Source organism: Gymnogyps californianus, chromosome 4 (genome assembly GCF_018139145.2).
Source record: "Gymnogyps californianus isolate 813 chromosome 4, ASM1813914v2, whole genome shotgun sequence".
Lineage (NCBI taxonomy): Eukaryota > Metazoa > Chordata > Aves > Accipitriformes > Cathartidae > Gymnogyps > Gymnogyps californianus.
Window position 1 is genome coordinate 41,106,725 of NC_059474.1, and position 72,089 is coordinate 41,178,813.

Sequence of the window (72,089 nt, forward strand, 5' to 3'; positions counted from 1 at the left end):
GCTATTACCAGTCTGGTTATTTTTCTGAAGGGAAAAACAGAAAAATGAATTTTGTGGTTTGGGGTTTTTTTTGGGTTTTGGTTGGTTTTGTTTTGTTTTTAAATTGTATATTAGAATAGGTAACAAAATTACATGAACATGTTTATCGTAGCAAATTTTGGGTCTTCAATCTGTTCTGTATTTAGAAATGGATTTACACACTCCTCAGCAATTACCAGAAGTGGAACGTTTCGGTGAGAAAATTCTTTTATGTTGAAAAGTGACATTTTTTCCCATCACTTAAAATATAACTTTATTAACATGCGTGAGGAAGGTGACAAAACTTACATGTTATTAAACTTAGTTATTTTGCATCAGCAAAGATATAACTACACCATCTACAGGAACAGCCATTCAAACAAGAAGTTTGCCAGACACATCACAGTTATTAACTATTTGCTTTTCTGAATATAAGGGAGACTTGCAGTAGCTCTTATGTCATTAGGAAGCCAGTAAATGCTAGCAAATTTTTAATAACAACCCAATATAAGAAGAGGTCACTGTTAAAGTAAGGGTTGGCATAGTTCAAGCTACTTCATCAATAGCAGAACATTGCCAAGCCCCCCCAGCACACAGAAGTACAATTCATGTGTAGTTTAAATCTCATGTAGCTTCCAAGCATGAAAGCCATACAGAAAACCTAACTAAAACTACAGTGAAGTCAGAAGTCTGCATAAAATCCATAGAGGTTTTTAAAATGCTTTTAGAGTTTGTTAAAAAAAAAAACCCACACTCAGATGTGTCTTACAGTGTACCTCAGGTTTTTACCAGAAGTTTCATTCAACACATGCTAAGAAGGGTCAAGGGAACCTAAAACAATACCTGGAGATAAGAAAAAAAATGAATGTAGGGTTAGAGGCATTGAAAAAAAAAAAAAAATCATCTATCTACACACAGTCAGTCAACAATTCTTAGGGTCACTTCTCCATCAGGGCCTCAGAACCAAGAACATGACCCTGCTGTAGCCAACTCACCTTCAAACATGGAAGAAACATCTTAATGTGGATACACATTAAAAAAAGATCCCTGGAATGGTCAAGTATTACTCAGCGTTATACAAGATTTTCCACACCAACTAACCACTCTTCACCTACAAAAACTTGTTCTACATCTTCTTGAGGAAGGTGACAGTCTTATGTAAGACAGCTAACGCTGATTCTAGTTTCATCAAGATTTGTAACTACAAGGTTGAGAAATTAAGGACTCTGGTTGTATATACTCACTTTCCAAAAAATATCCTGCCTTGTGATACCACGAGAGAGATTCGCTCCTTAAGCAACTGGCAATTTAAACAGTTCTCAACAGTTTCTAGATGGTGTTTGAAACAAAGAATCAGGGATCCTTACAGGAAGGCTACAACAGAGAAAACACAGTTTTTCCGCAATGTAAGAAATCCATAAAAGTAAAATTTGAACAGTAAAATGAACAGCAGCGTAAAAAAGTCTCCAGGCTCAGCAATAGCTTTAACTATTGGGTATTTATTTTTAAGCTTCCTAACAGTAACACCATTTAAAAGTTTAAAAAAAAAAAAAAAAAAAGGAGACAAAGATCCTGTTTTCTGTGGGATTCGGACTTTTTTTTCCCCCCAAGACAACACTAAGCTTCAGGTTATTACTAGTAGAATAGTAGTAATTATAAGATGCTGTCATGCACGATAAACAATTGTTAATGGCCTTTCTTATGCTTTTTCCAAGTAAATGAACTATCCCATCTCTAGTCAACAGCAGCAGTTAAAGTCTCTACTGAAGTGACAACAATTATCCATTGTCATGTTAAAAACAGCCCTTCACCTTCCCTCTTTTACCCCATTTGGAAATGCAATGTGAAATCTTAGTTTTTCTTAGCGCTCAACTTTTAGATCACCCTGAGCTTTGAAAAACCTCTGGAAGCATCCAAGTACCTAAAAAGAAGGTGAATCTAAAGGAAATAAACCCAGGCCTTTGATAAGAGGTTGGAATAGCAAGTACACACATTAAAGTAAAGCGGAGGAAGAAGCCGCAGTGAATATTATATATAAATAGTGAAATATTTACCATCTTAGAAAAGGGAGGAAGTGGGTTCTGCTGGCTTGCTACGGGACAGGGATATGGAAAGGAGATCAGAAGGCTTCTGCTTATCTCAGAAATTATGAAATACTGTCATGGTTTACCCCAGCCAGCAGCTAAGCACCACGTAGCCGCTCCCTCACTCCCCCCCCTGCTCCCAGTGGGATGGGGAGAAGAATCAGAAAAAAGGTAAAACTCGTGGGTTGAGATAAGAACTGTTTAATAACTAAAGTAAAATGTAATACTAACAATAATAATAATGAAATAGAATAATAATAATAGTAATGAAAAGGAATATAACAAAAAAAGCGGGGGGGGGGGCGGAAACGGGGACAAAACAGCGATGTACAATGCAATTGCTCACCACACACTGACCGATGCCCGAGCAGCGATCCGCCCCTCCCAGCCAACTCCCCCCTGTTTATATACTGGGCATGACATTCCATGGTATGGAATATCCCTTTGGCTAGTTCGGGTCAGCTGTCCTGGCTATGCCCCCTCCCAGCTTCTTGCACACCTGCTTGCCGGCAGAGCATGGGAGACTGAAAATCCTTAACTCAAGATAAGGGCTACTTCGCAACAACTAAAACATCAGCGTCTTATCAACATTATTTTCACACTAAATCCAAAACACAGCACTGTACCAGCTACTAAGAAGAAAATTAACTCTATCCCAGCCGAAACCAGGACAAATACTTAATTGCTTTACAAGTAAAAACTAGCACAAGTTTGAGCAGTTTTAAAGAAAGACACAACACATTCGGATGCAGAGCATTTTAAGAATCTGAAGATAAATAACAAAGTAGCCTAATGAAGAAAAGTTAAACAGACTGCATAAATTATGTTGGAGAGATTATTTCTAGAAAATAATATTGTCACAAATGTGACCTACCTATATATCAAAGAAGTGCTGAAGCCTCATGTAAGCAGAAGCAGTTTGGACCAGCTGTCCTTCATTATGGGTTTCTAGCTTAGCTGAGGGTTAGACCCTCAAGTCTCTGCTGACAGATGTTTGAGTAATACTTTATTTGGTTGCTTTTGCAAGAAAGGGCTGAAATGATTGCCTTTGCTGACAGGAATCTTAACAGTAAGTTGAATTTGCAATGGTACCTGTTTCTCACAGGTCATCTGATGCAATTTTAGCTATGTAAGTAAGTAGCTTTGAATCTTCCTCAATTTTGTCAGAGACTTCTGAGTAGCCTTAAGGTCTCAGGCAGACAAGTTGTTAAAGCTTAGTACCAGACAGAAGGCCTCAGAAACCCAAAAGAAAGAGGAAAAAATGCATAGTCTTTCATACTGAACAGACACCATGGTTAAGTGAGCTGAGTGGTCAGTTTAAAGGTGGTTATCTTTTTAATGGGAGTTTAAATGCAAAAGCATTACCCCTAAGTTAAAGTTGTTATTAAGTACCAAGCAATAAGTTACGTTACACCACTGACAGTACGAAATTAAGTTCCCTTTGAAGGGTGCTGCACTCAGTTTAAAGTTGCAGTTTCTGCAATTATGTGAGAGGTATGCCCATTCCTAAGAATTCATCAAGTTTATCTATATTGTCTTTTTGCACTTTTCTGTGACAAATGTCTAGTTTTCTTCATGTCATATAAACTTTAGATATGCGATATCCTCAAAGGATTCAAAAGGAGAAGCAGAAGCCTTCTTCAGCATCTTCATTTTAAAGGGATATTTAAGTGAGAATTTGTTTCATACTATGCTTCCAATGTTCTCCATTAAGGATCACAGTTCATGTTGGCATGTTAGCTCTATAAGAACCCAGTTTGACCTAAGAAAGGTAAAAAGTAAATGAAAAGATAAAATTCGTTTGCCTGGATAAATCAGGGGGAACAGGTAAAGAAATAGAAATATATGGATATACAAGGCTGTAATTTGGAAAATGTTCTTAAGATAATAGACATCCCTGAATTTTTGGAATTTTTCTTTCAGATAACTCTCTGAAATCTCTAGCGTGACATTTTGTTAAGGGTTAGACAACAAAAAGCTGAAGTAAACTTACAAGAAGGCTGTTAGGACAAAGATTTAATGTGTACTATCCTTTTCACAAATTTAGCTGAGCAGCTACCGCTAGAAAGTAGAAATGTCAAATCCAAATCTGTTCATAAATGTTCTGGAAGAGGTAATTATCTTGTGATATGGTAATTTTTGCTGATAATATTCAGGTTGTTAAGATGAGAAATGCTGAAAAAAATATTTACTGAAAATACTGAGTGAAAAAAATTGCTGACAAAGTTCAATGCTGACAAATATAAAACAAGATACATGACAACTCTAACTTTGCAGTGATGGGTTCTGAGTTGATTCTCTCTATCCAAAAGTGAGATACTGGATGTACAGGTGAGTCTAAGAGGCAAAATAGCCCCTTTTGAAAATGTCAGAGACATTACATTTTGCTATGAAGAATCCAGGTCTCAAACAGAAAATAAGAAAACAGAAGATGAGAATATGATTTGTACAGAATCCCAGACTAACATTTACCTCTTCAAATAACACTGGAAATACTCATGCTAGTTTCCCGCTGACCCGTTTATGTTCTGCAAGCATTGTTTTCGTACTTGAAGTTTATTGTCTATGTATTTTGTCTCTACTGTTTCTCTCCAGTCACACAATTTATACAAATATAGTCACAATTTTACCAGTATGCTTAACGACAGTTTCCCTAGGATATTTCCCAGCTTTACCTTTTCTAGACCATCACCTCTCTCATGGTTCACATTCTGCAAGAGCCTGCAGAAAGTCCACAGTGGTCCTCCTCTTCTGAAAAATATCCTAAGTGATGTAGAATCTCTACCAATATAATAGGATGAGGTAACAAGAGCAGCACTTTTGCCATGGTACCTGACTGACCCTGTTTATTTATTCCCTCTATTTCTTGTAGATTCACTGGAACACAAAACCTGTCACAGTAACAGCTGTCTCTTTCTGAAATGCAAGGCATAAAAGAAAGTATTGGCAAGCAAAAGAGTCACATATTCACCTGATACAGTAATAAACACCATTAATAATTTCTTCCTTGAAGAGAGAAAAATGGATCAGCTTAAGCGCAATGTTATTCAAAGAAGATAATGCAAGGGCTTAAAGTAATAGGTATGCTCAAAGCCATATTAGAATAATATGGCTGGAAACAGTATTTCTGGCATTTCTTAAAGCTCTTGCTTTTGGATTCTTTTTCTTTCAAATAATCACAGAGTAAATTCTGTTTATCCTAGAATATGGGCAGTGTTCATCTTTTTCTTTTTTCATTTTCAACAACAGGAAATATGAAGATAAAACTAGAAAGCAGAATCAGCTTTAGTACTGGTAGCAGAAGCAATGAGCTCTTTCTTCTCTCTTCTCCCACTTATGTATTCCAGACATTAAATGCAAGAAGCAGTTTCTCAAACAGAAAAGCATAGCTTCAATTTGTAATGAGGGAAAACATTAGCAGGCTGGGTATGAGGAAAATAGAGGAAAGGAGGAGAAAGGGGAATAAAACTCCCTTTCAGCTACAAAAATAGTTCTAACTGACCTTATGATAAGGACTATGTGACATACCTGCTAATAATGACAATAAGAGAGCTGGAACTAACTGGGCCTATCCACCATTATGTGCAATAATGTATTCATCACTGACATCAGGAAAATCTTGCTTATCAAGGGAGTAGATACTCATTTAGAGATGCAAGAAATGCAAACCAGCAATTTCTATAGAGATTTTAAGAAAATATTCTTGAGTACCTTCTCTCAAAAGTTAGAAAAAATTAAATTATAGGGATATCTGCAACACAGGCTCAGTGTTACAAATAAGGGCCCACATGAAGAATAAAAAGTGAACATAAAATTGAATTTCTCTTAAAAAGAAAACCCCACAATTTTGAAAAATTCTGTATATTGCAGACAGCTTTATAATTTTAAAGTTTAAGAACTTAAGCTTCTTAAAATAACCTGTATAAATTAACATGTTTTTCTGAAGTTCATATTTCTAAGCTATTGAGAATTTTTATGCAAAAAAAGGGCTGATTTTGTCAGCTTATTGAGAAGTTCTTCAGTCTTTAATGTTTTCCCAAACACAAAGCCCTTGCTGCAAACTCGCACCATCGCTCCATTATTCAAAGCTGTTCTTATCTTCTCTATGACTTACAGAACTGCAGCTAACCTTTTCCCTGATAAGACGACATCAGCTACTGTTATCTGGAGAAAGCAGCAAATGTCAATCTTTTATAAAAAAAAATGTAGCTTAAAAACTAAGCTGTTTATATTATAGTAGACAAGTCTGTCTACATTTGCCAATAAACTACACTGAAATAGAAAACATGTATCATAATTTATATGTTTTATTTAGATGAACATGCTATAGGTTCTATTTGCAGTAAGAGTCAACTTTTTATTTTGTATAATGACTAACACTGGAGCAACAAAAAAGAATGATCTTCTAGTAAGTTATCCGACTTAAAGTTCAGATTTAAAAGCATTATGAATAGCAGGCTTACTTTACATGGAACAGGATGATATTCCTTAAGTCACTCCAAATACAACTTTAATTTTTAACAGGAAAGCACTGAGCCCATTTTAAAATAAAAATCTTGAGTTCAGGTAAGTTCAAGCTTAGCAAAAACTCATTAGTTTTAAGGTGTTATGAAAAAACTCAAAAGTTAAGCAATTCCTTACTTGATTTTATCATTTCTGTTAAAAGCTAATATTAAACTAAGTTATGTTTTGAACCTTTTTATTCATATTTTTAAACATATTTTTCCCTTTAGTTCCCACAGGAAAACACATGAAAATACACATAAGAACAATCATTGTGGGATATTACAACTGCGTAACATGAACTACTGAGAACACCATTTAACTTTAGATCCCACATTCAGTTAATGATATATATGCTGCTGTCCAAGTTGTTAAGACTAGAGTTATCAAACTAGCCCGGTTATCAGCAAGAGCACAGTTACAGCAACACAAATTGGCATGTTCTGGCCAACAGACTTCCTGGGTGTCACAGACGGTGCCGACCTCAACATTACAGCCCTGGTAACAAGTCAGGACCTAAGCTACTCAATTTACTGATAACTTAGGCATGCTTACATAGGCTACAGGTACAATATTATTTAAATGGACTTAAGAGTGAAAAGACCAAAGATTACCTGAGCTAGCTTACGCTGCTGAGTACACCTGGGGTTTAAGTGTCCACTTTAAAGGTTGCTCAGGTAGACAACGAAAAAAAACTTCAATCATTCTTCCCCTCCCCGACCCCCAACATTAAATACATAAGCATAACAGAAATAAATACTGTTAGCATACCTGATGGGACTCATACTGCGAGAAAAATGCAGAAGACACTGCAAACGAAGAAAGAGCTAAATGAGTAATCAAGACAACTTAACTGAGGTGGATTTCTTTAAAGTTAGCTACGTGCTAAAGTTTGCTGCTGAGGGTCAGCATAGGCCTGAAAGGTCTATTACCTAAAGCCCGAAAATCCCCTCTGACATCTATGCAATTTTAAATAACCTGTCAAATTAAGTTGTCTCCTCTCATTTAGAGGTCTGTGACTTGTACAAGATTCAAGATACCGACTGTCACATTCCATCCTCACATTGACTAAAGGTCTGTGAATCATTTGCTGAAGCAATATTACGGTCCTAGTACTGGGACAGTACACATTAACCTGTAGCACTTTAAAAACCTGCAAGAAAATACAGAAACAGACCTACACAGTAGATAAGGTTGGCATAGAATAAAGTATACAAACAATGATATCTGATAATGAGAAGACACACAACAGGTTCACTGAGAAGCTGCAGCAATATAGTTTGACTATCTGGTAAACCAATCTGGTCCTAGTCCTGTTGCTTTTTCTCAGGGAACTCCTGCCATTCCTGTATAGGTGCTCAGCTGTAATGGTTCCCTGCAGTGTCAAAACACTCGTTTTAAAGCCGAAACATGGAATTCTGGAACAGTTCTCTTGAGGTGAGAAAAGGCTTAGGAGAGTGAGTGAAAGCTTGCAGTCAACAGTGGGGAAAGGACTAGGATCTTTAAGCAGTATGCATCTGTTACATCAGTTCAACCACATGGCCACAAGCACCTAGATAAGGAATGGCTGGAACTCCTTTTGCTGTATTTCAGAGGCTTGAAAATAATTCATTTTGTGTACTAATCACTATTTTAGCAGTGAGCTTCTTACTGTGCCAGTGTTTGGTTTTCCATAACAATCTGTTTATTTCTCCTTTTTCACCCCATTACAAAATGAAATAGTTTAGAAAGCATTGGAAGGTATTTAAAGATTAATGAAAGTGACTGAATGTTACTAATTCACTGATCAAAGGAGAGTGGTTTGTGTGCTTTATAGAGCCAGAAACAATGACAGTATTTATTAATTGTTACACTTACTACTACAATGTTTTAGTATTACACAGCCATGTAGTCATGGCTGTCATCTTAAGACAGGAAAAGAAAAATATAGACATATACCGGAACACACAACTCCAGCTGGCCAGCAACACCTAAAAAAAAAACCCCACAATGCTTTAGTTTTCATTGTATTCAAGGTGACTGTAACATCTGTGATACTAGGCCTGACCTCATATACATCCTAAAATGTTACAGCACTCAAAAATCACCACAGCAGACCTAAAGAAGGTTGGGAAGAGCCTCTCTGAGGAGGTACTATAATAGGAGACAAAGTACCGAAGTATTCGCTCACCTCATAAATCATAAAAGAGGAAAATTAACCTCTGCAGGCAATCTAATAACAAGAAAGTCCTTAGTAGTGAAGGGATTTAGTCCCAAGAAAACTGAAGGTGATGTGCAATAAATATCATAATACAACAATATCACAGCCTGTTACTGCCAAAGAGGATACCCACTCCAAGCTTGCTTCTGGGTACCCGCAACTGCTTACTCCTGTCTTCTCCCTCTGGTGTTGCCTTGACTTTGTGCCTAGCCAATCCAGTTTGACTGACATCTGCTTCTCTCTTGCATCTGGTCTCCCCCTAGCTGAACTGACCCAGCTCACACTGTTCCATGTGCACAGCTTCCTGCTAGATAAACCAATTCATTAAGAGGGACAGACACAGGGTCAGGGCAGAACCTCATGGGAAAGAAGAGGGCTGCTATTTTTGGTTTATCAAAAATTATGTGCCTCCAACAAGCTTCTGCAATGGTGGTTGTCTGATTAGCTGAGATACGCCCAAACAAGGCTAGAAAGCATAAACTGACTTCATGCAGCAAAGTAAAATACCTGAGATCTTTGACATTCCATCTGTGAGTTAGAGGGGACCCTGACTCTGAATAGCTGTCCATATGGCTGTCAGCAAAGGAGGGAAAAACATACCAATAAAGAATTTATATTAAAATTTGTATTAAATTTGTATTTAAATACTAGCATAAATTAATATTAGCAATGAACATTGGACCATATATTTTTTTAGACAAAAATCCCATTCCATCCCCCACAAGCCCTCAATACATCTCACCAATCATGCATGCACTGGACACAAATTCCTCCTTGACCTTGATGACTATGTTCTGAAGCATAAGATTTTGATATTTTCATTTTAACAGAGTTAAAAGTGTTCTGATGAAAACATGGAGAATGCAGAGGGGATTACCTAAATCCTGGAAGCAGAACAATTACAAAAAAAAAGGCTTTGAACAGAAACATCAATTCAGATTCCAAGTCCAACCACCTCCCTCCAAAGGGATACAGCCTCATTTTTTTCCTCAAGTACAAACCAGAATTATGTCAAACATTTTCATTTTTACACCACTGCTCATCACTCTCCCGGTTTCTGAGGGGTTCCTGGGTGGAAAGTTTGCTGAACTTCCTGCGGAGTCTAGGAGTCTGAACCATCTCTTCTCTTCCCGCACATCACCTTTGAAGATTAAGTTGTAATCATCATGTTGCCTTGGTCATGAAAAGAGCTATTCCATTGTATTATCAGTATGATCATCATACTATAGTGTATTTTCCCTACTCATTTGAGCTGTTTTATTTTCAGATGGTTCTCAATGTTAGTATACTTTCAATCCCCTTTGTATTTTGTGTTGCTTCATTGTCAGACACATTACATTATGAACCTAACTTTTTAAGCATTATTTAAATAAAATATGTCCTGCTGACACCTGCTTTTGGTTCATCCAGAGCCTTTTTCCTGCTTCCCTTGTAGTTCCATTTTTATCTCATCCAGAATTTCCTGCTATGTGGACCTTATTTCAATAGCCAGAAAAGACCTCCATATTCTGGGCATACATTTTTCAAGGCCATAAACATCTCTCCTGGGACTTCAGTTTGCTCTTTACTCAAGACAGCTTCTCTCCTTAAGCAAGAAGTGATTCATAGGTCATGATGATTTATCTAATTTGTTGCTAAGGTGAAACTGTACCTGTACAGCAAAGCTCACAAACCTTTCCAGAACACCTACAGATCATCACAGCTTCTTGTAGTTCTAGATCAGTATTAGTACATATTTATGTCAATCTTTTAAGCTGGGGGCAAGACCATCAGAAAGCTCACTAAATCAAATCACTAGTTTGCCTGTAACAAATACTTTCATTCAAGGCCAAAGTTGTGAAATCAACTATGAAATAACTAAAGACATTAATCTCTTTCAGTCCGCTCCCAATCACTAGAACAATTGCTTTTTTTCATGCTAAAATAACATAATGATTGTATCCCTTCCCTCTGTAGAGGTAAGAGGATATTTTATACTGAAGACAATTTATGATTAGTGTATCAACACAGTATTATGCAAGTCAAAGTCAGCTTCAAATGAAAAGTTTTAACAGTTTTTAATATGACATTCAACCACAAAATACTTAGAGCAATAAATTGTTTGCTGCTACATCTTCATGCAAAAGGCTATATGTAATATACAGAATACAGAAACGTTCCAACAGTGACGTATGAAAAAACCTACAGAAAACTTGAGTCACTGATCTTAAGTTGTTATATCACAGCTTAAAAAGGAATTTGATAAAGTATTCAGGCTAGCAATCTCCCACCATATCAGCACCTATTTTTCTGTAGTTCACACAAAAGCACAACTACTTTATCTGAAATTATCACAGCTGTCAACTACTTTTATAACTACAAGAAGCTGGAGCTTAAGTTACTACTAATACATAAGCTCAAGTAAGTTCATGAACTTACCCTTTAGTTCCTTCCATAGGTTCCAATGGAATGGTTTCAATTAAGAGAACTCTTAAAACCAGACTAGATTTTTTTCCTAAGTAATTCTTAAAGTGGGCATAAACAATGAACCAAGCAACATAATACTCTCAGGAGGAAAACAAGGGGAATCACTTAATTTTACAGTTGGAGAAAGTAGACATAAAGAAGTTACTATAAATGACTTATGCAACGATATAGGGATAAAGACTCTATGTAATCCCAGATCATAAGTCAGTATGATAGGAAAGGTATAGCACATTCAACTTGATCACCTATGAAACAAACGAACACGCGCTGCTAAAAATAACTGGAGAGTCTTCATGTATATTAAAACTCACTTATATTGATAGTAATGAAATGCTTCGAACTACATTAATTATATTGTCTAGCTCATCACTTTACAGTTAAACTAAGGTTGAGAGGAGGATTTGTTTCATATTTTTATAATACAGTGTGATCACCTATATGAAATATTATTTTAAATGCCTTACATGTGCATACATGTTTATAACACAATATGAAAGGTTTCGAAACACATTCCCTGAGGATTGGTTTTGCATTTGCCTGTACATTTTATGGTCATTTTACATAGCAACAGGGGAGACTTTTTTTTTTTTTTAACCACACTAAAATATGCCTCTAAATCCATAAAAATCGGTCAGGGGAAAAAAAAAAGTAAAAATCAGAAGCACATATAATACATAGAGCTATTTTAACACTTGAAAACTGACCCAATTCCAAAATTTAGATTTCCTTTAATCCTATTTTCCATGTTTTTTCAGACACACATTTGCCCTTTCATTCAGTCAATTCAAACATAAATTAAACAAACATGCAATAAACAAGTTTTCATGAATACGTATGTTGGGACTTTGCATTGGAACTTCCTCACTTCTAGCTCACTATGGGCTTAGAGAAAGAAATCCTTCAGTAGTAAAACACTAACTTGACCCATTCTCTCTCCTGCTGTCCAGTTACTTGTTGACACCACAGCATGCTGCTCCAACCGAAAGTTCAGACACAAATGTTTGTATGCAATGTCATAAGCTGGATGACAGAGCTAATGTGGATGGAAAAAAACCCAAACCCCCCAACCAATACCCCTCACAATGTATTTTCAGAAGAGTATACTTAAGTCACATCAGTTACAAAATGCAGTTCATAGCATAGTCAGATGGGAATGAGCAACAGTGGGAGGAAATCCCTTAAGCTGCCAAAAGCTTCAGCTTTGTGAAACTATTCTCAGCATTTATGGAAAGTATTCAGGGCTCTCTTAACTGCAGTTCTCTTAATCCCAGTTCATATTTCAACATGCACTCAATGAAGTGCAGCAACACCAGGTAAGATGAGAACAGACATACAAGTGTGAAAGTTTATGAAGACCTTGCAGTATGTTTTAGAAATATAATTGCCTTTGATTAAAATACCCTGAGGCATAATATTCTTTGATATCACTTATGCTAAAAGTAATCATTATAAACCTAACATTGGCAAAATTATATTTCTGCTGATTCCAGAGCCTATCATCAAAAGTTATTTTGCTTTATGGCATATGAAGCTTCCTTTACGATAACTGGAAAGGTAAAGGGGAGGGGAAAACCAACACACATTACTGTATTAGAACATCAGTGTTCCACACTAATGCTTATTGTTGTTAACCTATAATTAAAGCAGTTTTCTCCTAGATAGTAAAAAGCCTCACTACTTCCAAATCAAGCATCTGCTCTGGATAGAGTCTAAAGAGGATGAGTTTTGTAACTATAGATTGTCGTGGTTTAACCCCAGCCGGCAGCTAAGCACCACGCAGCTGCTCGCTCACTGCCCCCCCCACCCCTGGGATGGGGGAGAGAATCAGGAAAAAAAACCTCATGAGTTGAGATAAAGACAGTTTAATAGGACAGAAAGGAATGAAAAACAATGATAATGATAATGATAATATGACAATAGTAATACTAAAAGAATTAAACTGCACAAAGCAAGTGGTGCACAATGCAATTGCTCACCACTCGTTGACCGATGCCCAGTTAGTTCCCAAGCCGCGATCCCCCCTCCCAGCCAGCTCCCCCAGTTTATATACTGGGCGTGATGTCATATGGTATGGAATAGCTCTTTGGCCAGTTTGGGTCAGCTGTCCTGATGGTGTTCCCTCCCAGCTTCTTGTGCCCCTCCAGCCTTCTTGCTGGCTGGGCACAAGAAGCTGAAAAATCCTTGACTTAGTATAAACACTACTTAGCAACAACTAAAAACATCAGTGTGTTACCAACATTATTTTCCTACTAAATCCAAAACACAGCACTATACCAGCTACTAGGAAGAAAATGAACTCTGTCCTAGCCGAAACCAGGACAAGATATTGCATCTTTCTCTCTTAGATAAGGTCACACTGCATAAACAGAGCTACTAAGTTTACTACACCTCAAAATAAGCTGTAGGATGCTCAAGTGAAGGAATACCACAGTTTTAGTATGACTTCCCCATTTGGAACGCTCAAGTCACAAGTGTTTTAACTAGTACTCTTGTATTGATCGCTTGTCTGACATAGCTGACAGACTGCATCATCCCAAGTATCCTACAAAGAACACAACACAGACCTCTCGCACAGAAATCTGCCTAGATACCACAGAAGCAACATACTATCATTAAACAATTTCTGCAGATTCAATACCTTTCCTGAAGAAGTGTATTTTGCTGTCTGAGGATTATAAGTGAACTACTTAGATTTTCACCACCTAGTGTTAAAAAAAAATTCTAGAAAGAAACTGAAAAGGAACTATAGGTGGCATAAAGTGTTTGGAAAGATAACTAATGCCAAATAAATAATTTTAAGGTGGAACATATTACAACTGCAACTGTTTGAAATGATGGCTAACTTTCAATGTCAAACCAAGCAGCTGACAGAAAAAGCTGTTTTAACCCCTGTTCACTGATGATTAGTAAAGAATTTTAAGCATCTCTAATAAAAAGTAACTAAATTCCACAAATATTAGTAGCTTCTTATACATTTTGATCATCTTACTTTTCTCTTTCTCCAGAAAAACTAACCTTTACAAGACAAGAATGCACTTCTCAAACTTCAGTGTGTCCATATCCTTGATTTTAGCTTTTCATTACTATAATAAAATAAAAATAGATACAATAGATCAAACAAAAAAGCCAATGAGCAAGGGAAGGGGAAAAAAAAAAAAAGGAACAAAATAACCATTAGAAAAAACCCAAGTTTAGTATGAGCAATAGGCTTATAGGCCGGTTCTATCACAGGTTGTAATAGCAACTTTATCAACACACAAAATTTGCTGTGAAGCCATACGGGCACCAGACAGCTATCCCCACAACTCAACACATACTCTTGTTTAAGAAATCAAAAAGAATAGCTCATTTGAAAGAACTATCACCTATTTGATCTTCCACAGGGAGAGAAGAAAACTGCCACTCTCATCAGATATAGCTAAATTGAAGTCACAACACTACATGCTGCCAGTAGCTTAAGCTAAAAAAAAAAAAAAGTTATATATGTGCAATATTTTTCACATTGGAATATTTCTTCAAAACTCTATAATAAATATACCACATTACCAGAAAAAAAAGCAGCAAAAATATTTTTATATTAGAATTCAAACAAGTTGGCCCTACTAATCACTGCTAGACTGACAGGGAAGGAAAAAAAAGTAACCTCCATCCCCACAGAGTCTAGATTTCAGTTCTGCAAATTCCATGAGAGATTTTCTCCTTAATGGAACTGATTTCAAGACAACAAGTATTCTGTATCATGCAAATTTAAAAGGAAGTAAAACTTTAAAAAACATTTTCAATCCAGGTTTCTTCTGCACCATGTTTGCTGTTGGGACTAGAAACTGAACTGAGCCTGACATGGAATACGAGACTAAACCAAGACAGAAACACATAAAAGAACTCCAAGAATAAGCATAAGAAAATTGGATATACTTACAAGGAAATAAGACACAGTTAGTAGTTAAGGCTTTGAGCTTTGAATACACTTCTGATGATGCAAAACAATTCAAAGTTAGGCATAAACACCAGGATATAACCAAACTGAGCCTGTTTCATACTTAGGTACAACCAAACTTGAGTGATCTTAAACATCAAAAGTAACATCATAAAGAATATACTTAGTGTCATAACTGCAATAATTTTCTTAGTATTTATGACTCAGAGCACTAGAATTCCACAACATGTAGCAGTACATACACAAACTGAAAATATAACTAAAAGAGGTTATCAGACTGCTTTTCAATATTACAGATTTGGGGTGAGAGGATTCTTATCGTGTTTTTTACAGCATGTTTTAATTTCAGTAAACGAATTAAAGTGCATACTGATGTTAGATAACACAGAGTAAAACCAAAAAAAAATCTTAATGGGAATCCTGTAAGTTTTAATAGATTTAGAATCCTGGTAAGAAAAATTAAGTTAAAAAGTATATTTTTGTAGAAGCTTCAGGTTTAGCATTCTACTTTAATGCAATTATGCTCCATTATCCTACATAATGCATAAATATTTTCAGTTATACAAGGTGGAATTATTCTATTGATGTGTAAGGAAATAGAGTCGTCAAAACAATTCTTAACTATAAAATTAGTAATATATATTTTTAAACTAATAATTAAATTCAGTAACTTTAAGAAACAGCAGTAGTTCCAATTAATGATTTAGTATCATAGAACATGTATCTTGAACAACAGCAATTTTTTCCAAGTCATTGGAGAGAGCTAGGCATGACAGAAACTATAGTGAGGAATATTCTCTGGATTTATTTAATTTGTGTTTCAGAAGGTATCTAACATTTCCTGTCATTCAACAAGATCCACCCATGCAACTGTTTGCAAATGTAGAATGTCAACTCTTTGACTGTTGTGACAATGCTCGAAGTAGCATTCCAACAGTAACTATTCAAAAATTGTTGCTGTTTTCAGTCATGACATGTATTACCCAGCATTACACTGCCTGGGTGAAGTTTTACTGTGACATATACCATTACTAGTACTAACTGTTTCCAATGATAGAACTGAATAAAATTTAAAAAAAAAAAAAAAATTGTAACTCAAACATGTAAGGAGGGTTTGAATGCACTATGAGTATTTCTTTTTCAGAAGATGGTACTTTCTTCCAAAACCAAATTTCATTTAAAAAAAGAAAGCAAATGTGAGAGAAAGACCTTTAGAAAACCAGCTCCACTGCCCTAACAGTAAAACACTGTTGGCTTCAGTTTGATCAAAGTGACCCCCTGCTTGGTCCTGAAAATAGGAGAAGCAAAGCCTTTAATTACAAAGGTTGAATTCCATTGTGCAGAGAAAATGCATTTAAGCTTCTGGAAAAAGGAAATAGTTGAACAACTCTGGATTTTCAATTTTGCAGTAGTAAATAGAGATGATATTAAATTGCACACTTACAGAAAGACCTTTTTCTAACACTTGCTGCATCAGATGCATTCAATGGTAAATCCCTGTAACTTGAATCATTTATATTGACTAACACTTCTCATCTTTGCCGTAACATCAGCAAACAACAGATTCATTGTTCTTGTTCCTGCCACAAACTTTATTAAATACCATACAGAATAACTATCTTACTTAACATAAAAGCCTCTTCGATTCCAAGGCCAAGAGGAAAAATTAAAGAGAGGTAATATTTCAAAATATTTGATCATTACTGGTTTACAGCAATAACTTTAACTGTATAGGAATAAACTTTTTTCCTCCTTTGGTAATTAATTTGTATAAAGATTTCCACAAGATGGTGCTGTAGTCCTATTTTAGAAAATATCACCTATTTTCTGTTGAATTGGTCTAACATTTAAAAGAAAACCTCATTTCATTTCATTGTTAGGATAATGAACAGTGATTTGCAAGGTCTATTTTCAATTAAGAAGCAAAATATGTTCACATCATCTAACTTCCCTTTTTTTTTTTTAAACAACTGGAAAAGTTCTATTGCAAAAGTCCAAAAACCCTCAACTAAAGCTTATGTAACATAACGGATCATCATATGTTCTTCTGTTTGTATGTAAAATAAAGTCAATTTATATTCCATATGGTTATAGAAAAAAAAATCATAATTATTGTTAAAACATATAAATCACTTTTAACAGCATAATGTCAAACAGCTGCTTTTGCCTTCATTTGCAAACTCTGCCAAAAAAATCCACTGGTTTTGTGATATCAACTCCAAAAATCTTTTTAAGTGAAGTGAGTATTATAGCACAAAGAAACCTTGCTATGATAGGCTACCAATTTACAAAGAGTAATAAATAAGTAAATCTTATCAAACCTCACACATCTTTGGTTTGATTATATAATGTTCATGGGAGTCTTACATCTACTTACATCTCTACAGAGAAATTTTAATATGGCTTCAAATCATAAAAATCTCATGTATCTTTGTATACTGGATGGTCTCCATCTGTGCTGCTGGTCTTAAAATGTGTTGGGTAAGAGCACTAAAACACTCAACACATCTCTTGCAGTCAAAGTCTGTGGACTTACTTGCACATTTTAGTGTTTAGGATCAAACTGACCCTCACTTTGTCAGTGTTAATGGAAGCCATAATGTGTTGGTGCTCTCCAGCTCAGCATGAAAATTTATATTTAAAAAAAACAGCAAAAAAGGTACATATTTGAAATTGTGTATTTAAGTTTTCATTAAGACTTATTCAACAGTACAGATGGTAAGATGGTATGTAAGAAAGCCTCTTGGGTGTAATGTGCAAGTCCCAGCTGGAATGTTTCCAACAGGATGTAAACCACGGTCCTCAAGCCTGCACGTTTTAAAAAACATATTACTTAGCACACTGCTAACAAATGTCAACACAAAAATACACTGCTGTAATGACTTCACTTTACAAAAGTCAGGGGGAGGAAGCTATTTCAACAGTTTTTAAAAACAAAAATTGGGGCTGGGGGGAGGGAAATCAATACACAGATGCATTAGAAAAATATTTATTCAAAGGAATAAAAGCACTGGTGATCATTACAAATTTGATATATTAAAAATTTAATGCTGTACAAACATACATATTAGTTCTGATATCCATAAGTCTACAGAGACGAGGTCTGAAGACCCATGCTTTCAGGTCTTCTCAGAGGTGTTGCTTGATGTTTTCAACAATTCTGAGGTTTCTTCAATTCTGAAAATAAATTTTGTTTACACTCACACACTTATTAAAATATGGTAAGAAATAACTGACTTGCCTTTAACTTTCTAATGAATCCAAAATACTAGCAAGCGGCATGAAACCTTAAGTTTCCTCTCATCCCCCCTTTTCGTCTGCAATTGGTTTGTATTTTAAATGCCTACCACATATCAATAAAACTTAAGTATATGTAAAGAAAGAAGTAACCCATACAAAATTAAATCACAAAAAAGGCTGCAGCTTTTTTTCAAGCCAGGCACTTACAGAATAGAAATCTCTTGCTAAAGAAACATTATACAGCAATGTATTTCTCTTCAAGTGTGATAAAAATATTTCTTACCAAAAAAATTTTCATTACAGATCACAGTACTAGTATCAAATACACCTTAATACAGTTATCACAATGCTTAGGCTGAAATTAGTTTTACTTTTCCTTAAATAATAAAAAACAGAGTTAAGATATTTGTAGTTATTTGTCAGGAAGAAAAGTTGCAAGTACCAGGGAATTCCTATCAGAAGATAAATAATATTCCTATTCCTTGTCAACCTGATTCTAAACACTCTTTAATCTCTAGTTAATACTATTAAGAATGCTTTCTATTGCTTTTTAGAAACCAAAACAGTGACTCATCCCACAAATACAGAACTGTAAGTGGATTTATTATCCAGTGGAGTCATAAGGAAATGCCACACCTGACGTAGAGACCTTTGAGGTTTGGAACACATATGTACGTTCTCTATATGCCTTAGTCCAGTACAACTCCCTCCTGGGAAATGAATTCCTGCTGCCCTTTCCTATTACTTACATTTTACTTATCCTTTCCATTCTTTGTCTTGTTGTCTCCTGCAATTTAAAAGCAACAAAGTTAGTGAACTCTTCAAAGCTAACATTCTTCAGATGGACTTTCAACCTGAAAAATTCACAGAGAAAATGTGACTTTAAGCACTGTTTACATATCAGAAGGATTTTTATGAGACAGACCTAGATGTAGTTTTGCGTAGTTTCCTTGTTTTTCACTAGTAGTATATACAACTAAAACTAATGCTTACTTGTTCTCTCGACCTCAGAAAGGAAATCAACTAAGCATTTGCCAGTTTTACTTACCTTTGAAATGTCTGTCAGATCACGAGAATTAATGGTCACGGCTTTGGGAGATGGGTCTGTGGATAATAGTGAACTGTATCCAGACGACTGATGAAGGCTCTCTGGCATCTCCTCCTTCCTCTCTGTATCTATGGAGAAATACTCGGTTTTGTGTCACCTTTGCCTTTTTGCTCTCTTATTCCAAGGTCAGCTATCAAATAGCTTGATTTACAGTATGTAATAACAGAAGAGAATGCATTGTTTAGAGAGGGAAAAAGAAAAGCTACTGGTGAGGGTCCAAAATAGGTTTCTCATTTTCTTAAAACAAGGTAAGTGCAGTATACTGTGTATAACACACTCAAGACAAATTCCAAAAAGATTACTAGGAATGCTACCTTTATCCCGATTACAGTAAAATCAACACTTAAGTCTAATTACTGGGTCAAACATTTAATAGTAATTTCAAATAGTTTACATTATTTTTATTGTAAACCACCTGTTCAAACATGTCTTTAATTTGTGCTAAGTAACTGTCTTATAAGCAGCAGAAATATAAACAAAATCATCACCTTCTTCCTTAGCTTAAAATTTCTATCAAGCTCTTGCTGTTTCCCTAGCTCTCCTCCCATTGGGATAGGTTTAGCATTCATTCAGCAGAAACGGACTTTTCTTTTACATTGGGAAGGCTTTGATACTCTTTGCAATTTTAGAATACTATGGTCAGGGAAGAGAATTTAGTATTTAGAAAAAGAGAAAAAGTGTTCCCATACCCTTATTTTTAGTAAGGCCACCATCTACAGATCATACCTTTGGAACATGTTTAGCTACACTATTCTGTATTTAAAATCATATTAAACTATTTTTAATCAATTAAAATTAAAAATTGTTTCTTCTGTACAGCTGTGATTCCTGAAGAGCACTACAACCGAAAAGAGCATCAAAGCATTCTGAGTACTCTACATCTCAGACAGAAGAGTTAAGACTGGCCGCATAACTTGTATGCCTAAAATTTCCTGAATCATATTTTAGAAAAACAGGAATAACAAATCCAGAAGAATTCTAGAAGTCTGAAAATATGAAAATTCTCTTTTAAAGACCATCAGCCTGCTTGCTGACTATGACATCCTCAAGTGTCAGTAACATACCACTAAACTTATGAAAGGAAGTAAACAAGTTGTAAGCTTTCTATGGTCTGCAAAAAGAAGGCCTCATTTCTGAGACTTCAAAATTAAAACAAACTTTGACATAACCAAGAAACTGCCTTTCTAATTTCCACCGAAACTGGATTACTGAGATTCCCTTTTCATTTCAATGCAACAGCCCAACACTGGACAAAAACGCCTAATAAGTGAGAATGGGAAATAAAATATCCTCCTTACTACTGGTCGTAGGAATAACAGCTGCCATAGCGGAAACAGGACAAATTAATAAAGAGAATGATGGAAGGTAAGGGCTAAAGAGCTACCATTGAGGAAGAGAGAAGAATTACTTATGGCCTGGGGAATGTTTTTAATTCTTTCCCACTTAAGGCTGTTTCATTTACTTCTTGTACATTATCAAAATTAAGTTGGAAATGGAAGAAAAAGATTTTGTCTTGCTCTTCAAAATGAAGTTTACCAAAAATGCTAGTTGGATACCTGCTAACTGCTTCAAAAGGGATGAAACTACAGAAAATGTTCAGCAGTGATTTGAAAAACAGCACGGATTATGAATGAAAAAGCCCTGATTTGTCCTGAGCCCCATTATAAAAGTACAAAACAACATCATAAACCTGACACTATTTTGATTATAACAAACCCATGGCAGCAAATATAATTCCTTTTGTGCTTATGAATAGCTTATTTTTTAAAACATTATGATAACTGCTTTAAAGTGCAGATAACGTTATTGTTTTTCACAGCTTTAGCTATAGCACCTTAATTAAATTTGCATCTTTGAGATTTTTAGTAGCGTTATTTGTAACTATTAACTACTATGTTATATATTTTCATTAATGCTTTAAAAACTATTTCAGTATATAAAGCTTCTAAAGAATAAATTACAAACATGAAATGACCAGCAGGTTAACTTCTAATCTGCAGCATGCATTTAAATTTAGAGGTCACTAAATTGCAATTGTCTACTTAAAAACCAATATTTCAGTCAAGGTCAGCAAGAATGTTTAGCATATGATGTCAATTAAAAAGAAAATCATTAATACTCACCAGGAGAAACTGGCATCCTACTAGAAGTACATTCTTGACTTATATTGCTGAACTCTGTAGGTAAGTCTCTCTGAAATACAAGTTTACTGCATTTTAGCCATACACCCTGTTTAAATCACTTCTGACTGATTGTTGGCACTGCACGAATGTCTTCACAGGACTAAAAAATCCAAAATTTCCATACATACATTGCATTAAAAAACTAGTCTATTTCATGGGGTCTTTTTTAATATCAATATTGCTGTTTGTAAACAGGTCAAAACCAGGTCCAAATATAATGCATATAACTTAGGTATGAGTAGAATGAACAATCAGACTGTTCTTGGCCTGTGCTAACAATTACATCTTGACATTGGCTGCCGTTACCTTAACAAAATAAGTGTACCTTCTACTTCTGGTTAATATTCAGAAATGCAGCTCCTCAGTCCTAAAAAGTTAGCCTATAGATGAACCGAAATTCATTCCACTTAAATGCTTAGAACTCAAAAGTTTATTTTAAGCTAGCTTCCCAGGCTCCTAAGTAAGAGAGGGCTCTGTTAAGAAAGGTTCTCAGTTTAACTCGATCTAGCTTAGAAAAGGTTGTTCATAAACAAGGAAACAAAATTAATCTTGTAATAACAATAAGTGGTTTTGAGTGCAATTTTCTAATTTCAAAATAAAAAAATCCAACACTCAAACTACATCTAGACTTTTTTCACCAATGCGTTATTGTTATGATTTGAAATCTCAGCCTGTGGTAAAGTATATCACTTTATATACTGGAGTAACTATATCAGCTAACAGGGAAATATTACACCCAAATAAGTGAATGAGGGAGAAATAGTAGGTATTGTGGGGGAAGAAGCCAGAAAAAAACTGTAATAATGGATACTTCATTAAAAAAAAAAAAAAAAATCAAAAAATAGATATCTGCACTGACTACTTCTGCTCAATTCCTTTCATTGAAATGGATTTGGTAGCTTCCAGACTTTCCCAGAGCTAAATGCACAGCTGCTGCTACTTTGGCAGCAGTGCAAGACAGATCTTAGAGTGTTCTTGCTATGTTGGCTAGATGCCAAAAGTTCCCTGAAAAATGCAAGAGTAAGAAGAAAGGAGTAATTCTGAATTGCTTCTATATCTGTGAAGCACAACTTGGATGGAATTTCATGAAACAAAGAAGCAGCAATTCTCTGGCCCAAAGGATTATTTCTTGGCAGTTGTCAAATGCCTACTGCAAAAAAGCTAGGGTTTTTAAGACTTTTTTTTTTTTTAATATAAAAACCAGCTTATTTTGCTTTGAAAAAAGACAAGCAACAATGCCACACACAAACTACATTCAAACTTGTTTCTGCAGATGACTTCTTTCAGTAACATGCAGTACTGAAATATAATTATCTTACTGGAAATTTTTGAGTGATATTAGTGTTAAGTATTTTCCAAATATTTTTCAAATACTATTCCAAACCTTTGAACAACTGCAATAAACATGCTACTGAAGTAATAATAAAGCAAATTTACAGAAATAAAAGAACAAGCCTAGTCTGAAACACAAGCTTTCCCGTGCTGCTACCGTCATAAATGCAACAACTATCTCTTGAAGAGAATACACTTGAAACAGGAACAAAACTGTCTATGGCTGTTCAGCTGAAGACCTCTTGAGACTGTTAGCATTATTATAAAACGTTATCATTGGTGGTGTTATTTGGACATATGTCCACTGATAATTAAATTACAATATCCATAAGAAATTGATTTCAAATGGTGAATCACTCGAGCCATTACTGACCTGAAACTGTGTTTTAAAAAAAAGTGATTGAGAGTGTCAATCCTTATCATTTGAGCTACAGCCTTTAGAAATAACCTAGTGATCAGTCTGAACACTTCTCCATTTCAAGACTTTGCATAACTAGCACACTTTCAAGGCACACAGAAAAAAAAACATGTCGTGTATACAAATATTAGTGACATTTTCAAATTTGCAGGGCCTGGTACAAGAGCTCCTGGTTACAAGTAAATTCAACATTTTTACAACTACAGAGAAAAATGCAACACTGATCAACTATTTTGCACAAGAGTTTTCAACTTCTGGAAAGCATCTGACAGTATCTGAAGAATACACATATGATGTATACGCAAATACATTTTGAAACTAAGCATGTGATCACAAAATTGATGTTATGGTTCACTGCATCTCAAAATACTTACATGTGTACATATATGAAGTTATATAATGTGCATATAAGGACCTTTCAACAGCTTGAAAAGTAACAGAGAGTCTTAATGCAACAAAATACTTGATTTGCTCTGACAATATGCCAAATGTAGCCACGTCACAACCGTAGCACTTTCACGCACTTAAAAATGCGATGAACATCATGGACAAGAAATAGGAAGGGGAGGAGGGGGATGCAAAAAGGAGAAAGACCATCGATTAGGCTAGAAATTTCAAAGAGCCACAAACTAAGAATAGGACTAAAATAAAAATTAACTTTTCCATTAACCTTGTATTTTCCATTGAGCATGCCATCTATTTTTGTCAACATTAGTTATACAGAATGAAGACTTAATCTTCCAAAGGGAATATCTGTATCTGATTAGAGTTTGGGGAATTAAAAAAATAGATATTTAACTGTATCAACAGCAACAACATTTGCAGGCCAGTATAAGAAATTCAGAATAATGCAGACCAGAATAAGAAAACCCTTAAACGTGTCACTAGCATGATGAAACTCTCAACTACAGAAACATTAAGCTTTCAAAGACAGCACAATTAAGAGTCTTCAAAAGCTTACTTCTACAAGTTCTCTAGGAAATAAAAACATACACAGCCATTACTAATTAAAATAGGCTCAGCTATACCTGCTGTTCCTGCAAGGAAACAATTTCCAATGGAAATTTCCAATTTCTTCATGGAGCATGAGAAAACAACAGAACTTAACAGCTAAGAAAAAAATACCACCAACTCCATAAACAGCATTTCCATTCAGATTACGCCTTTAAAAATAGTGAAAAAGCATATATCAGGAGGCAGAAAAAACAGAAACAGGCTGACAACATTGTGTCTGGGCAATTTTTGTTGTAGAAGAAAAAGAGAAGTTAACGTACCTTTTTGGATTGCAACAACAGTTCTGTTTCAAGAAGCAAAACTCGACTTAACAAGTTATTCCAGTCTTTCTCATCTATGATCACCTTTCCTTTCAGTTTCTCTTCTAAAACATGTAGTTTATCTTCCATCCAATCGAGCTTATGAAGCTTTTCCTGGCAATCAGCAAGCTGACTCTTTAGGAACTCAATCTGAGAATTATCTTCTATGACCTGAAAATATGGATAAGAACACATGTCCTCTAATTTCAACACAGACATAATTCATCATTTGATCAATGAAATTAAGTGGAATCTTCCTCAAGTTCAGTAACCACTTTCTCCTACGTTAGAAAATTATTCTTCTTTCAGAATTGCCTTAATATGCCTATTCATGGAACTCAGCTTTTAAAAGAAACTGTTGACAGAACTGGCTCTTGAAAGGACAGTACAATTTGACTTTTTTCCAACTTTTTCAATATATTATATATCTATTAGTTATAGTTAAGGAGCATCCAGCTATCTTGTTAAAACCTTTATCCCTTTAGAAAAGCCCTGTAAGAAAAATTAAGAATATATGCAGACAGCATCTTAAAATAAAAGTTCTTACTTGTTCACATTTAACTTCCACAACATCATGATCTAGGTACAATTCTTCTTCATTACCTCCCTGTGCTGGAAGGGGTAGTGGATGAAGGTCACCACTAACTTCATTTCCTGAGTGCCGTTCTACTTGAGGCTTCTTTTGAGTATGTTAAAAAAAAAAAAATTAAAAAAAAAATTCACTGGTGTTATTCATTACAAGAACATTTCAATTCATCAGCCAAGTAACTGACACAAAAGACCTATCATTTTAGTATTTATTTACTTAAATCTGACAATCTTATCCCAACTGGTTGCAAAACACAGAAAGCAACAGCAGGCAGTTTAATTGAAAAAAATCATATAGACATGAAAAAACTGTAAACCAAATATGCACACACTTTACCATATGTACTGTGTACCCTGGTTCCCTTCCATAAACAGTAATGAAGGTATTAATGTCCTCTCTTATTGTAAGGGTTGTTAGATTTCTAAGTGTGGATTGGGAAGTATGAATCTCACTGTATGTATTAACATATGTATAGACAGTTCCAACATCAAAACCACCACTCAAACATTCAGGAAAAAAAAAGTTTAACTAGGAAGATTAGAACTCTCTCTTTTCTTTGACAACTGTGAGCAAAATAGCCCTACTAGCTACATATTTCATTTCCTTTGAATGCTTCCCTCAGAGAGAACAAAATAAGAGACAAATTTTGCCCTTCTTTCCAGGTGGATCAAGTCCTATGATCATTACCTGCCACAAAACAAAATAAATTACCTAATGATTAAGAACTCACAATTACTAGTTTTGTGCAGCATCTTAATGCTTACAGATTCCTAGATGTTTTAGTGAGGCTGAAACTCTCCTCTCCTAGGGAATTAATACACTCACATATATCCCCATTCAGTTCTACCATTCAACAACCAGAAGTGTCAGATAAGTCATTCCAAATATTTTCTTTGTGAAGTTTTCCTCACTGCTAAAAGCAGTATTTTCCTTCTAAATAGAAATCACCAACATTTAATGGGCAGTCACAGTTCTAAAAGTTTTGTACAATTTTACTTTGCACCCTTTTAGCAGAAAATATTAGGAAAGCTGTCTCCTCCACAGGCCAAGAGTAGCATAACGCATAAGATCAAGTGTAACTCTCGTAAAACCAAAGCCAAGAAGAATGTTACATTAAGAAATCTCTGCTGAACAGATTCAGACAAAAGAGCAAAAAGTGTTTTGAAAGCTTCGTTGAAAACACTGCAATGTTATGCCAAACACACTTCAATCTCCAAACAGGATGTATATTCTTTTTCCAATTGCATCTTCATTTTCATTGCTGTCCCTCCATTTGATATAATTCATATGGCAAACAACAGTACTAGATCATTACCACCAAGACTTTGAGATGAACTACTCAGTAAAAGAGAGAAGCAATATCCTCTGTATTTCAGCTATTATTTCAGTCAACCACACTTTGGAAAAAGACAAACAAGCAAGCAAGCCAACCTGGTCTGATCCAGCATTAACACCTAAATGAAAGCACATATTCCAGAAAGAGCCTGACTTGCTACAAATGAGATTAATCTTTAGACATACAACATAAAAACTATTTTCATACCTGTTTGGAATTCAGAGCACTGCCACTAGGATCAGCAAGGACATTATCACAATTTGACCATACTTCATATTTAAAAGATCTGAGTTTTTTCCTTGTTTGGGATTTAACCTTCAAAGTGAAGAGAAGAAAATATTATGCTTCTAACACAGGAATATTTTGGGGGGGGGGGGGGGAACGGGACACAACATAGGGACGGGATGACACACCCTATTTCCTGCCATCATTAACAGGCAGGAATATTGCGTGACACACACACAAACACATTTAAACTTCTGCAGTACAAAAATGTCTACAAAAAAAATTAAGTATGATGCAAATTTACAGAGAAAACAGATCTGGAAGTTAATGCCGTATTCATACACTCATTAATGCCTACGCGAGGCTGCATCAAAGCTGGTTGTAAACAGGAAAGACAACTTGCACCAGAGTTGAAAGACAAACAAGTATGAAAAAAATGTAGTTATGCCCCCAAAAGTGACAAATGAAGTATACAGAAGTCCTGAAGACTGTTATAAACTCAAACAAAACAAAATCCCATAAAATATGAAGACTGAAAATTCCTTTTATTAAAGCACAGATTGATACACAGCATACACTGATAAAAAATGCCTTAATATAAAACAAATATGACTAATGAAAATAATCAGCTTTGAGATGTATACCCCTGAAACACAAGTGTCATGTTTAAATTAAATGTTACCAGAACTTCAACATATCAGACAGTTTTGCTTTGTTTTTAGATCTACCTGCAGAGTCTATCGAGTTACACAAACATTCACTATGTTGAGAAGTGTAAAAGAAAATATAGCACTTACTGTAAAGGTACCGAGTATTAGATTTATCTTCATTCTAATATTTTTTGTTTATACTACAAAGCATTAGCAGCTTTGTGTCTTTTGTATACCTGATAGTACTCAAGCATCTTACAATGGCACTTCATACTAATTTTCCCGCTATTTGACCATCAGCGATGCTGCATCTTCAAATAAACTGGTCTTCAGCTTCTACCTGCAACATCAAGCATGTCAAAAGAACGTATCTGATAATAAAGTTACCATTTAATCAGTACCTTATTCGAGTTACTTAATTCCTTATGTTTTTTCACCACACAGTTGATAATGTCACAAACAATCTGCATTTTTCTTTCTGCAAAGCCAAACTGAAGAAACTGCTGTTTTGTTAAAATTGGTTTATATTGAAATTGATCTCGAAGAAGCTGCAACAAAGTAAGAATTTACTTCACTTTCAAAATCACCACACAATTTGTTGTAGAAATGGCATGCTCAGGTTCTTATTTTTCTACAATTTTTTCTTTCATTCTGCACTTCGGCATTTAAATCTTTTTTCATTTGGTTATTTATATATTCTCAGCTGTTTCTTCTAACTAGACTTTAAACATACCTCTTCCAGAAACATTTCATTCACATCACTCTTGTAAAGTTTAACTCAGTCTTAAGATTCATGAAATAAATGATTATAGACATTAATATTGAAAAAGTTAAACAAAAACTTTCCAAAGTGAATGCACAATAAAAAGTTGTATTAATCTCAGCAAGTGCGTCAGAGGGCTAAATAAGGCTCCCACAGAGCCTCTTTGTAAAGGAGTCTCTGTCCTCCCTAGATGGAAAACTAGTCTGAACAAGCTAGAATTCGTTAATACATCAAGTCATTTTTTACAAAAATGTGCTTATGGATATTTTTTAAGACTAGTTCAAAATTATTTTCATTCAGTTAAGAATTTGATTCCAATTTACAAACTGTTAAGTATTGGACTTCATATATTAATATGGCATGGTGTTTTAAAATAGCTGTATTTCTTAATTGTGCTTTCATTACAATTATTCAAGTTTGCTGTGATTTTTTGCTGGTTATGATTTCTTCTAAGGTCATTTCTATAAAACTTATTGTGCAATAACTATTTCTGTATTCTTCAAAACTAACATAAAACAATAATATTACTGTTTCTGCAACTGTCTCAAAATTGAGATTTGGCTAACAATATCCATCCTTATTTTCATGACAATCTAAATAAAGACTTGCTACACAGTGACTTACTACTCATCTTAAATCCTAACAGAATCACAATTCATGTTCATTGCCAAAAATTTTCACTTTCAAGTAAAACTCATACTAAATGTTTAATTTTTATGAGGCCATACTCAAAACTGTCTCTTCTGCGAAGAACATGAAGACAGATACCTTATAAATAGCTTCAATAAAACGCAAGTCACTCTTTGCTGTGAGTTCCACATCGCACTTTACCAAAAGTTCTGCTATGTAAGTTGAAAAAGATGTAAAAGAATAGCTGATGATAGGCAAAAATGCAGCTGGATCACCCTTTACTAACCTATTGAGAAACAAAAGTATTTTACACAGCAGAAGATTACAAAAGCCTTTCTTTATATGAATTCAAACGTTTAACTTGAAAGGTGTTTTAATATAGCCAGCATGTTACATCCAACTATCTCCTTCATTTTAAGGTTGTCTTCCAGGCATATCTCATTCAACAATCTTTACTGTTATCTGTAAAATGCTTAAAACAACACTTTTGTGACCCTCATATAATGTTAACATTGTCAGGTCTAAAGTCCACCAGCATTTCCATCTCCACATTCAACACCTTGGGTTTTTTTAATCTTTACAGGATGAAATTTCCTGAAGAAAGCTTTGCTAGCACTTACAAAGAAATTACAAAGGTGAGAGATTAATCAAAGAAAAGAGAAAAACAGCAGAAGAAAGAAGAGCAAGATAGTTATACACTTCAGGATTATTCTAAGGATTGCTCAGAACAGCAAAACTGCATCCTTTTATCTTCCAGTTCACATGTATCAAACCCCAACTTCCCACAGACATATGCTCTGCTTACTCATCACTGGGTGCAATGCTACTGTTTATACATATCTTGTTTACACATCTTGCTGTCATCATGCATTAGCATAAATTTATTCCCACTGCCGCTTACACTGTATAATCCACATCTCTTGGATAATTTAACAAGCGAAGTCCTTGTTCTATTTTTCTTATACTTCCTTTTAGGTCTCCTGTTGCCATTATTCCAAATGCTATTCTTCTTTCAGATTATGAAATAAATGTAGTATAGTACATTCTCCTCCTTAAAAAAAAAAAAGTACACAAAAATTACAAAATGCAATAGAATTATCACTGAAATTCAAAGGTTTTTGCTCCTCTTTTCTAGACACTACTATTTCCAAAGTGTTACAATACAGCACAAAGCTACGGCTCAATAGCTATTAATATCAGTCATTATCTTCATTCATTCTAAATAGGATCAAGTAGTAATTCTCAATCCAATCAACTATCAAAGATCTATAAAGATATCTGAAACCATATTAAGAATTTAGGGCTGGCTAAATCCACTAAAACTGAGTGAAAACAAGTTTCTTCACTGTTTCAAAGGAGCAGAAATTCCACAAGCAGTGAAAACCTTTTGCATTCTTCAGTTTAGAATGCTTCTTTTTCTTTTCTTCACCCAGCCCCAAGCTCACTGGCCAAAAAAGCAATGTTTGGATGTGTAAACATCAGAAGGCAGGACTAGCAACTCATCACAGACAATACATCTCTATTTAGATGATCCATTAAATACACTTAAAATTTTTCCGGGGGGAGGGGGTAACAGACTGCCTAGATATTTCAAAATAGGTGCAAGTTTATTGAGATGATAACCAAAAGGTCCTTGTTTAACTTCTACATTGTAAAACACAAGTTGAGAACCTGCTTTTAATTTATTATGGGCTTTGCTTCGCAGAAAAGAGAGACTCATCTAAGGACTTGGTGCAAACTACAAAAAAGTGCCTTTCTCCCTGCAGAACTATCCTGCAAGGAAACTGCAGACTGTAAGAAAGGAAAAAAAAAAGGGGGGGGGGGGGGAGACAATAAGAGACTCAGCAAAGCGTGAAATCACCATCATCCAAATCAGTTTTTAGATCTATCAAAGGGATAAGTAAGTACAGGAAGCTCACTCACACTTTTAATACATTTTACCAAACAGAACTGATTAGTAAATTTTCAAATGGAAGAGGAGGAGACTGGGAAAGAAGAGAAAAAAAAAAAAAGTAAAGAAATTGTCGTAAGAAATCTAAAAATACTGGCAACTCTACCTGGCAGATAGTAAAATGAAACACCTGAAGCAGTACCTTCAAATATCAGTATTAGTAATTATCTTGAAGAACCTTGTCCCTCACTCCATTGCTTAAAAAAACATTTATATTTAGAGATAGTCTATGAGTACTATTTACCATATCTTGCAATCATTTGTTTATAAGCAACCAATATTAGCTCTTCGCCAACACAAGACTTTAAAAGCACAGATTGGATGACAGCCCAGCTCTTAAGTCACAATTGAAAACAAATGGCTTGCATCTTAGCAATCTGGACAGACTGACAGAACTTGAGAAAGTCGATTAGCAAACTGCCAAACTCTGTTTTTTGAATGGTTTAGAGAAAAAACAAGGCGGGGGGGGAAATGGAGAAAGTTAGTTAAAAGTACAGAAGTACAGAAAGTTGACATCTCACAAAAACAGTTCTCCTTCCTCACATCCTTGAGATCTGCTTGTGACTGGCTTAATCCTCTACAGTACTTCCCCCCAAAGCCTCAGTAAAAGTAATGACTTCAGCTATAAAGCCTTAGAACAGAAATTTACTGCTTGATTTTCTGCTAGAACCTGGGAGATAATTGCCTGCCACTGTCTTCACTGAATTTCTTTTCTTGCCAAAAAACAAATACTTTGAAGCCTACCAACCCAAGCAGTGAAGAGGCATTGCCAGACAGCCTACACATGAAGAGGTATTCTCAAGATACAGAATTCTATATCATTTCTCTTGCTGACGCAGACCAAAAGACCAAATGCTCCAAAGAGATCATGCCTAGCCTTGTCAGAAATCAACTCCAATGGGTACTCCAGTTTGCAGCTTTGTTATTTGGTCCTATTCATTAAAGCAATGAGTCTTCCTGAAAGGAACTTCTTGACCACACACTTCACTTATAGTAAAAATAAATAAATAAATAAATAAATACTTAAAGCTTGCTCTCACAATGGTCTGGGTTTGTTGTTTTCTTTTTTCCTTCTTGTGCCTCTATGGTGTTTACATCAGCAATCTTCAAGAAGATGAAGATCTTCACCTGTGTTCTGCCCTTGTTAAAGTATTTCCTTCCTATTTAATCATCAGGTTCTTCCTCTTTAATCATTAGGTTCTGCATTATTAGTCATGCTAAATATAAGTACACAACACTCATTGTTAAAGCTAGGGACAATTTAACCTCAAGTATTTAGAAACTGAGGCAGCTATTCTTCCTGCATTACCTTAGAAAGTAATCCACCCTATGGTTTTGCCAATTTAACCAGATCTCAAGACAAGTCTCAAAGAGCCTGACATAAAACTGAAGCTCCAATCTGCAATGCAAATACTCATAGAAGACACTCTCACAGAATTCATCTAATCATATAGGCTGTTTCCCAAAAGTATTAACAATCCTTTCTACACCGGACCTCTGGATGTAAAAACTGGCAACTACCGTCACTACAAACTGAATAGCTCAAGAGATCATAAAAACAACAGAGTTAAGCTGGTAGAAAATACTTTAACATCCTGGGAAGGTGAACACTAAAAAGTGGCACATAGCCTTTGCCTGTAGGAATTCTTGACAGAACAGTTACAGAACATTAGCTATCCAGAATAAAATCAGGTATAACAAAGTTTTAAGAGATGATAACATAGAACTGCAAGTGGTTTAAAGAACAACTCTCAAAATTGCATACGGTATTCAAAGAACTAATGAATGTCAAGGAAAAAAAAAAAACCACCACCAAAAAACCCATGCAAGTTACCAAGTATCTTAACACTGTAAACACTGTCTTTGAAACGTCTAACAAAAAAGACTTTTGATTTCTTCTAATTGTATTTAGACTCTTCTATTACATGTGGCAGGGAGCGGGGGGGGGGACACACGAATCACACCATTTTGCAGGGATGCAAAAACGTCAAGGACAAATACTGCACTTCGCTATCGTGCCAGCTGCAATAGACACACTTCAAGCACACAGAATACTTGCAAACGAGTAAACCGCACAAGGAACTGTGTGTCGTGGCCCGGTTGCCCTGGGCGCCATCGAAACACTGGCGGAACAATAAGCGTGGGCCTGACACGGGCAAGGCCTACTGCGGTCCCGGGGCCGCGCCAGCGCGCTGATGCGAACCTGCAAGAGCGGGACCGGGGCCGGCTCCCCACCCGCCCTTCCTCGCCCCTAAACCAGCCGGAGACCGGGCCTCCCCTGCTCCGCCCCGGGGCTCGCCGTCCCTGAGGAGAGGGAGGGCCCTGGGCTCGGAGCCGTCCCGCGCCGCCGGCCCCTCAGGAAGGACAAACCCCTGCCCCGAGAGAGATCCTGACGCTCACCCACGCCAACCGCCGCCTCCGCTGCGGGAACCCCCTCCCCGCCGGGCCGCTTGCCCCGGGACGGCGGGTGCCTCGCTGTCTCCCCTCAGGAACCCGCCGGCCCGCGGCGGCTCTCAACCTGCGACGGGCACAGACTGAATCTGCCGCCGCGACACCCAACGGCCGCTTCCGCTTCCCGCGCGTCCCTCCGCGGTGACGTCACTTCCAGCAACAACAGCAAACGTCAAACCTGCCAGGCAAGGAGACGGGGTGGCGGCGGCTTCACTGCGTGCCGGAGGGGCCTCTCTGGCTCCCGCCGCCTCTCCCCGCCGCCGGGGGCTGCTCAGCCCCTTCCTGCCCGGCGAGGCTCACGCACCGACTCGGGCCGGGCTCGTCGCGGCGGCGGTTGGGACCCGAGCTCGCACAGGTACGGGCCCCGCGGGTTTCCCTCAGCGGGACAGGCGGGTGCGGATGGACGGGCGGCGCATCCAATCGAGAGCCGGGGCCGTTGGAGCGGCCCAATGGCGCGGGGGGGCGGCACCCGCGGGGCCAGGCTCGCCGGTGTCCGCCGAGAGGGGGGCGGCCGTGCCCCGGCCGCGGTCCCGGCTTCTCTTTGCCGGGAGAAGCGTGACGCGGTGAGGCGCCGGGGAGGTGGCGAGCAGGGCGGCTGCGGAGCTCCTCGGGACGCGGGGCGGCGGGAGGGCAGCCGCGGCCCTCGGCGAAGGGTGCTCCCCGGGGCGCTCCCGTCAGCTGGGGCGGCCTTGGGCGTGAGGGACTGGCTGTGCCTCTGGAACCGCCAGCGTAATTGCCCGGAGTCAGGTTTGAAAGGCTCTCGGTTAAGGGGATCAGCAGGCCTCGGTTTCGAATGCAGCTGCGATGAACGAAGCTTCAGCTTCGATAACATCGAAGGAAGGAACGTTTTCCTGTTCGGATGATTGTGGTCGCAAAGCAGCAGCTGTAGGGCTCGGTTACCGTAAAGTGGAGGGGGTTTATATCAAGAGCGTATGTTGGTTTTTTATTTAATAAAGCAGAAGCCAGTACCGATACAGCATTAATCTAGATTATATTTAGCTTTTAGTATCCTATCATGCTCTTCAACACTGCAAAATAATTTGCAGTAACAAAGTAATGTGAAGAAGACATGATTAAAATTGAAATCAGACTGATAGATATCAGACAGAACCAGAGAAGATCAGCAATTTATAAACAAGCTTGATGTTATTTTTACTGTGACAGTTATTACAGACAAGCTATCAAGAGGTTTCAGTTATTAGATAAACTTACATAATTGGAAGTTTGGATACATCATTTCAGTGGCCTGTTGAATCTGGAGATTGAAAATGTGTGTTCAAAATAATTTAAAAATATAGTTCTGGACACCATTACTTACAAGGCTTTATAATAACAATGGGTTTACTCATCTTGTTTTATAAGTGAGTTCTCAAAGCATTCATCCTGGATTACTACAAAGCTGAAAGTAATTGCGTGATGGAGAAAATAAGATGTGATCTAACAAACGGCATATAAGCTGCTGAATAGCTACACACATATTAAAGCTTGTGGATTTCCCGCAGCTGGTTCTAGAATGGTTTAAATTGCGTCTCACTTTGTTTCTTCTCTGAAATTTCTTCAGTTGGTACTTAAAATAGTAAATACATAATTTTTTATCATTTTTTACATTAAAAAAGACTTTTAAAATTATTTCTGCAGTGATATCTTCTGTATAAGTACGTGAGTACACTATAAGAAGGCTAGTTTCTTGAATGACATAGTATTTTTTTTTTTTTCTGTCTTGGAGCCACTTCTAGTGTTAAATAATTTAGAAGTGATTATGTTGTTGGTGATGTGTAGCAATTAGCTTTTGGGAGAAAAAAAACCCTGTGAGCAAGAACTGTTGATATTCTTGTTAGCTTAGTATTCCTCGATAGAATGTATTTTGTGAACAGGAACTTCTAGCTGAATATTGCAATAAAGATATTAAACTAGCAACTAAAATTTGGATATTTGATTTAGGGCTAAGTAGGAAAACTTGGTCCTCTGTGACCACTACCAAATTCTTTACAAGTAGTGCATATAGAACAGAAAGGTAATCTGACTTTGAAGAGGTTTGAAAGCTATTATAAAATTGCCAGATGCTTACCTGATAGCATAAAGTTCACTTGATAGTTGACGGGGCACAGCCTTTCTATGAACTGTTTCTGGTAATGCTGCTGGTCTTTCTCTCTCATCTTCCTGGTGTATTATGATTATGAAACTTGTCACAATATGATTCCTAATGATCTTCAGAGCCTTGAATTTCCTGTTACTCCTTTTTTTTCCTTTTATTTAAATTATGCCCAAATAATTAGTATTTTCAGAAGATTTTTAACAGCTGGGAGTTAACAAATGTGTATAGAAACGTGGCTTTTTTATAATGATATAAACTAATGTCAGAAAAGATGGCAAAAATACTAGCAAAATAAATTCCTTAATTTGTCTTACAAAAAGTTACCTCAACAGATTTCTGCATTTAACAGAAGTTACCTTTCTCTCTACTTGACATACACAGTTTACATAGAATAAGTTCTCTTCATTTCATCTTTTGTAAAATGTAAGGTTTAATATTGCAATGTTGTCATATTTTTTCTTGCTGATTTCTGTTGCCTTAGTGGTTAAGGACTTGAAATAATGATGAGGAATTACAAGCCCTCACTCCTGGTTCTCTTTGTCCCTGAAACTAGTATTTTGCTGTTTGGCTCTTTTATCATTTTGTTTAGAGGCAATGCTGTATTATCAGGCAGATTTTATTTTTGTTTTTACATGAAGAGCTACACTGAGAAAGTGTGCAGATTATATTTGAGTTACATCTACATGTGTATGTATACATTTACCTCTTTCAAAACCCTAAATTTTTTACATAATTGAATTGAAAGATCATTATTATTCAGTCGTTCAGATCATCTGATATCTTCCGAGAGTGAACACAGCCTCTAAAGTTGGCATCTGCATATTTGAAAGTCTGTTGCCTTGTTGGCAGTGTTCAATTTACTCACAGGGCTAAAGTCAAGAATTGGTTGAAGCCTCCCAAGATATTTAGAGATACCTGTGTACTAAGTACTGTACGTAAGTAATTTAACAAGCTCATATACAGTGCCTAGCAAAATAGGAACTTTATCTTAATTGAATCCTCTAGCGTGGTGATAGTAGCGCTTTTTGAAATGTTGTATTTGCTGAGAAATATTCCTTATCTGCTCTTTTCATCCCTTAGGAAAGTCTCCTCTCCTCCTTTCAGCCCTTGGCCGTTACTGCCTACCCACACAAACTGTTTTTTAGCTTGGTTCTTCACTGCACATCACTCTATGCTCTGCCTGCTCAGCAGGGGCAATAGCAGCAGCAGCTGGAGGTGGAGTGGCAGGTGACTTGATGGGTTTATGCTTGTAGTCCCAAATGCCAGTTCTGGCACACCTACCACTGATTCATTTAGTAGCTCTTGATTTTATTGTAACAGCGCTTGGTGATCCTTCTTTGGAATGAAGGTTGGTAACTTCCTTCTCCTTGGAAAGATTTAGTTGTTCAAAAACAGAAAAAGATGGCACTGAACAAGTGCAGCTCTGGGAATGTCTCTTTAAAAAAAGTTGCTACCTCTTATTTTAATTTAGCAAGACAATGAAAAATAAAGGCAGAGTTCTTCATCTTGTGAAGAAATATGTTTTATTTACAACTAGAAGTTTCATAAATTAATTGCAAACACCAGCATGAATTACCGAGGCCCACTTTGATCAGACCACTCATCCTTGTGTTGCCACTTTTTAAATGGCAGATTGTGGTATAGCTTTCTCTCGTATAGCAACTTTACCGGTAGCCCTAAGGACTCTTAACAATTTTATGCTGGTCTCAAGAAAATGAGAATACCTTCTTTATGCATACATTGCTGCAGCCAGTTATATATCCTGTTTATGGTGTGACTCAGTAAGCTTTTTTTTTTAAACTTGCCTGATAATTTATAGCAGTTGATCATGGTTTAACCTGCCTCTGTATGATAAAAAAAATTAAGCCAAATATGTAACTGTACAAGAAATGAGAATTAAAATAATGATGAATTTATGTAAAATCTTGCCTATTACTAAATTGAATATAATACCTGTAACTACAGTTTCTTCACAGCTGTGGCCTTATCTAGAAATGAATTCTTGAACTTCCCCCGAATGGATGCTTATGTAGATAACTGCTTCACCAGACAGCTGAACCTGTCTTTTGTCTACTTCTATCTTGGTTCTGCTTTTTTTCCTGTAATTTGTCTAATTTCTCCATTTTTCTCCCATAATCACTCATTGCATCCATGGCTTGTTTCTTTCTGCTTATGTAGAACAGCTTCCATTCATATCCAACCTTTAACAGTGCTAAAGCCCCATTTTTACTTCCCTGTGCTAATAGAATATGCATAATTTCAAATACATGTGAGATCCTACCAGACCAGGCCATAAGTGTTTCTTTTTTGAAAGTCGGCATTGGGAACCTGCAGATTACTGGTATGATCACTTTAGTGGTCTGTCATCATAGCAAAGGTTGAAAAATAAGATAGATCACCATATATGCACTACTTGTGATGGGATTAAGACAACATTCCCATACTGAATTAGTATGATTTACTGTACTTTAATTTTCCCTTCTGGTAAATACAGGTGGTTACTGAAATTTGAGTTGTGGCATTCAGAAATCTTGATAACTGACTAACATTCAGGATCTGTTCTCTTTATTACCATCTGCAGCAAAGTTTGACAAAAAATAACAAATACAGAGATATAGAAGCCTTATCCTGAGGTTTTTATGCTACTGTACAAGAAAGCTTGAAAAGATATTTTGGGTGCTCAGAAACAAGAAACTAAATCCTTAATGCATTATCATTGAAGTCGTTAAGCTTTGTCTTAATGTCCAGTCACAGCCTAACTTTGTGTGCTACTCACTACTCAGGACATTTTTGTTTCTCCTTACATTTTATAGTACTTCATTGATTCTAAATAAGCTATTTTTATTAAATTTTAAAGAAAGTCTGAAGATAATAATTCCAAATGTTCCGATGGTTAAGGCTTCTTAACTTGCATAGGACATAGATAATGTTTGGTACTGTTTGCAGAAGCTTATTGTTAATTTTGTAACTCTTCAAGCATAGAAATTTTTGAAAAAAAATCTTCTAAGTTTTTTATGGTTTTTGTTTTCAGTATTTATTCAGTTGCTCCATTGGAGACAGATTACATCATCAGCATAACTTTGACAAAACTTACTTCTTTTCTGTTCAGATCAGTCCTACAATTTTATTTTTCCAGTGTATGCTGAGTCTGTCTTACAAATATTTATAAATAGCTGTCAACATTTAATTTGGATTTTATGTCTGGCAGGCTCGCAGATGGGTCAGGGACTCTGGAGAGTTGCTAGGAACCAGCAACTGCAACACCAAGGATACAGTGGACAAGGCTATCTTACCAGAGAACATGGTAGGAGGATAGCTACTAACAATGTGTCCAATACAAGCCATCGCAAACAAGCCCAAGGAGGCATTGACATCTACCACCTGTTGAAGACAAGAAAATCTAAAGAACAAGAAGGATTCATTAACCTGGAAATGCTGCCACCAGAGCTTAGTTTTACCATTTTGTCATACCTGAATGCAACTGATCTCTGTCTAGCTTCATGTGTCTGGCAGGATCTTGCTAATGATGAGCTTCTCTGGCAAGGGTAAGCAAAAAGAAAAAAAAAAGAAAAAAAAATATCACCTGGACATAGTAAAAATAATCATTAGATTTTAAATTTGTCTCAATATGTGCTTTTTGTCATTCTAACCTTAGCAAAGGTTTCCTAAGTTAAATGAGATTTAACACAGGGGAAACATGAATATAGTCTAAAAATGTGCTATTCTGGATTTCTAATTACTATCAGGTATTACTGGAGATTACTACATACACAAGTCTGCTTGGTGCAAGTATATGTGTGTATTACTACACACCTGTTTGATTTATCATGGGGAAAAAAACAATGACTTGTCTTCACTTTTGTAGTAGCTCAAAGCATATCTCAAATGTTTGTATTATTACTTCTCTGAACTTCAAACAAATATCTAGCTTGAGCAAGCAAACCTATTCAGCTGAAGCTCCGGGTAGAAAGGGATGACAACTCATCTACTATACTTGTCTTAGAGCAACTTAAGTGTGTGGTTTTTGGATGATGGTGATGGAAGGCGGAAAGAAAAGGTCAGTTCTGCCCATGCGTCAAGTGGAATTTCTGCAGTCTAACAGTTGAAACATTTATATAACATATGCAGAGTTTGTATGTCCAGGAAGTAAATAAAGGAACATTCTATCAAATAAAATAGTGTAAGATCAAAATTGAATTAAAAATATTGTCTTTGGTACTTGATGTTTTACAACACTAGGAAAGACTCATGAAATCATACTTATCTTTAGAGTAGATGGTCAGTAGAACTTGTATCTTCTTTCACAACACATTCTTACCCCTTAACTTAACAGACAGTATTACTATAATAGCTGGGTTGTTGTTTCGGTCCTGTTTCTTTTCCTTTCATTGTGCTCTACATCTCTTCCTTCCCTCATCTATTTCTTTGCCCCTCTGCATTTGAATTAAGCAGCTTCCCTTCCTATCATGCTTTGTGAACGCAGCAGTAGGATAATGCAATTATAACTTCTTAGTCACAATTGTTCTGCTGTTGGGGACTGTTGTCTTGGCAGGAAACAGGAATTCTAGTGAAGATCCTGCTAAGCTTCTAAGTTTATGTATATCGGTATGCATTGTATTGTACTTGGTTCTTGGTATCAAAACCACACTAAATACAAATAAAGTCTCTGGACCAAAGCTTGAAGATACTAGAGCTTTTTAATTGTATGCAGTATATAGTCTTAACTTACAGGGGGAAAAAAATACATATTTTCCTCAGAGTTCATCCTGGGAAATAGCTCAATCGTTTTTAGTGCAATCCTCCCAAATAATACTCAATTCAAAGTATACACTTTGGTAGTGAAAATGTGTCCCGATTTAGCAAATTAATAAAGATCTCAATTTGCGTAGTCTCTGTAGACATCTTTGTCTTCAATATTCCACATGTATTGGATGTGTTTGAGTTTATACTTTGCAAGTCCTGTGGCTGCAGTTCCGAACTCAGGAATAAGACCCAGGTTCCTGAACTGAAAACAAAGTCTCTTCCATGTCCTCAGTGGCTACCTGCTGGGTCCTAAGCATTATGCCTGTTTACAGAACAGATGTGTTGAAGCAGGACTACCAGTTCAATAAGGAATCTAGATAACAAGCAGAGTGCCTAGAAAGTGAAAGTTCAAGGGAATTTCAGATGCTGTCATCAAGGAGACTGAGGTGAGGGGCAGAAACTGATGAAACTGAGATATGGAGTCAAGGTGGGATAGAAGGGAAAGAAACTGAGAAGTGATAGAAGATATAGAGGGATGGGGCTGGATCAAATAATTAGGACTGGTCAAGACTGGAAAAAGGACAGTCAGGTGGAAAAGGACAGATGGGGAAAGCAGTGAGTTAATGGCATAATTTTGTGCAGATGTGGTGTCCCACTCACTACACAACTGGCGCACAAGAAAAGAAACACAATTTTTTAATCTGTCGTACTGCTGCAGGAAAACAACTTGTCACAGTTACCCGGTATTCAGGTACTACGAGTGCCACAGGTCTCAGCTGTGTGGATGTCGTTATGACGCCACCTACTGGGATGTGTTTTGAGATTGCACTCAAATACACCAAACCCTGTGTGAGAAGAAAACAATAACCATATAATTCAAGACTTTAGCAACATACATGCAAAAGACTTAATAACTAAGTGTTACGAGCAGTCTATTTCTAACTTTTCCTATAGTTTGAGTATTTGGCTTTGCAGTGTTCATTATGTTTTGCTTCTGTAAAATACATGTAATACAGAAAGGAATTTTGATAATAGACTCAATTCTATTTCCATAGGTTGTGCAAATCCACTTGGGGTCACTGTTCTATATACAATAAGAATCCGCCTCTAGGATTTTCTTTTAGAAAATTGTATATGCAGCTAGATGAGGGCAGTCTCACCTTTAATGCCAACCCTGATGAGGTAAGTGAACTGTTACTGACAGTAATAAACAGTTAAAATAATTGTGATTGTTTTATAATTGTGGCCATATTAAAAGCCAATTTTTAATAGGTGTTTGTTTTACTGTAGAAATGGCTAATACTAAGTTACAGCCCTATCCTGATCTTTTTTGCATATGGTACCTGTGCACATCATTTACATGGCTTGCCTCTTAAGTGCTCTGTACAGCGGTCTGACCTATGGATGCCAGAAATTCATAACCACATATTGACTTAGGAACGAGGCAGAGATCCTAACTGAAGAGACAGTGGTGAATTTAAAAAGGATAATAATATGCTTACATAAATTAAAATGCTAAAATGCTTCTGCAGAGTATGAGTTTGATCCCACTTCAGTTAAAGCAGGATGAGGTATAAAGTAACACCAATTACTTCTATGACAATTATGGTTTCTTGTAAGGGATTTTTAAATATTTCCACTATCAAGGAGCGAATCTTGAAATATTATGAAAAAGATGTACTGCTGAACTATCCTAAAGATCAGTTTGATTTGATTTCTGTTATGCATAAACATAATCTTTCTTTAAAGTATATAGCAACATATATTTATGTTCAAAAAATACCCCATGTCAAACTAAAAGGTTTCCATTTATTAATTCATGTAACTAACTGGAAAAGTCAGTTTCTGCTTTCACTCTGTCACCTTTCAAAGACGAAAAGAGTTTGAGAGTAGACAGCTTTTGCCTGGGAGATAAGCAATTGATGCCAAAGTGACAGAGTCTTTTTTGTGTACAAAACAAGACTCCTGCTTTATGTTTCCTAGGAAAAGAAGGTACACAGTACTGAACAAAAAGTAGTATTAACTTCCTGCATATATTTATATATACACAAGGAAGTGTTAATTGAATAAATCCAAAGTAGGAAAAGGATTAAGAAACATAAAAAGATATACTTCTAGAAGCCAATAGTTCACTCTGCTGATACGATACAGAAAACATGAACTTGTGACCATGGGGTGAAATAAATAAAGCAGTCATATGAATCATTACAATAATGTGATTTTGTTTAAATTCTTGCTTTATCTCATATTCTGCTTGATAAACCCACTACTTCTATTAGTCACAAATTACAGTATTTTGTAATTTCTCTGGTAGAGCTCTGCCTTGAACTGTGATATGCAGTGCTGAGACGTCGTATCAGCACCTTGCCACTTGAGTGATTAGCATTGATTTTCAGCAGGATTTTAGTGAATGTAGTAATGTAAAGCTTTTCAAATGGGATGCAATAGTTAGGTAACTTAAATGTGTTTTCAAGAATATATCAAGTTTTAATTGGTAACAGCTTTGTCCACCCAAATTTTTCTTTGTCTTTCAATTTGTTTTAACATAATTTTTCACTTACTATTTTAGTTTATAATATGCTGTTATATTCCAACCTAATTTAAAGTAATCTTTGTAGGTTTAAAGCATTTGGAGCCTTCACAAAAGGCACTGAATAAAAAATTCCTTATTTCTAAAGGAAATTAAGATCTGCAAATTAGAGCTACCTTATAGTATACCTAAATTAGGTATTAAATTTATTATGCTACACTTACTTCTTCTGGGTTCGTCATGGTTATATTGTACAATAGTAGTACAAACAGTCTGCTTCAGGCCTAGTGAGAGACGAGAACATCAGGATATCTCCTAAGGGCTTCTGTTCCTCTCTCCCTGTGGAGCACCATAGCCTGGTAGGAATCATTCAGGGCCTGAGTTTCAGGAGAATTCACAAATACTATTGCTTTTATTGTTTACGACTGTGATATTGGCAGAATTATTATTATAAGGACACTGTGACTGGAATATATGATATGACATTCCACTATTACAAATTGCGTCTCCGAATTTCCTGCCAAACTCTGCTTTACATTTGATAACAGACCTGATCAAATTACTATAAAAATAGGAATACTTACAGCCACAGGAGCAAGATTCTCCAAAGGACACCGCCCATGTCATGAAAATGGGTAACCAGGCTCCACAGCAACAGCTCCAGAGCTAGCGGTGGCTCACGGGGTAGGGAAGAGCATCTACACACTTTGTGGTAGGATTCTCTGGTTAGCCATTGTTGTGTGCATGGTATTGTGATATCTGCTGTAATTTAATGTACTGTGTGCATGAGCTTGCATAATTCATAGCAGGTGCTCACATTCTGCTGAAAGGATGTGCCTAATCGCATTACACGTAATCTGAAAAAAAACTCCAGTGCATGTTTGGTTTCTCATTTTTTTGTTTGTTTGTTGTTTTTGGGGTTTTTTTCATATGGCAGCACCATTGTAGCCAAGATTTTGGAACTTGGTTTTTGTTTCTGTGGGGAGAGGGGGTGGTTTAGTGTTAGTATTAACACTTCAATATGAATATTATGTTGTTTAATCTGCCTACATGGTCTCTGCTGTATTTTATTCTAAAGAGTGTATGGTGTATGTGAAATGTTTCTCATGCAGTGCTCATTTCATATCTCATACGCTTATGACTCAGAATTTGTAAGCAACCAGAAGTTATTTCCCACTGTTTTGTATACTGTTTCTAACTCCCTACAAAATATTTTGTCAAGTTTATTACATGGAGCTATGCTATGTAGTTAAAATTGGAACTGACGGTGGAAAAGAGAATCCTTTGGTCAGGAAAGAAGATCTAATTTTTCTTTCATTCTTAATGATAATGATTTTAACTCATTCTGTTTAATAGCATTTATTTTTATGTATCTATTGGAATCTGGACTGTACCGAAACTCTCAGACTTTAATGAGGTCAGGATTTCCTTTATGTAGCATAATAACAATAAAGTACAGTAAGATAGTGCTTATACTAAGCCTGGCTTTCCACTCTTCTGATTGTCTCATTCATTACCAACTGCCCTTAGTTTTTGCCAGGGATGTCAGTTTTCTGACCTTTTCTTGATTATAAATTAATTGTTAGCCACTTGCATAAAGCTACCTTACCTGACTTTTAATTATAGATAGTCTGTAGATGATGGAATATTTACTGTGCTGTGTATTTCTAACCAAATTTTTTGAAAACTTATCCTATTTCATAGTGATCTACTAAGCAAGCCAATTTTGAGATGCATTGATTTATCTGTCCTAAGAATATTAAAAGTATGTGTATGTTGTAGAGGGAAGAAGTTCTTTTGTGTGATTTATCTAAAAAGTTGGAATGGACCAGACAGCTGAAACCTTTTGAAAACTCTACATTAAAGTCAGAGAACTTTAATCTTGTAAATTATTAGCTATGGATTCTATGTAACATGAAAAATATTTCTACGTTCTACTTGTGATTTCTGCCATCACAAGTGTGTATCACTGAGACTGTATATTAAAGACATACAGTGAAAGAGACACTGTTTGAAATGTATGTTCTATATTGTGTCCGCATTTGTCACCAAATGACTTGATTCATAACTTAGGAGAAGAATCTTAAAAATTTCTATTAGAAAATATAACATCAGTACTGTGCATTTTGTTCCAGAAGATGCACCATGAAATATATTAAGATATTGCATTTCCCTAGAAAATGAGAATAATAATACCATACATGTCTAATTATTATTTACTAATAGTGTTACCTAGAAGCCTCAGTTAGAAATTGAGGCCCTACTATGCCAGATACTGTATATACAGAATAAAATGACAGTCACTGCCCCCAAAGAATTTATCTAAATAATTAAACTAGTATTTAAACTTGAATTCCTGTATTTCCTCAGCTTTTATTTAAGAATGTTTTAATTTGGTTGGTAATCAAAGTAGTCTTTTTTTAATACAGTACAGAGTAGAAAGAAATCAGCATTTTATGTTGATACTTATGTAATCCTACCAAAATATAAAAGCATATAACTCCTAGAATTATAAATTGCCTAAAAATGTTAATGTTAACATGCTACTAGTAATTTCCTTAGTCACCTTTTAAAACTATTTAAACTAAACAAATAGAGCATGTGTACAACCATTTATGTGAAATCTGAAATTTCAAATATTAAGTGAAATTTGTCTTTATTGACAAATGTATTTGTCATATATTTTCCTGCACTACTTTTAAATGTGCATTAGGTAAAAAGCTTCATTGTCTCCCAACTCTGACTTTGCAAACAATTCCATTTAAATATTAAAAAGAGAAATCATGTATATGTGTAGAAAAATACCGATTCTGAAATTTCTATGCCGTTAACTTAGAATATGTATGGTTTGTTTTGTATGCATATCTAAACAGAGATGTCAAAGGCAACACAAAAGTTTTAATGTTGACTGCTGTACTGAAATGTTCTGAAAGTACTCTTAGCAGAGAAGAAAATCAATGCAGAAATGAAACCAATACTGAAAAAGAAAACTTTTCAATTTTAGATATCCTGTATGGATACATTTATATGAATGGAAAGACTCTTGGAAACAGGTAGAAAGCAAGCAAGGAGTGTCAGTGCTGTAATAGAATAGGTTGGTAAAACAGGCATTGTGTGACTGGAAAAAAAGGAGCAACTGTGAAAAATAACATATGGAAATAAAACAAATGGCTTTTGTTGTTAGTATTAGTCTATAGTTATGATTGTTATTTGCAAATATAATTTAAATCAACACTTTCATACATTAAGATTTTATCCAGAGCTGTCTGAAATTCAGTGGTAACATTCTTGCCACAAAGGCAAGGTATCCTTAAGGCATCTTTCCTAATTCTCTAATGCTAAGAACATTATAGTGACAAACAGGCTCCTCATATAAGTTAGGCAGACACAGAGCTACTAGAAATCTTGTCTGTTGTACTGTTCACCTAACTGCTCTTCCGCTAAGGCAGAATTAGAAGAACATACCGTGTATGCTCATCCTGCAGTGTTTCCTAAGTGTTAGAAAGACCTCTTCAGACCTGGTAGATAAGTGGCACAGATCTGCCTACCTGACTTCAGTCAAATGTTTCCTAAGAGAATCACCAGATGACTGATAAATAATCTTAGCATAGATTTTAATAGTGTGTAGAACTACTTGTTTCAGCTAGTATACCTGCCACAAGCAACCATTTTAGCTACCAAAAGTGATTTATTTGAAGTGTGTGTTCTGAGGGGAATTCAAGGCATTGTTTACAGTGTTACAAAAAGCAGATTCGATGATGTGCTGTAAATCTTGTAAATGCATTTCATTTGCTGTGAGCCAAAATTTAAGAACTTTAAAGAGAAATCAGATTTCTATTGTTGCAAAGTATTTGTGATTGCTTAGGAAGAAATAAAAAGCAACTAAAAATGATGGCATGCACTGAAGTATATTTTATTTATACCCTGTTTATTTGTGAAGGAGATGAGGAAAATGAGTAACGAGACTGCATTCACAGAGAAAGATACTGTCAAGCATTATGTGTGGTGGGAGGAGAGAGAGGCGATTAGAGATAGGGAATAAAAATGCTTTGCAAAGACTTGGTAGCCTATCAAGTGAAGCCTACATTGAGTTGAAATCTAGTGCGTGAAAGATATTACTACAGCATTTACTGTCACAGAGAAACCAACCCTTTGTCTGTCTTAAAGAAGGTGTTATTTTCATCCTGCCTCATCTATGACATGCCAGGTATTTTCTGGATATGTTGCAGAAGTGTTTGTTAAATAATTGCAGCAGGAATACTACTGAGACTTCACCTTAAGCAAATACTTATTACTGAAGCAAATGCATAAGTCTCATTAAGTCAGGATATATGTAAAGGAGATGTTCTGCTGCTATTCTTGTATAAATTGGCAAAATACTTGAGGAATTAATATGCAGTTGATGTTCATTTTGATCTCCCATTTTTAGTTTCCTATTTAGCTCTAATTCAAGAAAGTACTTAACCTTATGTTGTCCATCCATATTATGGACAAATTTAAATATAATCTAATTTGGACTTAAATGCAAGCTTATAGTGCAATACATGTTTCATTATGGTCCTATATAAAGATTCTTCTTAAAATTGGGGCCTAAAATTGCTAGGGTTTTTTTTTGTCTTGCCTGTATAAAACCTTTGTATTTTTATTTATTTTATAAAACATTCTTTTAACCAAAAAAAAAAAAGTATGCTGATTAACTGCTATTTTCTATAAATATATAAGCAAAAATTACGGACTGGTAAAAACAGCTAGATAACGTTACAGGTGTTTGTTGGCTTTTCACTTGTGTTATTGATACCTTAAGCATATATTCTAATTTCTTTTTTGCTTGATATAACTGAGACTTTGCTTTACTAATCCACTTCGTAAAACAACTTTCCAAACCTGCACTCAGTCTTATATTTCTTTTTTTAAGCAAAATTGAAGAGCACTGGGAAGTTAGTTTATACACTGAATGACAGGTTGCCCCTACGTCTTTATAGATGTAATGTAAACTAAAAGGGCAAAGTTGCAAAATATTGTGAAGTCTGATATCAGAAGATTTATGAAAAAAGATTTCAGAAGTATTTTAAAGGTAATTTAGATTGTGGCCTTGATACATTATCCTACGCAGAAATGCACTGTCCTACATATTTTACATTATTTCAACATTGTGGTATAGTCAAGAGATACTGTACATAAGTATTGTAACACTTCTTTGTAACAAATGCTCAGAACCACTCCCAGCCCCTGCCAAATTGAATTGAAACTAGTTGGTTAGTTATTCTAAGGTTTAGATTTTTGTTGTTGAAAAACGTGAACATTTTTAAAATCCGTTAGGTTGGTTTTGATTTCTGAGATCATAAGGAGAACAATTTTATGCTTTGGGATAGTCAATGAACAGAAAGAATCCAGAATGTCACTGAAATATTTTTAAATGAAATTTGGCACATGTATTCTATAAGAAATGTGTGCTTGGCAAAGTGTGGAAAATTCTGGAAATCATAATATGAATATAAAATATACACAATTGTTCTATCTTTTTAAATTTTTTTTTTATGTTAGGCACAGTGTTCTTATTTATGTGTATGCATATTTATATATGTTGATAATTACCTATGCTTTGAAATCCGCGTGCTTGTGTTTATTTGCATTATTACACATTTAAACAAATGCATTTAATGCATCTATTTGAATGTGATACATTGTATACATGTAAGAACATTAATGTTTTAATGAAAGATATTAAATTAAAGACTAAACACATTATGGCTAAGATTTTCTTATTTACAAAAGTTATGAAATTAAAAGTTATGGTCCCCACAGCATTTTAAACACAATTACAAAAGTATGAAAAGCAAAATACTAGTCTACACTGTAAAGAAATTATTAAAGAACCATCATGCTCGTTACGGGGTTCATAATTTTAAATTTCCTACTGTGAGTATATGTTAAAATCTCAACCATAACAATAAATTGCTTCTTTGGATTTGATTTATAATTTTAGAGTGTATTGTGCATGTTGAAATGTGATTTAGAGGAAGAGGAATCATTCTGAAAAACAAACCAGCTAATTAGTAGGATTATGTTCCTACATTGCCAAGTACAATACTTGTTCCTAAACACATTATGAAGATTAAACTTACTTATACATACATGTATTTTATCTTAGGGAGTCAACTACTTTATGTCCAAGGGCATACTAGACGATTCACCGAAAGAAATAGCTAAGTTTATCTTTTGCACAAGAACACTAAATTGGAAGAAGCTGAGAATCTACCTTGATGAAAGGTAATTTTAATTTCTCTTGAGACATTTCCTATTCATTTTCAATGTACAGCACCATTCAACAATATTGTGCTTGTATTGATGTAATTTTGAAGATGTAAAAATGCAAGAAAATGCAACTAAGTAATGCTACTGCTAAATCTGAACAGTTATTCTGTTCAAGTATTTATGTGATTGTAACACTTTATAAGAACCCCTGACAATACCGCCTATAACTAGTAAATCTCACATCCTGTGCTTTTTCTGCATTTTTGCAGTTCTGGGCATAAATTGTTTTGAAGTTATAGTGAGCATGTAAACTGCACAGGATAATCTTTGTGCTGTATGACATTCAGATTTTATAGATATTTTGCTGCTTTTTTTGACTTGAGGTTTCTTTTTTTCCTATGTAGTGTGGGTATTAATCAGGAAAAGCAGTTATCACTTTACCAAGTGATGATAGCTTTTTAACTAATGTTGAATCATCTAACCATTATTTGGTTGTCTGATATTTCTCGAATGGAAGTCACACCCACCTCCTAAGACGCAATGGAGCATCCTCTTGGAGACAGCATGAGCTGCAGTAGGGAACACTCTCCCTGTTGTAGCAGGCTCTTCTACCTCCACAATGCTTTCTCTTGCCCTCCATGATACCTTCAGGTTGGGGTAGTGCAGTATCAGGAAAGAGGAGCACCAACACGTTCAAGTGAAGTTGAAAGAGGAGGAGAATAATAACTGAACCTAAATAGGAAGAGCAGAGGGACAGCCGTGCTTCTAGCAGGAATCCTCTCCTGCTTCTCACCCTGCTCAGCCTGTACTACTAAAGGAATAAAAGGAGTCATTCTGTAGTGTTACCACCACTGACAGTCCTGTGCTCTAAAACTTCAGATTATCAATTTTTTTGGCAATACAAAAAAAACAAAACTATTTAACGGATGAGATTGCAAGTTAATATTAGCAACCTCTACTGCCGTTCATCTTCCCTTTGTAAACAGAGTGTAATCAGGCACTAAAAATAAAAACTAGGTTTCTAAATGTTGAAACTCCCCTCTTAGTACTGAAACGCTTAATAGAAAGGATAAACATATGAGAATATTCTTTGGTTCACTTCAAGTTTGCTTCCAAATTTCCTTCAGATGTCTTTTGCACATATGTTCACGTAGGCTAGTCTGAATCCTTTAGATGTTTCTGTGTTCAGTGGAAAACGCCTGAGAGCATCACACCCTGATGGACTTAGACTTTAAAGGGCTTTTGTGAGCAAATTTTATCTAACTTAAGCCTGGTTTTAACAAGATACTCCTGTAACAGCTTCTACTTAGGCACCAAAATGTGTGACACACATGAATCTGTTTCCTTTACTGTCTTTTTTAATGGCTTTGTCAGACAGTTTAAAGGAAGCGAAGCCTCTATGTAGACTATGATTGAATATGCATATAAAGAAACTTAGAATTCTGATTAATGTATATTTTTATAGTATTTGGCTATTATTGTAAGTGTCTGAAGAACGTGTGTTTGTATTATCTTTGTGCTGTTAGTGATAATTTTGTCTTTCAGCAAAAAACAAAGCTCATAAACTATTCTAAAGCTTTCATTTTTATTTTTAAGACCTACATTTTCATATTTAAACAGTTAAAAGAAACTTCTCTAATTATGTGGGATTTTATTCTACCAGGCGAGATGTTTTGGATGACCTTGTGACGCTGCACAACTTCAGAAATCAGTTCTTGCCAAATGCACTGAGAGAGTTCTTCAGACACATTCATGCTCCTGAGGAGCGTGGGGAGTACCTTGAGACTCTCATAACAAAGTTCTCTCACAGATTCTGTGCTTGTAACCCTGATTTGATGAGAGAGCTTGGCCTTAGCCCTGGTAAGCAAAAAAGAGCTTTAATTCAGTGGATCAGTATTTATATTTCTGGATGATGCTACTGTTTATGATAGTTTTAAAATCAGCACCTAAACAAGTATTTCTGAAAGTACAAACATGGCTTCGGAGGGTTCAGTATACAGGCATCATCCCACTCGGGTTGAAAAAAACCAAAAATAACATACAGATTCTTTTCTTAGACCTAGCTGATAAGTGGGTTTTATTTTCATGTTATCTTTCCTTCACTTTTGTCTGTGCTTAAGCTCTGTACTATCTCTAAGTTCCCTCTTGCAAAGACTTACACACTTAACATTTTACCTTGTGGATAGTCCCACAGAAATGAGAGGGAATTTTGGGCCTCACTCAAGTTAACAAACGTTTCTAATTGGTTGGGGGGAGCCAGTTTTCAGCAGGGGGCCTGCTTACATATTTAAAGATAAGCTTTAGCGGAATGTTGGCCTTAGTTTACAAAAACTTCAACAATCTGTTTAAATGAATGTGCATAAAGCCCTTAGTAGCTTTTGGATAATGTAGAAATATTAAGAGATTTGTAAATGCTCATTTGCCAACGTGCTGACATTACTTTGAAAATTGCTATATTAAATTTTATTTCACTGGGATACCCTTTTGAGTTGTTATGTATGTGTGTATATATATAATTATGAGCCCAGATGATGAAGACCGTAAGGTTCTTGGACAGGGAACAATATTTTTAATGATCACAGTTTCCTTTTTAAAATATTGTTATTTATTCTCTCTTGTCTAGATGCAGTTTATGTACTGTGTTACTCTTTGATTCTACTTTCCATTGATCTAACAAGCCCTCACGTGAAGAACAAAATGTCAAAGAGGGAATTCATCCGAAATACACGACGAGCTGCACAGAATATTAGTGAAGATTTTGTAGGGCACCTTTATGACAACATCTACCTTATTGGCCATGTAGCTGCCTAAAAGCACAATTTGCTAGCACTTAAAATTTGTAATTTTCAAAAACTACATCAATTCAAGAAATTAATTATTTTGTAGAGATGGGGGTTATTTTAGTGCTGGTCATTCTAACCTCTGTATGCAATCAAAGTTTGTGTGTGTAAGTGTGTGTATGTGTAAACTACCTTTTCTATCTATTTACAGTGGGAACGGAAGGATTTGGAGATTTGTTTTTCATAATTTTTTTAGTTTTGCACAAAACAATGCCATTAGTCTGACACAGCCATTTACGAATGTTAAACTGACATTACAGTCTCAGCTGACAAAGTGGTGAATTTGTGCATTAGATCTGCTTGAAACTTTAATAAGTTCATTCTTTTTAGAATACCAAGTAATGTGTATATATTTAACTAAAGAGATTTATAATCGTAATTATTTTATTGTAAAATATTTTAACTAAAATTTCTCCTTTTATCTCTTAAAATAGTGTTGTACTTCTTTTTTGCATTTTTTTACAATGCTGACTACCTCAGATACATAAGTTAGAGAAACATTCATCTGAATACTACAATAAAGTTTATTCTAGGAGATGAGAGAACACTTGTAAAATACCTAAACTGATATTTAGTACTATATTGACTAACTTGAATTAGCATATTGCCAATCTACTATTCACTCAATTTTAAAGAAGATTACAACCTCTATTTTAGAATAACCCTGATGTCATACAGGGATAGCCTAGGGAAATTGTGCAGTTTACATAGAGCTAACCTATATTGCAGACACTAGTTTTTGGGGACATGGGACAACTACAATCATCTGTTCAGCATGGTAAGCAAGGAAAAATCTCAACGGGGAAAGTGGTAGGGGCGGCTAACATGTTGCTGCTTTCAACTGCTTCCCTCGGTCTAGAAGTGTCAATGATGGAAATACCTAGGCAAATATATACCAGATGACTCATTGCTAAAGCTGTTAAAAACTGACTGTGCAAGATTAGAGCACTGACTGTGCGGGATCGGAGAGCCGTTTCAGACTCAGATACTGAATTACTTTTTCTAAATCTGTCATGTAGCTAGATTTTAAATAGTTCTAGATTTATGAAAATACTTCAAAAATGGTTTCGGTCACATTGTGTCTTACATTTTCTGAAGCGTATAGAATATTAGCGGTGCAACTGCCGTGCATGTGCAGGAACTGAATGAGGATTTGCCTGGTTTTTGTTCAGACAACTCGTAGAGCAGTGCTTTTCTTAAATTGACATAACATGTAGTTGAAATCAGAGCTGTTCCTGATTATGTTTGTTTACATAATCTTCAGCTATTGCTAGCATCTGGATTCATCACAGTAACAAGTAGATTTATCCTTTTTCCCTACCACACCATGAGGTGAGGTAGGAAGATATTCTTAGTTCTGTTTTACAGATTGATTTTTTATGTAGGAAGCCTATGGCAGAGCCAGGAATTGAATGCAGGTCATACTCCTCATAGGCACGCACTTTGCCCACACTGCTGCTTTCAGTTTGGCACCTAGGGGGTGTTACATTTGTCTTAGGTATGAGGAGAGTGATGACAATGACAGTCCACATAAGGGCTACATAAATGACAGGGAGAAAAAAATGTAGCTACTGCTGCTATTGCAAGTGTTTAGTATATTTTGTTTATAGCTCTGGTCCACATGCAAAAGTGCACCCAGAAAAAGTTGTATTTTTTTTATTACGTTACCGTTAATCAAGTATAAATGCAATTTGTATTTGTGTAGCAAACACAGCCAAAGCCAGGAGCCAGCAGCAGCTATCTTCCAGACAGGTTTTACAATATCACTCCCCTCTCTCAGGATAACTTCTCATCACTTCACCCTGCGTCATTTCATATATTTGAGAAAGCCCAAGGATGCATTCCACGGTGTTCAATTAATCTCAAACACAAATAAAGAGTATATGGTACGTTGGGGAGGTTTGCTTAAGGCACAGGTATCTGGTCATGTAAAAAAAAAAAAAAAAAAAAAAGAAGGCAAGTAATCTGTACAACCAACAATAAAAGATAAGTGTCTCTGTGCTCCTTAAAGTGATGTTAAGTGAAGACTGCAGAATATGGCTTTCTAGAAAACACTCCTCAGAAGTTATACGCTTAAAAAGAAGAATTCAGTGAATTTTGAAATTACAACTAATCTTATCAGGAAATGTTTTCTTCTCAAATCACAAATGCCGAGCGAGGCCTAATTCTCCTCTAAATGGTATTTATGTTGACATTAGTGATACTGGGTTTGATTTTGCACTGATACAAGAGTACTAATTGTTAATCTGCATTTCTCTTAATTCCCAGTTACCCTCAGTTCCCATCCTCAAACAGATAAAGAACAAAGCCTCCAGGCAGAGAGAACATATTTTTTTCTGGAATAGATGAGTACATCTATTAACAAGGTTTAGAAAGCTTCAAGGCCAGTGTAACAGCCAAGAAGATAAATTAGAAACAGGATGATATGGTTAAAGTTTCCATAAGACACAAGTCCAGGGGAAAAGAAAAGAACAAAACCCTAATCACACACAGATAACAGCATCTGATCTTCACAATAGGATTTTGAACAGTGGTAGATGGTTAGCGCCCAACTTATGCTGTACATTATGTTACTAACTCAGAGTGGAACAGAAAACAGCAAACAGAACATGCCAAGTGTGAATTCCCTTAGAGGTAACCAAGAAACAAAAAAATGCCAGTAGACATTTCTTCTGTCCTTTTTGCTTTTGAAGTTTGAGTCTTTCTCCAGAGTGTCAGAGAAGTAATTTTTTGCATTTTAAGAATCCAGACTTTTCATGAAGTTAGGCAATTTTCTGTCTTAAAAGAAAAAAAATCTTAAGCAGGTGTAACAATACTCTTACAAAGTGAGAAAGATAAAGTTTGAGTTCTCTCAGTCATCCTCCAAAAGCCCTCTAAAAACAAAGTTTTGGGCAGTGTCTTCTTCAATGCACTATTGGTGTCTCCATGTACATTTTAAAAGAAAATAGTGATAGATACTTCATTGATCCAGGTGTCACTATATGATGTGATCTGGAAATAGCTACTTGATGAAGCACTTCAGAAACTTAGACAGAGGATCCCAAGCCTAATTACATGAGCGTGATCATACTCATAACTGCAAAGTGATTCCCGAGCTATTGTGATTCCACCACTGCGTGTCCTTTGAACTTTGGCCATGTGATGTTGCCTTCACGCTAACTGTACGCAGCACTGAAGGAAGAAATGAGCCTGCAGCCCATCCCCCTGCAAACGCTAGTTATTCTGGTCCTAAAAGACACTGAAGTTGTGTTCTGAATGGCCATTTCTGACATTTTGCTAACTTTAGTATACACAGATGTGACAGAAGGACAACTGTTCTTTGTTCATGTAGGGGAAATGAGTGTACCTGTGTCCATGTGAAGTGTCACATAATACAGCTCATTTTTGCCTGTATTCAATTCTGAGGCTCTCATTGCATTGATTTAAGGAATACAGCGTATATTACATATTCACATGGTTTAGTTATAGACGGTGTCTGATATTCTACATTTTCTCAAAACTATTTCTGTCTTGAATACTTTCCATTCATACTCTAAACAACAGATTTATACAGCTTTGGCTTTTTAAAATAAATCAAAGCTGCTTCAACATACAAAAGCCCAAACAACTGTAAGTTAGAGACACTTTTGTCAATTTTGAAGTGGGCAAGAAATTCACATTCAGGAAAAAAAAAGTTCAGTTTGTTCTCTTCAACTTTTCCCTCCCACCCCCCACACTGGAAAAAGAAAAATTATAAACAGTTTCAAAATACAGATTTAGGAAAATAAGCTGTCTAGCTGGGCAAATAAATGTTACTATTTCCTCCTCAGTATACTGCCGTTTATTAATGTTCTTTACATAAACAAATTTGTCAACAGGAATTGCTCTTTTTTGAAGTGGTAATAGTTTTGTTCTCTGTGTAAGGTTGTCATTGTGCAATCTGATATTTTTTATAGTTCTGTTTTTAGAAACCAAGTATTAAATTATTTTAAGTACTTAAGCAAAATTGAGGTATACCTACTTGATCATGTTAAAATGTCGAAATAACTGTTAAGTATTTAGAAAAGTCAGATTTACTTGCCTTATATTGGATTGGGATTTTTTTTCTTTTCACATATTTCATGTAAGTATCAAAACTAATAAACATTAAGGCTGATGATTTGTTCTCTGCCATTGTAAAATCTACCACTCTAATCTCAAAAGCACTATTAAAATGGACAAAGGACAGACTTAAAGGATTTCCTGTGTCTCCCATAGGCACATTATGGTTTCATTTTGCCTTAAAGAGAAATAATATACAAACTTCCATAATCTACATATACTAGTGATTTTAGTAAGATAAAATTTTATGCGATCTTCTAATATTATTTATCAGATGTTAAAAGTTAAGACTTAACCATACGATGTGTGTAATTAAATCATAACCAGATAGCTAGGAGTAGTTACAGAAATGACTATGTATGTAAAAAGCTTCAAAGACATCACATTGCTCCATCACTTCAATGCTTTTACTGACAATGATGTTAGTAAATTTGCAGTTTTCCTTTCTTATTCATACAAACAAGCTTAGAGAAGAGATGGATTAGAAAATATTTACACAGAATACTTCCATTCCCTATGTGAAATTTTCTTGCATTTAAAAGGAACTTTCTGTATTTGCTTTATAATGTAAAAAAGCAAAAAACTACAATTCATTGAAAGAATGAAGAAGCTCTAATTTTCAGATATGTGGTTCACTCATAGCACCTAATACAGAAAATGAGCAAAAAGCACTTTTCAGATTTCTAGCAATCCAACAAATGAATTATTTTTTAAGCTTAAAAATACTACTTATTGAGTATGTGTACATGACAGAAATCAAGCATATTTACATGAAAGCAACATGGTCAGGATACCAGTTCTTTTCAGAGTGAGTATTCATTTGTAAAAGTTAGCTTTCTTCTTGGCAGTGTTGGAGAGGAATGTTGGATTTAATTTAAAATGATTAATGAGATTTTGTCAGACTCCCTGCCTTTACCACCACTGCAGTTTGTCAGCACAACAACCTGGGAAACCCGGACGCCACTCTGTCGCCCAAAACAGCTTTCCAGGAAAAAATAAACCTGAGTAACTAGTGCCAGGTACATGTCAATGGTATTGTCTTTCAGCTGTTGAAAGTTTAACTCTAAGTTGGGACATTTACACATTCTGAGGAAGTGAACCTCATTCGTTATTTCAATAGTCTGGTTTTGACAGTGGATACCAGTATAAACTTAAGTTTTCAGAGCAGGCATAGCCTTTATCATTAACCTTATGGAAAATCCTATAATCCATGCAGACAAGAAATACTTTAAAAAGAAAAAAAAAAATATCAAAGCTTGTTCAGGTAAGTTTTTCTGGAGAAAGACGATCTATGCAACCTGTCTCATTTTTGGCTGTATTCTGTTAGGAGGATCTCATCCTCTGAGCCCTATGCACGCGAATAGGCTGCTGAGTGGCAAGGAATGCTCTGTTGGACTCGAGGCAGACACATCTGTGTGCACACATATGCTAATAGCCAAAACCTAACAAGTTCGCAATACTTTTCATATGTAACCATAACGTAAGAAAATGAGCAGTTCCTTTGAAATCTAAGGTAGATACTGAAAAAGATTTAAGATTTGTCTTTTTCGCTTTCCTCGTGGAAATTTATTCTGTTGGGCTACAGCTTGAGCATTGTGTTCTCCTTACACATGAAATACACAAAAACTGAAAAGTTGACTTTCATTTCAAAAGCAGCCTTCCCCTTCCAAGAAAACATATGTCTGCCTGTGCTGCACACGTCTTTCTGCAGTCACGTAACCCTGTATCAACAAACTGACCTTCCATTGACTCCTGTGGAGCCCTTTATACATCAGTTCTCTCCACTAACTCAGCAGGCCAAAAATCCTGTGAGGCTTCACAGAGATGTAGATGGTGAAAAAGACTTAGTACGGCTCTGCTGCACCAGGCAGAACGTGCTCCTCATGGGGCATGATGCCACAGGTATTCTTTGCATGGCTTTTATATTAGCTATTTCTTACGTGTTAAAAAAAGTATTTTCACAACTGCTGTTTCCCTGTCTTCACATCCAGAATTCAGACTAATTGTCATAATTACATGTAACGCAATTGAATTGAAATATCTTTTTATAACTGGAGAACTTCTTAAGCTTACTTGCCTTCTGCAGCATTAATCACCTGCAGGACAAAACAAGCAAGGAAATCACAGAACTGCTTTAGTAGTGCTAGAGAAGTGCATCTCTCCATATGCTTCTTAGTGACAATCAAGATCCTGAATTTCTTCACATTAAATGTAACTTCTTATTTCTATATTCCACTTAGGAATTTATATTAATAAATGTATTTGTTACTGTTCCGTGCTGTCTAAAGCCTGACAGTACCATTTCTGATTTGTACTAGCAAAAGATAATTTTTGGGTTTTTTTTTTTCCCCTGGCAGAGCAGCAAAATTTACAGTAGATATACAACATTCATCTATCACAGTAAAAATATGATAAAAAATGCTTGAATCTTTTTTCCTTATATGTAAGGTTTAGGTATGTAATAAAATACAGATGTCACATGATTAGTAATCAGCTTTTGTTAAAACTTTTTTTCAGCTTTTTAAAAATAAATATTAATATATTATTTCCTTTTCTTGGTATTAAGTGTTCACAACATACATTGTGCTGCATAACATGTACTGAAAATCACAGCACTTAAAGGCCTAATTTGAAGATTTAAATGGTACATAGACACTGTGCTGACTTCCTATATAAAGTAGATTTTATTTAAAATCATAAAGACCCTGAAATGTATTGAGAAGTCTTTTAAATGAATAATATTTAGTAATATTAAGTTAAATTGTTAAACATAAATCAAGATTTATGGTCTGGGTCTAAAGACAAGAATTAGTAAAAGGGGAGGAAAGCCAAAGGAAGAAATTTTCTTTGATAAGACTTTTCATTAGAACTAAAATTTTCTTAGTTTTGATGCAGACTGAGACAAATTTTGAAGAGATTAGTGGTTTCTGTAAGAGGGTACCTGGTCCCAGCCGTATTCATACCTCATCCTCCCTCTTTCCTGCGGTAACATAACAGCCTTCCTGCCCTGTCCAACCAGTCTGCTCCTCTCCACAGCTGTCTGCAGTGAGGCTGAGCAGAGTCTTCCTTTGCCCCTACTCTTCCCTTCCCCCAAATTAGTAAATGGACTGTGTGTAAGCCTGTTATTTTTAAAATATAAAGTGTTCTCTGTAATTTCTTAAGACTGGTTAAATAATAGAAACAAAAGAAATTAGCGGTTAAGATGTACTCTCAGTGAGTGTCGATATTTTTTAAGTACAGACAGTTGTTCTGTTATACAAAAGAAATAGAAAAGGAAGCCCATGTTGCCAATCATACAGCTTTATGTCAATAACTTCAATCTCATAACTATTCCAAAATCATCCTCAAATTAATTCCACGAATGCTGATTAACGATCTTTAGTCTATTTTAGAAGTTGTTCATTACATACTTGAACGAAGCAGAATTTTACATAGAATATGAGATAACACTTGGAAAGGCTTATCTGCATTATCCTTACAACACACCTAACAAGATACACCCTAGTAGAATTCTGGCCCCACCACTGTCAAAAGCAAATCAGTAACTCACGGGAGTAGAGTCAGGATGTCATTAGGGTTTGGAAGAAGCAAAAGCTTGGAAGTATCTTTAATGCCTCACCTTCTGACAGACCCATGGTCTCAGCACACTGTTTAAGCTGATAAATGTCCCTGTGTTATCAATTGCGACATAGCAGTATTCTCAAATCTTTTTGGATAACCTATTCTCAATAAAGAAAAGAAACAAAAGCAGGTTGACTCTCTGGAGGCTTTATGCTTACTACAAGTAGTGCAAGTAATACTGTTACTTAATACAACTAATGTTTTAGTCAAAAAACATTTAACCTCAGAGAAAACAGAAATAGTAAAATTCAATGCCCGTGATGCATAGGAGATCTGTAAAATAAATAGCAGAGTCCCACCTGCGCAGGCATAGCAGAATATTGGTCTAAAAGAAAAGGTGTCTCAGTTTTAGTAAACTATAATCTGATTTTCTCAAGCAGTGATTAAAGTGCTCTTTTGGTTTCACCCCCTTTGTAGCCAGTTCTCAGGGTACAGGTGTACCACATAATCTAGCAAAGGAGAATTTGTGTGTTCATAATCTGATGAACAGTAATCTGTCTGCTCTGGCTGGCACTTCTCACAAACAGTCTTCAGTGAGTCAGTAGCATTGTCTTTAGAAGTAAGATCTTCCAGAAAGAGATTTGTCACTTGCCATATCACAAAGTTTAGAAGGTATGCTCAAAGGCTGAAGAAAGCCAGGTTGGTGGGGTTTTTATACTGTCAGGTATGTGTATTGTATACTTCCCTCCCCCTCTCCTCCTTTTTCGCTTTCTTCATTTCCAAAAAAGCTTGTTTAGATCATTCTTAACAATCATTTATCTTGGGGGGGGAAAAAAAAGGCTGTGAATCTTTGAGGGTAAAAAAAATGTGTGAGCTTTCACAGTTTTTCCATAACGTTAAAATACCATTCCTGTGGTTGCCAAGTATTTTTGCGAATAAACTTTGTGTAAGCCCAAACTGATCCACTGATATCTGAGAGCAGAAGAGCGTCACCTTACAATTACCACACCAGAAGGTTAGAACATGGAATTGGTGTTACCATGCTTACAAAAATATCACTTACATCAAAGTTATTAAATATTTACAGAATCTTCACCTACTATTTTATAGTTATTTATTTCATATACTATTTTAACTGGAAATTGTCAATTAATACTTTTATACCTCGTTGTGTCAGTCTTATCTACCACAGATCAAGGCAAGTTCCTGTGAAAGGACTCCATAATACATTGCTATGGAAAACAATACATCAGGTTCACAAGAATAAAGCTTTGACTGATGAAGCTCTCACTTACATGGTGATAAGTATAAATTGTTATATAAAAATGAAAATGGCCTTTAAGCAAGCAAGTGATCCAATCCATTTTAAACACAAGTCCTTACACAGGGGTCTTAGATGTAAGGAGATGAATAACCCAGTCCCTATTCTGCTGACGATACACATCTTTAAACACGTGCTTTTAAGTTTCTGCGAAGCCAGTGAAACCAACTTTCCATACTATTTATGTCTGTAAGACCTAGCCAGCTTGGAAGGGCAGCACCAAACACCACTCTCCTGACATGAGCAGTATTTGACTCAGGCTCCTTATATGATTTGTTTTAACAGATGACAACCGTGGAGTGAAAGTGAGTTTAAGATCAAGTTTATTCTTGATAGGAAAACTTGCACAACAAATGCAGTAATTGCAACAAAAGAAAAATATGCTCGACAACGGCTCCATAGAGGCAATGCGGTCACAAGGTCTTTCCTGAGCAAAACCAACACCCTGGTCCCCAATTTTACAAGCTTGTTTGGCAGGTTTCACCGGTTGGGAAAAGGTCCCCTTGATACTCTCTGCCAAAGCACAGCTTCTGCTCTCTGAGCATCATTCCCCCACCAGGCCAAAGCAGCCCAGAGCTTTCCTTAATGCTCACTGTCTAGAAGAAGGGGCCACAGTTCTGGATCATGACAACATAAGAACAACCACCCACCATTTCTGCGGCACCAGCCACTTCTCTGTTACAGTGAAACTCCTGATTTACACCAGCTCAGAATCTGCCCTTCTCTTTTAAGTCCTGAAACTTGATTTTCTCCTACCTTCAGATGTAACTATTCTCTCTGCGTTACGGGGATGCTTCAGATCTGTTGTGCTCTTCGTGCTATGGATTCCTTGTTCACACACGTCCTTCTGCAAGCAAAAGACTGTGTCAAAAAGAGAGGGCACAAACTCCATGCTGTGCAGAGCTCTTATTATCAAAAGATCATTAAAAAAAAAAAAATACAGTGCATTTGCAAGGACCTATCCCTGGATACAAATATGTTTCAAATTAAAGTAAGACTAGAAATGACTGCAACATAAATAATACTTTGCTGACTAGAAAATCTGGTAAACTCATGTCTTTTCCAGATATATCTATTGCATTGTATTTTAAAATGACCGTGTTTCATGGTTTTCAGCCATGTATTCTTGAAATTGTGTCCCTGACTGTAAGTATAATAGGATTTTTTTTAAGTCTTCAACTTGCTTAGACACTTTTTCTTTCTCTTTTCTAACATTTCCCTTGCTGGTATTAAAACGTACAATGTAACATAACTTCCTAACAATACCTCCTACTTGTTCACTGTGACTTCCTGACTTTGTCAGGATCTTTCTAGATACAGTTTCTCTTAGAAAGGCTTATAGAAAAAAAAAAAACCAACCCAGAAAAAAAGTGTAAATACTACAAAGTTGACAGGGTTTATATGTATATATTTATGCCTTGTATATATCCTAGGCTCCTGGTCTGCTTGCTTGCCAGTATGATTGATTGACTGCGTCCCGAAAGATGTTTATAAAACCCGGCAGGTCCCGTATTTGTACGGATCCGCAAACGCCCAAAGAAAACCAAGTGCCCGGTGATCTCGCTGTTGGCTCTATTCCTGCAGCCTCAGATGGGAGTATTATTACGGCGGTGGTTATAATACCGCCGATGAGCTGCCCTTCCTCCTCCTCCTCCTCCTCCTCCCTGGGCTTCAGCGGAGCCCCTGCAGCCGGAGGGATTTGCGCGGCCGCCGGCCGCGGGCCGCGGCGAAGCGAAGCGGCCCTCGGGGATTGCGAGGGCGACCCGAGAAAATTAATCAGCTTGTCCTTGCTCCGGCTCCGAGGAGGCGGGGGACGGCGGGGGGGCGGGGAGCGGGGTCTTGGTTTTTACTTCCCCGTCTCAGGAGGGTCCCCTGTCACCACAGGGTGACAACCGGGTCACTTTGCAGCCGCGTCACTTGGAGCAAAAATAAAATAACAAAGTAAAAAACAAGCTGCCCACAGATGAGGGAGCCTTACTCCAATGCTTTATTTAGTTTAAAGAGCCGAGCCGAGCCGAGCCGAGCCGAGCCGAGCCGAGCCGAGCCGAGCCGAGCGAGCGAGCCGAGCCGAGCCCAGCTCCGCCCCGCCGAGCTCCACCTGCCAGGGCGCAGGGCCAGGAGGATCCCCCTGCCCTAACCCCCCCCTCCCGGGGGTCTTTTCCATGTGGATCCCATTATCATCATTTGCTCCTAGTATAAGGGGGATTAAAGCGATTAGAATGAAAATAATTAAATGATCTTTCGATTTACCCCTTCGTGCTGGTTGCAAGTGGAAAGGGAGAGGGGACTCTGCCTAGAGTAACCGAAATAGGGTTTGTGATTTCTTTTTGAAGGGGTTTATTTTTAAAGGAAAGGAAGAAAGGGGAGGGGGGGGGAGAAGCCTCGCAACTGTCAACTGTTTTCCAAACACTAGATTAATGCTGGCCAGACCTTTGTCGTAACGTGACCCTACTGTTTTCAAATGTGTTCTCCAACCTGTAATCGTTTGTTAAGTCTCAGCGTTGAATAATGAAAGCGAAATAAAACCCAAAAACGCTCGGATGCTCTAGGTTTTTGTTGTTATTTTGGAGGTGGGAAGGTGGAGAAAATGTTTTGGCGGTTTGTTTGTTTGTTTGGGGTTTTTTCCTGCGACAAGCAAAATCTCTATATTTCATCATTTGGAATAAAGCCATAATCCCGATGAAAGTATTTGAACATTTAAAAATAACAGATGGATTTTAATCTGATGAAGGGATGAGCGTTTCTTCAGCCTCTTTTTCAAGGAAAGTGCTCTGAACAAGGGACAAAACTGCTTATATATATACGCACACACTCACTATAGCTACGTGTTCGTTTATGTATCTTTATGAATCCATACCTCAATCTTTACTGCTTTCGTTTGCACGGATAAAATTAAGAGCTTAGAACCATGTCCGAAAAAAGGTAAAAAATCAAAGGCTAATTAGTCACAAGGGCCTTCGCTTTCTTCTTTTTCTGTCTTTTTTTTTTTCTTTTAAAGTAACGTTAACATTAAAGAGAGTATTAATATACAGGGGCCCACCTGGGGAAATTCGCGTGGTAGATTTTCAATGAGAAAAGAAGGGAGCCTTCCCAAAGCCAGTGGAAGCTGCGCTTATTGACGCCCCATCTGGTTTTGCCGGCAGTGACCCCCAGTGAATCCCAGCCGTGCGATTGGAGCGGGCCGGGAGGCGGTGGGAAGGCAGAGCAGGAGGCTGCCGGCAGCGCTGCCTCTCAGCGAAGCCTCCTCTCTGCCTCTACCGAGAGACCCAAAGTCACTGGAAGCAGTCTATTAATTTTAAATGGGCAGAGACGGCGACAGAACCCACCCCTTCACAACTGAGTAACACCGAACTAAATTCAAATCTTAAAAACCCTGGAAGGTCCGGTGCTGATGGGGGAGGAAGACGAGGCGGAGACATTCAGAAAATGCGAAGTTTACAGCTGTAATGCCTCTGCTACCTGAAGGCACAGCGCCAGAGCGGGTAAATCCTTTTACTAATTACTTCGTTTGACAACAAGCAGATCAAAGAGAAAATCTTGTAGGAAGACCTTCAGGATCTGCAGGGGAGAATAACATTTCTGTGCTCCCTGCATACGCGAAAATCCTAACAAAAATAATGTGGATGATCTGCTCTCAACGGCTCTGAGTGTACACGTCTGCCCACAGGCAACACGTCGCTTTGGTTTGGGTTAAAAGGTTCTTCTAAAGCTGAAAAATTGCCCTACGGGGTGTTGTTATTTTTAAAATAGTAGATCTTTCAGGGTGAAATTTAAGTACAGAAGTTTCTTTGATTCAACGAGGAGGGAAAATCCCGCTTGTTGTCAGAAGTTAATTTGCAGCTACTAGAGAAGTTACGGACTTTAAATATTTTTCTTTCCTCTATAAAAGTTATTGGCCTGCTTTCATAGTTACTAAAAAGTTTACCCGGCAAATCGAAGCCTAAATCCCGGCATTCATTTGGCAATTGCTCCTTTAGTAAATACTTGTTATTACCGCGCAGTGCCCTTTGCTCGGTGGGTCTCGTCCACAAGCCAGGCAGTGTAATTTCTACCCACTGAAGTGGTCATTAATGCCAAACCTGCGGGTGCGAGTCGCTTCTCGGTTACCAATAAAACCTTTACTGCGGCTCGGCCGAAAGTGTCTTTTGAGAGCACGCTTTTACGCGTGCGGTGCCTGAGCGCTGTTTTGTCTAATGCCCCCTTTCCTGATCTTATTACCGGCCGCTCCTGTTTTACTGTTTATGGACAATAAAAGCTCCCTCATGCCCCGCTCGGGGCCGCGGGCGGACGCGGGGCTCCCCGCCGCGCCGCCCAGGGCCGGGCTCTCCTCCGGGCAGGGCGCGGAGGAGCCGCGGGAGGGAGCGGAGCAGGTGGCCGCTCCGCGCAATTCTTCTTTTCTCCCCTTCTAACGCAAGATAGACAAACCCTCGGCTTTACTCCCACCCACCTCCCCCAGCCCCTCCATTTCTTCACGGAAGAAACGCAAGGAGCTGAGGAGGAGGAGGAGAAGCGCCTTCTCCCGTGGCATCGCCGCGGCCCACTGGTATCGCCTATAGCGGCCGGCAGCAAAGACACCGCTTGCCCGGGCAGCGCTCCCTCCCGCCAGCAGCTCCGCCGGCGCTCAGCGGCCGCGGGCCTGAGGGTGAAGCTGCGCGGAAGGAGTAAGGGAGGCGGAGGGGCCGCGGGGAGAGCAGGCAGCGTCTGCTGGGCGAGGCGCTTCACGTTTCCGCGCTGTTTGCCCCGCCGGCGCGGAGCCGGCGTTGTCCGTCTCCCAGCGTGGGGCAGGCATCTGCCGGGGGACAGGCCAGCGGCGCTCCCCAGGGTGCCAAAGCTGCCTCGCCCCCGGCAGGTCCGTGCCATTCAGAAAACGCCGAGAGGAGGGGAAAAGAGAGAGCAGAAAAAAACAAATAAACAAACAAACAAAAAACCCCAACCAACCCAAAAACTCAAACCCACCCAAAAACTCAAACCCAAAAACTCAAACCCAAAAACCTCAAACCAAAAATCTCAAACCAAACCAAAAATCTCAAACCAACAACAATAAAAAAACCCCACCCTATAGTGGCCAAATCAGATTTACCTTTCGTGGCCGGGAGGGATGCCATTACTCTCCCTTCCGGCGGGATGAGCTTTCCTCAGAGATCCCCTGTCTCCTCCGGTAGCCGCTCCCTCCGTCACCTAGAATGACACACAATCGCGTGTAACACGCAGCAGCTCACACACACACACACACACACACACACACGCGAGCGCTTCCCCACGGCTTGGGCTCGGCGCCTCGCAGCCGAGCCCGGGGCGGCCCCCCCCCCCCCCCCCCCCGCCATATAAGGCGCTCCGGGAAAGCCCCGGAGGACACGCCAGTGCCAAGCATTGTCCCCGCCACCTCGGGTCACCCCACCCCGCCTCAGCCCCTTAAACACGGGGAAATCCTCCTTCTCCAACAGTACCCTGGTGGTTTTGGTGGTTTGGTTTGGTTTTTTTCTGAGGGGATGTACTGAGGCTGTGCTCAGCGTGCCCGCCCACCCAACTGGGGCTCCTCGGGCACCCCCCAGAGCCGCAGGGAGCCTCAGCCCTGCCGGGGGGTGGGGGTGGGGGGCGCTCGGCCGGAGCCCTCATCTGCCCCGACAGCTCATTAAAACCCGCTCCGCCACCCGCACGCTGCGGCCGGGGCGGCGGAGAGCCGTCTGCTGATTTTAGGAGTCAGGCTGGACGGAGTCCTCCCTGACACGGACATTTGATTTAAAACCGCCTCCGGAGAAATACAAATAAATAACTTCTTCGGGAGGAGGAAAAAAAAAAAAACAAAAACCAACAACAAACCAATCCCCAAAGCTGACAGGAGCTACAAACACTAAATACGTGTAGGGACGGGAGAAAGAGCAAAAGTAAATAAATCTCCGTTACCTAATTGAAAGGCAGAAGCGAGCCTTTTGTGTACACAGTGCTTCAGGGAGAGGAAAGCCAGAGCACGGGGGACACGGGGGGGAGCGGCGGGGCGCTCAGAGGCTCCCCTTGCCCGTGCCGTCGGCGGGAGATTTACCTTCGCCCAGCCGTCTCCCCTACCCGAAGAAGAAAAAAATAATAATAATAATAAAAGAGTATTAGGAGGAGTCCAGTAACAAGGGAGAAAAGATGGGAGGCACGGAAAGCTTCCCCAGCTGCGGGGAGTGGGGAGCCGGGGGTTATTTATTTGAGGGGGTAGAGGGTGCGGTGGCGGTACGGAGGCGTGAGAGCGGGCCGCTCCTAAAACACCAGCGGGAAACGTGCAATGAAGCTGAAAAGGTGCAAATAAAAGCCGATGAAAGGAAATACCACTTTTTTTTTTTTTCATCTGCAAATAGCCTGTGCTGCTCGAGGAGTGCAGGGGGACTAACGAAAGAACATGGCCTTTTAGCTGGGTAAAAAAAGCTATGACAGGGTTTTTTGGTTTTCTTTTTAAACTAGAAGTGCTTTGGCAAGTGTATTCGTACTCATGTTTCCCTGCATAGAAGCCAAAGGATCAAACGGGGTCCCTAAAATCTGTTATATCTTAATTATTTGGGGCAAAATCCGAAGCCTTCTAATTCTGAGCTAATATGATAAAGGACTGAAAACGAATCTCAAGAGAAGGCTTTTTGGTGTCTCTCACATACGCCCACAAGTTTTTCTCCCTGCATTTGTAATCATGCCCAATAATTCCCCAAACATAGAGGATGACGCATATGACCAAACCGTTTCAAAGTTATCCATACTACGTTTGTTTGAAGAATTAGTCTCTTGCTCTTCAGCTTGAGGTGGTGCATAATACCGGAGGATGCTCTGGACACAAGCTTTCAGACTGCAAATCAATCGCATTCCTTCATGTAATCCCTTGTACACTCCCAGTAATTAATAACAACTGCAATTAACAGCTTCAACTGAATCTCTCATAGTGTTCTCCACATGAAAATATACTGATGATCTGCAGTTTGCAGATTTCAGTGTTACTACCGTATGCAGAACAACTCTCAAATATTTCTTTTCTCAAACGTGACCTTCCAGGTACCCCTCTCCAGGGTATCACGGGGAGCCTTTTCCCACCAGTCCCAAACCGGTTTGCAACAATTTGGCCTCTTCACAAGTCAGCGTCCCTGGACACTGATTCCAGCGTCATTTCCATTAAAACCAGCAGGCTGGTGACTCCAAAGACAGTACAACCAGTTCCATTCAGCTGTTTCAGTTAAGAAAAAAATCAGTCTGTTAACAGACCTGTCCTAAAACTGGATTAATGTGCACGTATACATATTTCTAACAAGTATCAGTACTTTTTCTGATATCTCTCCTGTATATTGTGGATGTAGTCAGAAGTGTCTTTACAACTGGTGTATAATATTCTTGATATGCAGGTGCATATCTGGGTTTACAAGGAACAGAGAGGTTGAAAAGGGCCTGTTTAGTGTCATCAACACTGTCTAGTGTCGTGCATACACTCCTAATCAGATGGTGCAACTGCAGAAGAGCAATGGCCTCTCACCTTACTCCAGGCCGTCGCAACTGTGACTGCAGAAAGTCTTAAGAAAAATAGCTATCACCTTCATCTACTGTCATCATTTCCTACTATCTCAGTTTTCCAACTACTAGAAATAGTGTTTTGAAAATGCAGTTTTCATGTAGGAATACAAAGCTGATCAGGAAAAAAGTAAAGCTAATTTATTTTTTAAAAAGGTGTAACCATTCGTGAGGTGTGGAAGTGAAAACATTTAAGGTGATTGCTTCAAAAATTTAAAAAGAAAAATCTTCTTACTCAAGTTCTTAAATTCCGACTTTTAAAATGAAAGTGTACGTTTCATTTTCAAGTTCACTTCTAAGGTTTAGTTATGGAAATGTCATTGGATTATTTGCTGCACATGCAACTATAGGCTTTTTAAAAGGAAATTTTGCTCCAAGAGATCCCAGTGGTGACTTCCAGTCCTCCTTACGGAGCACAACGGCTGTTGTTCAGTAGTTAGCAGCATTAATCAGGAGTCTATGTCCCGCAGCTTAAAGCAGTGAACGGTAAGGTAAACAGCTATAAATCCTTGTGTCTTAGAGAGAAATCCTGCATTAGTCTATCGTATGAGAGGGTAAAAAAGAAGGAGAAGAGAGCCTTTTCTGGCTCAGTTGTCAATATGGAAAGTTTCCACACTAGTCCTAGCACCAGGTGAGAGAGTGGCTGAAGCACTGGCTGGTGTGTGGGAGAATTAGCTCTTAGGCAAATGAAAATGGCAGGGTCAGCAGTTTGCTCACAGGAGAAATGTCATGCCTCAGGAACAAGTCAAGAGAGAAATGACTACTTGTAGGCAATTGTAGTGTTGGTCCGGCTGTTCAAAATACTTAAGTTCCCTTCCTATTTTTCTGAGAGTCGAGTCAGACAGACCTTGAGTCCCCCCAAGTGGTCTCAGGTGTTGCTTACTGCTTTGTGCAGTGCAATGGCAAATCTGGGCACAGGACACTGCGGGAAGTTTCCCAAAGGCTCATGCAAGAACAGAAGTGTTTTTTACTGCCTGTGACCCTCTACTGAGGCACTTCTCAGAGAAACCTGCTGCAGTGATCTGATCTGCTGCCTCACCCTCTGAGATGGAACCATTGTGATTTCTCCTCTTGCATCTGCTCTACTGGAATATAGAGAGAAAGAGGGATGGAAATTTTAGAATAAGCATGAAAGCCATTCTCATGGGTGGACACTCATGTATCAGATTCCTACATTCCTGCTTATACAGACTTTGGAAATAGGTTCTGTGGGTGTTCTGTGAGCTGATTTGTACAGTCAGCACAGATATCGAGAAGCAGCGTGTCTCCATTTGCCTGAGCCGACAACCCTGCCAAACAGCTCGTGAGCCCTGTGGTGGAAGTAGTACATCTTATTATTCAGGCAATGCTTATTACTTTGGCTATATTGCAAATTGTGGGTAGGCTGCTTTTAGAAAGTCACTATGTGCCTGTCAAGAATAGAAAGAAAAGGAGTAACACACATACAAAATTCCACAATTGTATGCTGAGCTTTATTTATTTTCCTCCCCAAAGATCAGCTCCCTGAAGATCAAATAGGAATATATCTTTGATGGTGAGATGACATTTGGACAAAACTGGGCACAGCTGAAATGGAGTTACTCTTTAAAGAACTGGGTTTCTTTTTGTGTGTATGCTATGGGTTTTTTTTAAGAAAACAGCATGAGTACTGCCTGACTGCCAAAAACTAGATACTTCATTGTTACAAATTCACAAACACCATTAAAGTTAATCTATATTCTAAAGAGCCTCAGGTTTCAGCTCTATTTCACTTAAAAACGACTGATACGAGATATGTACACACTTTCAAAGAAGTGTCTATGTGCCAAAGCTCTGCCTTGAACTAGACTTACTGTTCAGGGCTCTCCATCCTGTTAGAGAATCCAAAACTCAACCATAGTTCAAAATATTCAAACATTTTAGCTACCCTGAAGTTGGCTATTCTTTTTCCTGGGATAGCTTGACCTTGCCATTTTACCCTGACTACCAGAAGACCCTGGCATGGAAGTGAGGACAAGAACAAACTATTGAACTTTTCTTTTCCTGCAATGAAGTATCAGAGTACATTGTATTATTAGAGATGCTCCAGAACACATACTGTAGATAAATTAGCATTTTTCTCATCTTCCTGAAGTCAGAAAACCTCTTGCTTTGATACAACACTTGCTACCTAGATACTCAAGGGCTGATTCCTAGGATGGTTACATAAGAATTTACAAAACCACTAAATTTTGCGTGATTTATTTATGACTGCTGAAACCTGCCTATGGGGACAAAAACTAAAAGCCACAACTATGGATTAAGCACAATAAAAGCTTTAAGATTTATGAATCAGAGTTTTGGACTCATATATTTAATTCTGCTTTCAATTTGTGTCCATATTATTTAAATTCCATAACTGTGTACTTTCTGATTCTAAAGTTTCCTGTATACCTTGAATTTGACTCTGAATAATCACAACTAAACCCTGAGCCCACCTAGGACCCATAGAGTATACATTTCTCTGCAGAAATTCCCCGAGGTGCCTCACACAAAAGACATCTTCTCACAATACCTTCTGGTAATCGCTGGATCAAGTTTCTTATCAACTGCAATTATATTTACTCTAAATAAAAAAGAACTGCACACAATTATGTTATTGTTGCTCAGCTTAGTCAGACACCGAGGAAATGGAAGATAGAGACTCAGTGCCTTTTAAAACTTGAAAGGGCTAGAATATTTTTTTTTTTAAGAAGAAACCACATTTTCTGTATTTAAAAGAAATTTAAGAAATGGAGTAGAAGTCCAAGGATGCATGGAGTTACCTTGCCTCTCCATGGAGTATTTTGGCTTACAAATCATTAAAAACGGAGCAATTTTGTCCATCCCTAAGCGAGGCAAGTGGAAATAGGTGGGGTTAAAGACACAGCCCTGCCCTCCATGTTTCTGCTGGCCAGTGGGTGTTTTTCGATCATCTGACTGCATCCCCGCACTGGACCCTTGCTCTCTGCTCCAAGGGGCAGGCACCGAAAATTCTTAGCTGAACCAAGACCCAAGCGAATAGCTGCTCGTTACCTGACATAATCTTGCCGAGAAACCCAGAGGCAGCTATTACGTGTTGCAGCGTGTGAATTGAAAAAAACAGAGCATTACGAAGCTGGGCTGTGTATGCCGGAGGAGGATGGAGGCGCCCCGCGAGCGGTGTGGAGCTGTGCGAAGGCTCAGGCAGCACCGACAGCAGCTGGAGAAACAATTGCGGCCCTACTTTTGGAAAGAAAAGGCAGAGTGCCAGATGGCAGCCAACCAGAAGAGCTGAGGTCTAAACAAAAGCCCTAAAAAAAAACCAAAAAAAGGAAGGGAAAAAAAAAAAAAAGAAGGGGGGGGGAAGCCCAAACCCTAAACAGGGAACTAGTCTTTTGGGGCAATACAGATTTCATGGAGAGGAATTTAAAAAAAAAAAAAAAAGATGTCCATGCTGTCTGTTGCTTTTCCAAAGGGCACATTTTCTCAGATACCTGCACAAAAAATATCACAAAATATTACCTAGCTTCTTCATAAGTCAGAAAGCCACTAAGATAAAAAAAAAAGCTTTCTTCAAGGGGAGTTTGACGTGCTGTTTAGCCTGCTCTGTCATTTTTCTTGTCTCTCTTCATAATCCCTATGCAACCCAGAAACAGCCAGTAAAAAAGAGAGACCCTCTGCTTTTTTAATTACTTCCTGAAAATTTGACAACTACTACTTCGGTCTCATTGGATAATCTACTTTTAAATTGCCTAGTCTTT

At 37.4% G+C, this 72,089-nt stretch overlaps 2 protein-coding genes across 3 annotated transcripts; one reads left to right on the forward strand and one right to left on the reverse strand.

The window, feature by feature from the left end:
- Nucleotides 1-18,181: 18,181 nt before the first annotated feature.
- CEP44 (centrosomal protein 44) lies at nt 18,182-33,406 on the reverse strand. Of its 2 annotated transcripts, XM_050896082.1 has the most exons (11): nt 33,347-33,406; nt 29,897-30,046; nt 29,134-29,281; nt 28,004-28,150; nt 26,935-27,042; nt 25,350-25,481; nt 24,764-24,973; nt 21,680-21,749; nt 19,497-19,624; nt 19,198-19,235; nt 18,182-18,385 (listed from the first exon to the last, which is right to left on the reverse strand). In XM_050896082.1, the coding sequence occupies exons 2-11, from the start codon at nt 29,983-29,985 to the stop codon at nt 18,328-18,330; spliced, it is 1,128 nt and encodes a 375-aa protein (XP_050752039.1). In that variant the 5' UTR covers nt 29,986-30,046; nt 33,347-33,406; the 3' UTR covers nt 18,182-18,327. The 2 variants fall into 2 exon arrangements, with proteins under 2 accessions (XP_050752039.1, XP_050752040.1); XM_050896083.1 differs by lacking the exons at nt 18,182-18,385; nt 19,198-19,235; nt 19,497-19,624 and adding an exon at nt 19,653-19,697.
- Nucleotides 33,407-33,622: 216 nt separating this feature from the next.
- FBXO8 (F-box protein 8) lies at nt 33,623-52,285 on the forward strand. Its single transcript, XM_050896498.1, has 6 exons — nt 33,623-33,752; nt 38,701-39,037; nt 41,291-41,417; nt 48,917-49,035; nt 50,684-50,880; nt 51,644-52,285. The coding sequence occupies exons 2-6, from the start codon at nt 38,709-38,711 to the stop codon at nt 51,829-51,831; spliced, it is 960 nt and encodes a 319-aa protein (XP_050752455.1). The 5' UTR covers nt 33,623-33,752; nt 38,701-38,708; the 3' UTR covers nt 51,832-52,285.
- The last annotated feature ends 19,804 nt before the right edge of the window (nt 52,286-72,089 follow it).

Coding starts and splice junctions, on each gene's coding strand:
- CEP44 (XM_050896082.1), bottom strand. CDS start 29,985: ATGGCAACAGGAGACCTAAAAGGAAGTATAAGAAAAATAGAACAAGGA. Junction 29,282..29,896: donor AGAGATGTGGATTATACAGT/GTAAGCGGCAGT, acceptor GTTTCTCAATAG/GTTAGTAAAGGGTGATCCAG. Junction 25,482..26,934: donor GTGCTCTGAATTCCAAACAG/GTATGAAAATAG, acceptor CATACTCAAAAG/AAGCCTCAAGTAGAACGGCA.
- FBXO8 (XM_050896498.1), top strand. CDS start 38,709: ATGGGTCAGGGACTCTGGAGAGTTGCTAGGAACCAGCAACTGCAACAC. Junction 39,038..41,290: donor GATGAGCTTCTCTGGCAAGG/GTAAGCAAAAAG, acceptor CTATTTCCATAG/GTTGTGCAAATCCACTTGGG. Junction 49,036..50,683: donor AGAATCTACCTTGATGAAAG/GTAATTTTAATT, acceptor TTATTCTACCAG/GCGAGATGTTTTGGATGACC.